Source organism: Bufo bufo, chromosome 1 (genome assembly GCF_905171765.1).
Source record: "Bufo bufo chromosome 1, aBufBuf1.1, whole genome shotgun sequence".
In the NCBI taxonomy this organism is placed as follows: Eukaryota; Metazoa; Chordata; class Amphibia; order Anura; family Bufonidae; genus Bufo; species Bufo bufo.
In genome coordinates, this window is record NC_053389.1 from 685,953,868 (window position 1) to 686,025,956 (window position 72,089).

Sequence of the window (72,089 nt, forward strand, 5' to 3'; positions counted from 1 at the left end):
GAAAGCTGAATTGAGCAAAGTACTGAGATATTCTTAATGAAAACCTGATCCAGAGTTCTCTGGACCTCAGACTGGGATGAAGGTTCACCTTCCAACATGACAATGACCCAAGTACACAGCCAAGAAAAGACAACACACGAGTGACTTAGGGACAACTCAGTGAATATACTTGAGTGGACCAGCCAGACCTCTGATTTGAACCTAATCGAACATCTCTGGAGAGACCCAAAAAGGGCTGACAGCCTCCATCCAATCTTACAAAGCTTGAGAGGATCTGCAGAAAAGAATGGTAGAAAATCCCCAAATCCAGGTGTGCAAAGTTGTGGCATCATACCCAAGAAGACCGGATGCTGCCAAAGGTGCTTCTACAAAGTACTGAGTAAAGGGTCTGAATACTTATGTCAATGCAATATTTTAGTCTTAACTTGTTAACCTTTTGTGTACATGACGATTTTTTGTTTTTGTGTTTCAATTTTTTACTTGGGGTGTGCATGACATTTTAATAGCTTTTTATTCAGTTTTTGGAATTTGAATATTCCTGTAATAGGCCTGGTAGCCTTGTACAGGTTCATTATTACTACTAAGGAACACCTTCCCCAATCTCAATGAGGGGAAGGCATTGCAGCCCGTGGAGCACAGCACTCCTTGGTTTTCCACCTTTCAGATGCCATGGTCACATTTGACCACTGCATCTGATGGGTAAATGTCTGCAATCGGTGTTATCACTGATCTCAGACATTAACCCTGGTGGTTTGCGGTGTGAAACAGGCGGCTATGGTGCTCACTTCATTTCAGAGTGGGCCCCATCTTTAAAGAGACAACATCCGTTGTATATGAATGACAGATGTCATCAAAGGTTACTCAATTAGCAAAGATTTCGAACATTCTGTTGTCAAGAATGATTGCCCTTGACTGTTTCTGATACACCCATTTTATGGATCCTTCTCTACAGTTGAGAACTGAATTTTGGGTCTCTTCATTGTCTATAATGGCCACAGTCTCAGCAGTCAGCTCCCATATAACATAACTTGCGTGACTGAATAGCTATACCTCTTTTATGCATCTCCACCACATATTCTTTGAGTGGCAGTAATTAATTTCCCATCATCCACCAATAGTAGCATTAACAAAATAGACCATAGTTATTATGTCCTGATTTTTTTTTCAGGAACACATGGAGATAATGTTCCAATTATTCCACTTCTCTGAGGTGACATCTGAACTCATTTTGTCTATTTCCCTTGTCTGCAAATGAGTCACACTAGTAAGCCCAAAAACAATAGAGCCAGTCAGGACATGGCTACCCTACTTTCTACACAGCAAGCACAAAACAGGCTTTTTTCCTGATTTGGCACAGATAGAATGCTTGAAGTTTGACACTTCATGGCTGCATAGTATGACTGAAAAATGTCCATGTGTATATGTAGGGTACATATTCTAGGCTAGTATAGGATATCCAAATATGCTCATATATAACATTAATTAATTGATAGATTACTTTAAAAATCTTATTGTATCTGCTTGAAAAAAAGTCAAAGAAACACTGTACTATATACACTCACCTAAAGAATTATTAGGAACACCATACTAATACGGTGTTGGACCCCCTTTTGCCTTCAGAACTGCCTTAATTCTACGTGGCATTGATTCAACAAGGTGCTGATAGCATTCTTTAGAAATGTTGGCCCATATTGATAGGATAGCATCTTGCAGTTGATGGAGATTTGAGGGATGCACATCCAGGGCACGAAGCTCCCGTTCCACCACATCCCAAAGATGCTCTATTGGGTTGAGATCTGGTGACAGTGGGGGCCATTTTAGTACAGTGAACTCATTGTCATGTTCAAGAAACCAATTTGAAATGATTCGAGCTTTGTGACATGGTGCATTATCCTGCTGGAAGTAGCCATCAGAGGATGGATACATGTTCTCATTCTGTTTACGCCAAATTCAGACTCTACCATTTGAATGTCTCAACAGAAATCGAGACTCATCAGACCAGGCAACATTTTTCCAGTCTTCAACAGTCCAATTTTGGTGAGCTTGTGCAAATTGTAGCCTCTTTTTCCTATTTGTAGTGGAGGTGAGTGGTACCCGGTGGGGTCTTCTGCTGTTGTAGCCCATCCGCCTCAAGGTTGTGCGTGTTGTGGCTTCACAAATGCTTTGCTGCATACCTCGGTTGTAACGAGTGGTTATTTCAGTCAACGTTGCTCTTCTATCAGCTTGAATCAGTCGGCCCATTCTCCTCTGACCTCTAGCATCCACAAGGCATTTTTGCCCACAGGACTGCCGCATACTGGATGTTTTTCCCTTTTCACACCATTCTTTGTAAACCCTAGAAATGGTTGTGCGTGAAAATCCCAGTAACTGAGCAGATTGTGAAATACTCAGACCGGCCCGTCTGGCACCAACAACTATGCCACGCTCAAAATTGCTTAAATCACCTTTCTTTCCCATTCTGACATTCAGTTTGGAGTTCAGGAGATTGTCTTGACCAGGACCACACCCCTAAATGCATTGAAGCAACTGCCATGTGATTGGTTGACTAGATAATTGCATTAATGAGAAATAGAACAGGTGTTCCTAATAATTCTTTAGGTAAGTGTATAGTGTAAGGCCTGAGACACATAGAAATCATGCATCACTCCTTAAAGCGGTTGTCCCTCCTTTAGAACTTATTCCCTATCTTCAGAATGAATGAGGTGCTGGAGTCCCAAATGTCTGCTGCTGCTCCATTTAAATCCAAGGGACATTGATAGCAGAGTGCAGTATTTGGCTTTTCATAATTCCCCTAGAGTTGAGAGAGCTGCATTGATGTCACCACTCCCTTCACTCCCGGGATTCCGACACCCACGGGTCGATTGGCCATAGACCTTGCAGGGAAATTTCCCTGTGGGCCGATGCCTAGGGGCCTGCTCAAGCCCTCCTCTCTGCCACTGGGCAGATACATAATGAGCTCTCAGCGGTAATTAACATTGTGAGAATCAGGTACTCATGTACCTGGCCAGCGACCAAACATGCCCTCCTGAATTCAACTGTTGTAGCCCACACCTCACCTCCAAAGCCCCCTGCTCCATATCTTATTCAGAGACAACTGGAGGAGGACAGAAAATGGCAGCTGTTGATGGCCAATTCAGAGGGACAACTTTTGGGGCAATATATTGTGCTTTAGTAAGGTATATCATTGTGGTAGGATGGTATTTTGCACTATCGTATTGCTACTTATGTTTTCCCGCCTTCTGTCAATTTGGACCCACTTTTAGTTTTGTTTTCCAGCGACACTTTAAGTTCCCAGTTCCCACCAGCCGACAACTCATTCTTGGAATCCGTCGGGGTCCCAGCAGTTGCACCCTCACCAGATAGCTATATCCCCTCCTGTGGAAAGAGGATAAGTTCTTATGGTTGGACAACCACTTTAAGGCCAGCACTAGGCATAATACAGTGGGCCACATTTACATGTGTGACTACACCTAAATTTTGGCATAATTTGCACCAAAATTTAGCATCTCATTTTAGACATATTTATTAAGTAAATAAGCCAAAAATAATAATTCGCTATGCTTTTCCAACTGAAGAGTTAGGGCTTAGCAGAAAAGAGGTGTGGCACAAAATTCTGTTGCAAAGATGGCATAACGCTGAGGTCTCTTTACACGGGACTATTACATGGCAGATTATCAGGAACAAACATCCATACAAACACCTGCTCCTAAGAATCAGACCATGTAAAAGTGCAACCGATCACCCTAGTTCATCAGGTAAAATAATCAATTATGCTGACACCTAAATCATAATTTCTGGGCAGCAGATTGGACTGTGTAAACAGGTATCTGCTGCCCCAAAACAATGAATCTATCTGCAAACACTGAATATATGAACTAATGCTATATGCACTATATGCACTATATAAATGAATGTGAGGTGCATGGCAAGTATAATTTGATCAAAATGATTTGTGCCCACAGCTTCTGTTGTGTTGTGTTTCGTATTCTCAGCCACGGCGTCGCACACCTGCGCACATGTTACACCTTACAGAATGTGCTGACTAATTTTGTATTTCGTTTTTGCAGCATGCATTTGGAGGTGTGGGTGCCTCCATCTTGGTTGTGCACTCCTAACAAACCCATCTTTCCCATAGGATGATTTTAATTAGTGCAGTATATAGTGGGAACCTGTTCTCTCTGAATTCATTTCAAGCCAGTTGGCACACAGAGAGGAGTGATTAAGTAGGGTCCCATCTGAAAGAGGTCACCTTGCTGTGGTAGATGGGCTCAAGTGATTTGAATCAATATATATTTGCTAAGTGCCCCTTATTCATATATATAGCAAGTAGGGAATTAGTTCATATAATCAATGTTTGCGTTGTGTTTTGTATTCTTATGACTGTATGTTGTGCCATTCCTTTTTTATTCCTGCTAGATGTTATTAATGAATTACTAGCAGTTTGTAATGAAGGTCCAGATGGGTGATACCAGTTAGGGTGTGTCCCTGCACAGTCTTACACTGGCAGCACTGATTGAATAGTGTAAGGCTGTGCAGGGACACCCCCTAACTGGTGACACCCACCTGGACTTCATTGCAAGCTTTGCAAGCTATTAGGAATTCAGCCATAAACTTCTAGATGGAATAGTAAACAAATGATTCAACATAGAGTCATAAGAACAGAAGCTCCCAAATTGTTATTACATAGGGAATGCAACTAGTTGCTAACACATATATTACATGCGGTTACAGGTCCTCTCTGAGAGCAGACTACAGTTTCACTGGATTGCTGAAAAGGTTGTCTGCTCATTATTTTTACATTATCTTACTACAGTATTCTCCCCATGAAACCCATCTTGTGCACAAGTCATGATAAGGTTTGGTCTGCTCTAGGTTTGTGCTTTACACCAAAGAATTTCAAATCTGTGTAAAAGAAAACCTGAAGGCTATGTTTACACATTGCAGTAAAAAACTGCAACATAAACTACAATTAAAATTCTTTTTTTTTCCGCGCAATTGACCATGGTTTTGTGATGTGGTAATTGCCCACATGTATTATATACAGTAGGTGAAACGTGTTAAATGTGTTTTACTTACATCACAAAAACACAAATATTTTTTTTTTTTTACCGCCGTTAAGCAGCGGGTGTGGACCTACTGTCTCACTTGGCTTAGGGCCACTCCCAAGAGTGTTTTCTAAGTTCCCCCGGTATTCACCCTTTAGCCACTATACAGGGATTTGGGCTTTGCTCCAAGGGAACCACCAGGCCGTTACCTCTCAGAGTAGTCTGTGTCCAAGTGACTGCTGACCCATAAAGGTTAAGAGACACTGGTGTGAAACACCGAAGGATCAGGCAAAACTGCAGTAAGGGACAGGCCAAGATCAGGGTAGGCAGAGTATATGCAATCCAGTAAACTGTCCAAGGTCAGGGTAGACAGTTCAGGGTCAGTATGGAGATCAGGCAGAAGTCAGAACAAGCAGCAAAGGATCAAAATCCAAGAAACAGGTAGAAGTTGGTACATGGGCAAATGAACCTATACAGCACACATTTGTAAGAACTACCACAGGGGAAGGTGTGCCTGCCCTTTAAGAGCCAGGGGAAACATGCGTCGTAGGGGAAAAGAGGCAGTGCTGACAGAAAGCAGGCTGAAGCCCGTAGCTCACCAGGAAGGAGGAGTAGAAGATCGGCAGGCCTGGACCATCAGAATGCAGGATTGAAGGAGTAGGACAGTGCCCATGCTTTCTCAGGGTGAGCAGGAGGTTGGTTGGCATGAACCACCGCTGTAACAACTACAACTCATTTGTAACATGTAAACCTAACCGAGGATTGACAAATTCAGTAAAAATATGTTTTTTTGTTCCTGGAGTGGTCAGCAGACTATAGACTGTTATTATTACTTTTATAGCAGTAATAAGTCCTAGGGGGCCATACATATGAGATTGCCAGTGTAGAGCAGGCTATTGTAAATGTTTGAAGCCTGTTGATGGATCTAGGGCCAACAACAGAAAAATGTAATTCCCTTGTCCTTTACATTATTGTTATAGTGGGAGTCAAGAGTGGAACAAGCCTTCTTGGTCCGCAACACAGGAGTTTCAAATTGTGCCCATCCCTCTGAGGATAGGTTCACGCAGAGTTTTTTGGAGGAGGTTTTAAGGCAGATTTTCCAACAGAAAGAAGAAGTATAAGTCCTTCTTTGATGTTTTCAATTCCTCTCAAATCTACCTCTGGCTTTGGCTGAAAAACTGCAAGAAAATTTGCCTCAAACCTCCTCCAAAAAACTCATTGTGAACCTTTCCTTATTAAAGATTCATTTGTTTAGTACTGAAAACAATCATTTCTCATTGTAGCTCCACCTCCTCTCCTTATCCATTTCACATCTCTTTCCATTTCTTCACCAATGCTTTAAATAAAAATACTCATTGGATTTTGACATCATCAGCTGCTTGGACACTGCTTTAAATTAATATTTTTACTCATAACTGCCACCTACCCAACCTAAAACAGCCCCCTGTACCTACCTCTTGTCCAATGTATGGAGGGAGGTAGGGGGCACTGCTAATGAGAGTTTAAAAAGGTCCTTCAGTAAGGCCGGATTCACATCACTGTCTAAATCTACATTCCTCGAATCCGTTAGAAGAACAGAAAATAAAAAACTGATCCGTTATTTTGAGCATCAGTTATGATCAGTTTGTGTCACTTCCGTCAGAGATCAGTTATTTTTGACGTGAGAAAAAGTACTTTTGGCAGGACAGAATCTCCGACTGAACTGACACACACACTAATACAAACACTTGTTTAAAAGTCACAAAAAATTGTAATTTTTTTGGGGAGATAGCTAGCTAGATGAATAGACAGAATAAGATAGATAGATAGATAGATAGATAGATAGGAGATAGATAGATAGATAGATAGATATAGATATTGATAGATAGATTGATAGATATATAGATAGATATGGAGAGATAGATTCTCAGAATTATCATAATTTATATTTGCAATGGATTAATTAGGTAGAAGGATTGTTGCAATTTTCTTAGGCCACGTTCACATGTCATGTGAACTTCAGCAGTCTAATCGAAGGGATGCAAACTGATTATAACTGATGCTCAAAACAGATCAGTTTTTTTCTGACAGATCAGAAGAATGGAAAGCTAAACAGCCCCATTGAATGGAGTAGTGGCCGCAGTACGATTCCCATTCATTTCAATGGGACTGCCGAAAATAGCCGAACGCGCCACTAATACATGCTAGTTTGTGATTATCCAAATTAGATAGGCACTTTAAGAATACAAATTAGTCCTGTTATAACTTCTATGTTTGTATGTAAGGTGTTTGTATTCTAGTTTATTGTGAATTTCTAAATTGTTTGTTGTGTGATAACAATGATCCTTGTTCATTGACATAGCCGGATACCACCGTACACCTCCAGATCCCTATTCGCTGTAATGGGATCCATCAGGGATCCAGACACTTTCCGGCGTACATGCTGGCTTTCGGCTGGACAAAAAATGCTGAGTGTAGTATATTTTTATGTCCGGCCAGCATATATGCCGGTTACACTGACTGGATCAGAGGGCCGGAGTTCATAACACAGATGTGAACCAGGCCTTAGAATTGGAAAATGAAGCATTAACATCATTGCCAATTAGCTGAAGTTCCCCGTTCTCCATAGTAATAGAACAGATACAACCGAGGAGTCTGGAATTCTTAAAGAGACATCTTTTGTTCTTTTTGAATGGACCTGCTAATGAAACAGAGTTGTTTACAGAAATTGAATAGAAGAGAATTTCTTTTTGGCGACACACATAGTCATAGAAGATAGTCCAGAGCTAAAAGTGTGTGAAATCTTTCTTTACATGCCCTCACAATAAACTACTAATAGTACATCACAAACACTATCACTGGGTTAATTATCATATGTTACTGGCAGTGTGTGTGGACCCACTGGTCCACCCAACCGGTTTGACCTAGTCCGCGGACAAGAATAGGCATTTCTATGGGGGTGCCGGCTGGATGTATTGCGGATTCTCAATGTACTACGGACATCTGAATGGAGCCTTTTGCACACAAACGTTTTTTTTGTTTTTGTTTCCGTTCCGTTTTTGCATTCCGTACACGGTCCTTATATTGAACCATTCATTTCATTGGATCGGCAAAAAAAACAAGGTACTCCATATGCCTTCCGTTTCCATATTTACGTTTTTCCGTTCCGTTCAAAGATAGAACATGTTCTATTATTGTCCGCATAACCGACAAGGATAGTACTGTTCTATTAGGGGCCAGCTGTTCCGTTCCTCAAAAAACGGAATGCACACGGACGTCACCATATTTTTTGCGGATCCGTTTTTTGCGGACAGCAATAATGCCGAAAAGGCCATACGGTCGTTTGCAAGAAGCCTTATGGAGATGCTTTGGGACTTTTTTTTGTGACTGCTTAAAAAAGTCCAAGTGATAAATCTGGAGTGAAACTCATTAACATAGTTAACCATGCCCACTTTTCTACAAACTTTTCAAAACTAGAGTGAGTGATGTAAAAATACAAAACATTGCTAGATATTTGCACATAACCTCAAAAAGTCACTAAACACTTCAGTGCAGGGCTTGATAATTCCCCCCTATGGGTCTGCCCGCCTTCCCTTCTGTTGTCCAGCTTGCAGTTGACAGCAGATGACACTAAGCTCCATCATGATCAATAGGAGGTATGAGAGCCTCACATTGTCTGCCAGACCCCTGTCACTCCTACTTGTCTTTTCTTTTCAGATTGGCAAAGGGCTGTCCATTGGTAATACACAGCAAGCAAATTTGATAGAACTGAGAACTGAGCAGCAGCAAATCTTTGTAAGAGCTGCCAGACTGTGTGGACATTAGATCCCAGGTAAGTGGACAAGGCTTACTTATGAAAGTCAATGTACCTTTTGGTAAACTTATTTATTGTGTTTAGGCTTCATTTCTGAACATGTTGTTTCTGTGGTTTAGGTATAATTACCATATATATAAAATATACAGCTGTCTTTGGGAAAACAAAGTAGATGTCAGCAGGCTGGCCGATTGGTGATCCATAACTTTGGTCCATTGCCACCAAATACTGTACATATGAGTTCATGTTCAACTTAATCCCTATCTGAACGCCAAAAATATATTTTAGTGAAGTTAGTCCCGTAAAACAGGTTGTATATGACCAGTACAATTCCTGTCTTTCTATCTGGAGTGCCCTAAGAGGTTTGACATGCCTGGTTGTACAGTGCATTCAAAAAGTCTTCACACCCTTTCACTTTTTTCACATTTTATGTTGCGGTCTTGTGCTAAAATTAAAAACAAAATCAAATTTTTCCCCATCAATCTTTACTATATCCCCTTTTAATAAGAAAGTAAAAACAACATTTTAGAAATGTTCATAAATTTATTAAAAAGGAAAAACCTAAATTTTGCATAGACATACATTATGTATAAGACTATTTGCTATGACACTTGAAATTTAGCTCTGGGGGCCTTCCATTTCTCTTCAGATGTTTCTACACCTTGATCAGAGTCTGCCTGTGGTAAATTCAGTAGATTGGACATGATTGGAAAGATACACCCCTGTTTATATAAGGTCTCACAGCTGACAATGCATATCAGAGCAAAAACCAAGCCTTGAGGAGGAAAGAACTGTCTGTAGAGCCTAGGGACAGGATTGTGTGGAGGCACAGATTTGGAGAAGGGTACAAACATTCCTGATGCACTGAAAGTTTCCAAGAGCACAGTGGCCTCCATAATTCTTAAATGGAAGAAGTTTGAAATAACAGGACTCTTCCTAGAGCTGACCACTTCACCAAACTAAATAATCGGGGGAGAAGGGCCTTGTATATCCCTACAGTAAAGCATGGTGGTGGCAGCATTATGCTGTATGGGTGTTTCCTTTTTAATAAATTAGCAAAGATTTTGAACATTCCGTTTTCACTTTGTCATTATCAGGTATTGTGTGCAGAAAGATGGGGAAAATGTAGACTTTTAAAAAAAAATTCAGTACAAGGCCACAAGATAACAAAATATGAAAAAAGTAAAAGGGTCTGAAGACGTTCTGAATGCACTCATGTTTTATGAGCTACGGTATATCAGTGAAGAATGTAGGGAATGTTGTATTTATAAAAAAAATTTAAATTGGTTTATCCATTTTCTAATAACATTGACAAAATCAAGAACATCACGGTAAAGGGGTTGTCCCACGAATAATATTCTACAGTTTTCAAACCAGCACCTGGATCTGAATACTTTTGTAATTGCATGTAATTAAAAATTTTGCTTAGCCACTGAGTTATTCAATAAAATTTATCTGTGTAGCGCCACCTGCTGTTTTTTTTCTTATTATTTCTTTGACCTGCTCACTTAGAAGGCCACACATGCTCAGTTTCATCCTTCAACTGCCTCCTGAGCTGTGATAGGGAGAGCTGAGACACGCCCCCCTTAGCTGCAGCAGAAAAGACACTCCCCTTGAGCTTTCAGCTTGATATAAATCTAGCAAAGCAATGAATGTGGAGATCTCTGGACCCATGTGAGGTACAGGGCTGGTTCTAACCTTGCTAGAGATTGTCATGTATTATATGATGTCTGATTTTCATTTTTTGCATTAGTCATGGGATAACCCCTTTAACAATAACACAAACAATATCAGGGCCTATAGATAATAAGTAATTTAGACATTTGCTAGACGCTCATCAGTGGACAAAGATACACAAAAATCATCTGATGACAAAGGGCATTATTGCCTTCAGGTGTCTCCCAAGGCCCCGCTATCCCGATCGCCCAAAAGAAGCAGTCTACCCAATCTCCCCTCAACTGCTCCTTAAGGTATCATTCTAAAGAAAAAGCTTGTATGAGATTCTGTATGTCAGAATCAGTTATATAAGTAAGATTAAAACATCTCCATTTGTTAAAAAAAACCTTTGGTACACTTGTCCTTGAGTCTTTCTGTTTCTAATCGTTCAATATGCAAGAGACACTTCATTTGATCTGTTATAATGTGATGGATCTATTTGTAACCATCTCTATAAAATACATCTCTTGGAAATGAAACTCACAGAATGGAACAACCGAGGAAGGGATAAAATTGGGTCATCACCCTCTTCATAATGGAAAAGAGACAACTGGGGCCTCAGGGGAACCCTCCAACCCCACATATCATGAAACATCTTGGAGACTCCCTCCCATATCTTTCTAATCCTCGGACACAGCCACACACCGTGAAATAAATCAGTTTTGGCCTCTGCACATTTAGGATAGTTGGTCAACCTATCCGGCTTGTCAGGGTGTGGTGGTAAATTAAAACCATAAATGGCTCTATGGATGATTTTTATATGTCTACGTACAAGATGCAAACCCCTCTTGATTTTAAGATCTAACCCAGTATCATTCAGTTCAGTAGATCAGCTAGAGAAACACAAGGATCTATTAGGTAAGGCCATCTCCTGCCTCATACCTAAGTAAGTGGAAGTAACTGATATTTTACCCCCCCCCCATGTAGTTCCAATATTTTATCCAAAGTATAGGTAATCACCTCCCTGTCTACCTCTTGTGAAGCCGACATAAAGACCGTCATACTGTAGAAAGGCTTAACGAATATTTAGCGTTCAAAGCTTCTCTAGAAAGCCATCTTGGCTTGGAATCATGTAGGAAGTGTTTAACCATAGAGATACCCTTGATCCCACAATGGGAGGTGTTTCAAGACCCTATACGATCATTTATACATCCTCTGAAAGATTCTCTATGCCGCTATAGTATCCTGTATAGTATCCCGTATAGGACCGATTGCTTTATCCAAGGAGGGATGTTTTGTAACCTTGTGTGCAGAAAAGCTACTAGAAACAAGGCCGAATAATGGTTGGTTCCATTAACCCAGTCATTGATATATCTGCCAATACATGCCAGATTAAACCCTCTGATGTCAGGAAAAGCTGTACCACAGTGTTCACTAGAGGCCATCAGCTTTGCCAACTTGATTCAAGGGCGTTTTGCATGTCATAGGAAAGTAGTAAAGGCTTTATTCAAACTAGAAACATCTACATGCTTAAGCAATAAGAGAATGGGAATGTTGTATTTTTACTATAGTATAACCATTGGTTTTGCTGTAGATTATGTGGTATGGAGATACTTTGAAAACTCTCACATTTATCACCCTATTTTCAGCTCTAAAGACTGCCATTATTAACAAATTCTCTGCCAAATAAACTGGTACCACAGATCAGTAATTGCATTACGAAAGGATACTCTGGAATCCTGGAGGCCAACCAAAGGGTTTTTGCTCCAAGCCCCATTCAACCAGTTCGCTTTCTCCTCATTTTCTGTAACATCTAATGGCATCTCTTGAATGTTCTGCTCTGATTTAATTAATAAGCCTGACTGAGTAATTCCTTGTGACGCTTAATCCCAACCCGATGACTATAGAAGAAGCTTTGGGCTGGCGTCCTCTGGTCATACACATTGTGAATGCATTTCATGCATCAAAACCGTAGGTTGAATACTGGAGCTTTTCGACATATCCAACACTGACTTACTTTGCTGTTTTTCTTACAACTGTTCATCGGTGAGTATGATGTATTCACTCTGGTGGTTGTGTGCACACCATCAATGATCATAATGCTATATGGCAGAACAGGAAACAGATGCTTTTCTGTTGGTAGATAACATGCTTATCAGTCAGGGTTCTGAGAGGAACATATGTTCTGCTAAACCAGCTAGAACGTGTGTTTCTCAATCTATGTTTTCATTTGGGTTATCCATACCTTCCCTGGTTTTAATGTTGATTATTGTCATCTTTACAGCTTCCGTGTCTATAAGAGAAATGTGGTTTGATCACGTCTTTGTTCAGGTGTACAGATGTAGCAAACATTAACTTGTCGCTGAATATGTTAAATGCATACTTGCAGCAAACTATAAATCTAAGAAAAGAAGACTCTGAAAAAGTAAAGTTAACGTTTGCTACATCTGTATATGAAGAGTATGGTAGAAGGTGTTATTACTATGATCAGTAGTCAGGTCACGATAATGTCGCCGGAGCTTCACTATGTCTGCATACAGTATATCAAAGAGTACATAGACTGAGAGTATATACAGTATATTAGCAAGTAGTGTTCCGGTATAACGTGTATTATGTTTGTCAGACATTGCATCCCATCTCATGTGCAACTTAATGCATATCCGAAAATGTATTTTTACTGAAGTCAGTCCTGTAAAAATGGTTAAATATAACCAGTACAATTCCTATCTGGGGTGCACTTAGAGGTCTGACATGCCTGAGTGTACCAGTAGTGAAGGTTGAGGAAATGTTGTAAAATGTATTTTTTACTATATTATAACTATTGGTTTTGCTGTAGACAATGTGGCACAGGTACTGTTTGCTGGGGCTCACATTTACTATGCTGAGTGTGCCACTTTTATGCCATTGTTTGGCCCCAAATTGTGGCGCATCTCATTTTGTACACGTGTATTATTCATATGCACCTAAAAAAAAATATTGTTTCTGACATCCTCAAGATTTCCTGTCTTTAAATTAGAATATGGGAATAGCCAGCTTTTATCTGTCTTTATACATTTATAAAGCTGAAATCCACTATTCTGTTCCAAAAAGAAAACATAGATGAAACCAATTTGGAGTTGGTCTAAAGTTTTCATTGGGACATATTTTCAGAGCATTGGGACAGATTTTCTGCATAAATGAAACCAACAAATAAGTAGTATAAACTAGACCAAACAGTCTAAGGGTCCATTCACACGTCCGCAGTGCATTGCGGATCCGCAAATTGTGGATCCGCAATACACCCGGCCGGCACCCCCAAAGAAATGCCTTTTTTTGTCCACAATTGCCTTTTTTTGTCCGCAAGAATAGGACATGTTCTATTTTTTTCCGGAGCCGCGGACTGGAAGACATAGTGTGCTCTCTGCATCCATTCCATCCCCATAGAGAATGAATAGGTCCGCACCCGTTCCGCAATTTGCGGAATGGATGCGGATCCATTATTACGGATGTGTGAATGGAGCCTTAAAGATGAGAGAAAGAAGAGAGTCTCTCTAAATTCACTCTGTCTGCAAATTAGACAGGATTAGTTCTGTCTCCTGTACTTTACTGAAAACATGACAGTTGCCAGCACTGAGAAATGGGTTACGGTGTAAGACATGAGGATCTAAATTTAATAAGAAAATTAAGCACTTTAGTAGGGGAAACCTTAAAGTGTCATCATCTGTTATGTTGGATAATATGAGATCTATGTGTAACGCCCCAGAGGTGCATTACCACCTTCCACACCTCCCCACTGTCTTCTATGGTTAATATAATGTCATCATATATATTAATTTCCAGATCCCGTATAATGTGCATATTATTTTCCATGTAAATGTTAGGTTCAAGTGTAATATGCCTGGTTCACCAGCAGATGGCGGCAGTAATGGCAGGGATACCTTGTATAGAATGGAACCTTCTTTCCATTCTAGCTTGCTCCTTCCAGGGAGGAGTTTAAGTTAGTAAAAGTTAGTCTAGCTTACCCCCAGTAAGGGGAAGGCTGTGTGCAAGCCAGCAGAGCACGCCTAAGCTCTGCTGGACATGGAGGTCACAGCTGCAAGCCTCACAAGCCAGGAAGAAAGTTCCCTGGATAAGGATAAAGACAGACCAGACTACATAAAGTAAAGTTCAGCAGAAAGGAAAGGACTTCTATTTAATCCTGTTAGCACAGCAGAGCTAGAGCAACAGATGTAGCAAAGCCGAGTGTGTTTGCCTGCCAGAATTTATACCAAAGCCTGCTGGTAACCAAGAAAAAGTTGGAAAATTATTTATTGAAGTTAATTCAAGTAAAACTGTTATCAACTCCAACACAAGTCTGAACTCACTTTATTTCATCACCCCCTCCATCAACTATCCCTTGCTCTGCTTCGGACGACAACGCCTGGGGTCCAGAGTGTCCAGGTAGGAGCACCGTGACACGTGCACAGCCACATCTAGAGGGACATTATAGGCTACCACTCTGGCATTCCTACACCTGAGTACCACCAACACCATCTACTTAAGGGGACTCTGTCCCTTGTTGCTTCAATGCAACTGGCGTCACAACAAAAAAATCTAAGAAAGGACCCCTTTCCGTCTGCCGAGTCCGTCGCATATGTATCTGCACCTTTCCTGCAAATATCTTAGCACAGGCAGAGTGGAAAGAACCAATATTTTTCCATTTGTCACAATTAACATTCACTGCATATTCTTAATAAGGTTGCCTGTACACACTCAGGTTTTGATCAAGTTTTCTGATGCAGTTTATGAAGCCAAAACCAGGTGAACTCTGAAATTGCACCGAGTATCTTGAAAATCACTTCAAGATCGCTGCAGACAAGTGAGTAGCTAGCATTTTATTTTATTTCTACATGCTGGGATTTCAGAGCGATTTCCAAGCTACCTTTTCCTCCATAGAGTAACAACAGTAACAACTCTTGCCCATAAAATCGCTGTGATATCGCTGCTTAATCTCTAGCAATTAAGTCTCTCCAGCAATACTCATTCGGCTGCAGCAATTCGGAAGCAATTTTAAAACTACTCAATGCATTCCCTAGGCACAGCAATTTCACAGTGATTTCTTTGTGGTGTGACAAAAAAGTGTAGACGTAGCCCCCCCAGTTCTACCTAATAGGGGAGTTGCTGCAGAGTGACAACTGATAATCTGTGCCAGAAATAGGATAAGTTGTTGCTGCTCTATCTGCTATTGAGATAGAAATAGGAGAAGGAGTCTCGTTGGGGTGTTACACCACAAATATCATAGTGAATCTAGGCCTAAAGCTTTAGGGGGTCATCCGAGATAATTAAGAAGCTCACCAAGCTGTAAAGTGTTTTAAAATGAAAAACAAAAAAATGCTATACTCGCCCCTTTCCCCAGCGCCTGTTCTCTGCAGCACTGTCTGGTTCTCTTTGATCATGAACAATGGCAGTGATGTGCTGGGATATGGCACATGTCTGCTGCTACCAGTCACTGTCCTCGGTTGTCTTATGTCCTATCCCAGCAAGTGACTGTACATAGTACAGTGGCGATGACCCGCCTAGTGTAGTGCTGGAATAGGGCACATGACCTCTGCAGCTTATCAATGTTTTCAACGGTACACTACTGAGGACAGTGATTGGCAGCAACCAGGGGTGCACCTAGGCTTTCTGCTGACTGAGGCAAAAACTGAAACGCCCCTCCCCCATTCCAATTTCTTAATCTAACCCCTTTGTCACAATGAAAGTGCTCATTGCCCATGGCCCTTCTGCTGCCCCCCTATTGCACCTACCTGGTGCTGCCTGGGGCGATCGACTCACCAGGCCTCATTGGTGGTGCACCCCTGGTAGCAACGGTCATGTGCCTTATCCTGGCACGTCACTGCTGCTGCTTGTAAACATACATCAGCAGAAGTACCGGAGCAGCGCCAGAGAGAACAGTGCTGGAGAAAAGGGTGAGTGTAACGTGTTTTGTACTTTAAACCATTTTACAGCTTGTTGAAGATTTTTATTTATCTTGCAAAATCTCTTAAACCCTAATTTTATATATATATATATATATATATATATATATATATATATATATATACAGTACAGTGCAGACCAAAAGTTTGGACACACCTTTTCATTCAAAGAGTTTTCTTTATTTTTATGACTATGAAGGCATCAAAACTATGAATTAACACATGTGGAATTATATACATAACAAACAAGTGTGAAACAACTGAAAATATGTAATATTCTAGGTTCTTCAAAGTAGCCACCTCTTGGCATTCTCTTGATGAGCTTCAAGAGGTAGTCCCCTGAAATGGTCTTCCAACAGTCTTAAAGGAGTTCCCAGAGATGCTTAGCACTTGTTGGCCCTTTTGCCTTCACTCTGCGGTCCAGCTCACCCCAAACCATCTCGATTGGGTTCAGGTCCGGTGACTGTGGAGGCCAGGTCATCTGGCGCAGCACCCCATCACTCTCCTTCATGGTCAAATAGCCCTTACTTTCAAAGTTTTCCAATTTTCGGCTGACTGACTGACCTTCATTTCTTAAAGTAATGATGGCCACTCGTTTTTCTTTACTTAGCTGCTTTTTTCTTGCCATAATACAAATTCTAACAGTCTATTCAGTAGGACTATCAGCTGTGTATCCACCTGACTTCTCCTCAACGCAACTGATGGTCCCAACCCCATTTATAAGGCAAGAAATCCCACTTATTAAACCTGACAGGGCACACCTGTGAAGTAAAAACCATTTCAGGGGACTACCTTTTGAAGCTCATCAAGAGAATGCCAAGAGTGTGCAAAGCAGTAATCCAAGCAAAAGGTGGCTACTTTGAAGAACCTAGAATATGACATATTTTCAGTTGTTTCACACTTGTTTGTTATGTATATAATTCCACATGTGTTAATTCATAGTTTTGATGCCTTCAGTGTGAATCTACAATTTTTATAGTCATGAAAATAAAGAAAACTCTTTGAACGAGAAGGTGTGTCCAAACTTTTGGTCTGTACTGTATATATACAATTGTGTTCAAAATAATAGCAGTCAGACAACACTAACCTGATCCATCACTGTTTTTGGTAGAAATGATATTTCTACATGGCAAATAATTTACTAGAAGGTGTAGTAGAGTAATAGAAACCCAACAGACCCAACAGTCATGACATGCATGCTGCTGATTCTGTGTAATTCAATCACTTATTGAAAAGGGCATGTTCAAAATAATAGCAGTGTGGAGTTCAATGAGTGAGGTCATTCCTTCTTTGAAAAACAGGTGCCAATTATTGCCCTTATTTAAGGAAGGAAGGCAGCAAATGTTGTACATGCTGGTTACAGTGCATTTCTCTCTGAAATTCTGAGGAAAATGGGTCGTTCCAGACATTGTTCAGAAGAACAGCATACCTTGATTAAAAAGTTGATTGGAGAGGGGGAAACATATAAAAAAGGGCAGAAAATTATAGGCTGCCCAGCTAAAATGATCGCAAATGCTTTAAAATGGCAACCAAAACCTGAAATATGTGGAAGAAAGTGAAAAACTACCATTCGAATGGATAGAAGAATAGCCAAAATGGCAAGGACTCAGCCAACAATCAGCTCCAGGAAGATCAAAGAAGGTCTAAAGTTACCTGTGAGTACTGTTACAATTAGAAGACGCCTATGTGAAGCCAAGGTATCTGCAAGAAGCCCCAGCAAAGTCCCACTGTTGAAAAAAAAGACATGTGCTGAAGAGGTTACAATTTACCAAAGAGCACATTGACCGGCCTAAAGAGACATTTTGTGCACTGATGAAAGTAAGATTGTTCTTTTTGGGTCTAGTGGCCGGAGACCATTTGTCAGATGACCCCCAAACACTGAATTCACAGTACACTGTGAAGACAGTGAAGCATGGTGGCGCAAGCATCATGATATGGGGATGTTTCTCATACTACGGTGTTGGGCCTATTTATCGCATACCAGGGATCATGGATCAGTTTGAATACATCAGAATACTTAAAGAGGTCATGCTGCCTTATGCTGAAGAGGAAATGCCCTGGAAATGGGTGTTCCAACAAGACAACGACCCCAAACACACCAGTAAACGTGCAGCATCTTGGTTCCAGACCAACAAGATTGACGTTATGGAGTGGTCAGCCCAATCCCCGGATCTTAATCCAATAGAAAACTTGTGGGGTGACATCAAAAACGCAGTTTCTGAGGCAAAACCAAGAAATAGAGAAGAACTGTGGAATGAAGTCCAATCATTCTGGGCTGGAGTACCTGTCACAGGGGCCAGAAGTTGGTTGACTCCATGCAACACAGATGTACAGCAGTTCTCAGAAACAGTGGTTATACAACTAAATATTAGTTAAGTGATTCAAAGGAAAGCAAAATCTTCAAACATTTTTCAGTTTATATAGTGAATGTTTGAGTTTGTAGAGAAGAATACAAACATTGCTATTTTTTTTGAACAGTCTAATATTCACTTTTCTTTAATTTTTTTAGAGGAACAACACAAATTTGGTATATTTTTCTTCATGTTTTGATTTGGAATAGAATGTGTAGTGTTCCCAATGCATTTGTGTGTATGGAAATAACAGCGATTAGAAGGATTTTGAGCTTTATTCACTTTTTTCAAACACACTGCTATTATTTTGAACACAACTGTATATAATGACAGTTTCCAAATATTATTTCTGATTACATGCAATATAATGTAACATGACGTTCTATAAAATCTAGCCTGGCATTCTGGCACATAAGTTACTACCGTATTTTTTTCACCTACTAGGCAATGAACATACTGTAGGCATCCTAATGTGACTCTGATCCTTGCAGTTATATAGCGTTCATAGATTGCATCCTTTTTTAAAGATTTGTTACAGATTTGAGAATCATCCTCACCAGTAACAGGTTCATATACTTTTTTCCAACTTTTAATTATTTCCCCAGCTTCTTGCGTGGACATAGAAGAAGCGAGATGTCAGACATTGTAAGTATCACCTTGTGCTCAGTCACTTGAGTCAGAGTCTTTTTACCATTTGTAGCTTTTCATTTGCTAAACAAATACGGTATATGTTGTCTGGTAAAAATGTCTTCACGGCTAGGCATTCATAAGGTGAATGCATTTCCAGCTGGCTCTAGAGCTCCACTATAGAAAGTAAGCCTGCGTGTTAAAAACAGCAATAAAGACCCAGGCAAGGGGAGACGATCATGGTAGGAGGATTACTATGCAAAAAACAGAGCACTTTAAATAAAGTACTATTGCTATAATTGCTATAAACACATGCAATAAAAATGTTGTTTATTTTTTATGTACGTTACATTTTTCTCTGTGGTAGAGCCTCCTGCTGTTTTTCCTTCTTGTCCACCTTCTCTTGCATTCAGTAGTGGACTAAGATTCTCAGGGGCATCCCTCCTCCTTTCCCTTCCCCTCAGTCCCTACTTCTATATTAATAGAAATATATAACGATATATCTCTGTAGTCAGTGGAGAAGAAAATTGTAGGGCATTACATACCATATATATATCTCTGGGGCTATATATGAGGGACTATCGTCTATGCACAAGATCAGGCATGCTCAGCCTGCGGCCCTCCAGCTGTTGCAAAACTACAACTCCCATCATTCCCGGACAGCCTACAGCGGGGCATGGTGGGAGTTGTAGTTTTACAACAGCTGGAGGGCCGCAGGTTGAGCATCCCTGCACAAGATGAAGGAGTTAAAAAGAGCTAAATGCAATGCATCCTGGGAGATGCAGGTGCATGCTAAGCTGCTGCCCACTCACAGCAAAGAAAGAAAGTCCTCCAGATATATAAGTAGGAAACCGTTTTAAATTTGTGAGATAACTCCTTTAAAGGGACCTGTGATAATGAAAATGCAATGTAAGCTATAATCACCATGTTACAGAGCAGAAGGAGCTGAGCAGATTGATGTATAGATTTATGGAAAAAAGATTCAGTAAAACTTAATAAGTATTTTATTCATTTATATTCCTGCTCATTCTGGGCTTTGAAGTCCAGGAGGCGGTCCTATCAGTGATTGACAGCTATCTCTGTATACACAGTCATAGAGGGAAGGCTGTCAATCACTGATAGGACCGCCTCCTGGACTTCAAAGCCCAGAATGAGCAGGGATGTAAATGTATAAATTGCAGGTTATACTGAGAACTTTCTCATAAAACTACATGTCAATCTGCTCAGCTCTTCCTGCTCTATAACATGCTCAAACACAATGTTCAATCTGACAGGTTCCCTTTAAGAATCAGACTCCAAAGCACAATATAGTTCTATAGTACAGTACATAAATGGTCCTTATGATGAAGAATTGTATTTCGTAAGGATGTTCAATTAGTGATTAGGAGGAAATAGATTATTAATCCATTCAAAAGACATAGAATATAAAACAAGAAGTTGATGTCCATATAGGAGAGCAAAGTTAGGCTCCTCTACTGGTGCTGGTTAACGACACCATATACATCCATTTTGGGACAGAGGATCGCAACTTGATCTCTCAATTCACCTCCCTCAGAGGGAAGAAGACCCTATATAGAAATATAGAAATGGAGTCCTCAAACTCCAGTGGGGAAGTGGTATGCGACCAACCTAAGCTAGGCAATCTCCAGAGAAATCTATGAGATCAGAGATTTCCTTAGTGTTATGTACAGCCCTCAAAATCTCTATAAAATGGATTAAGAATTGATTTTTAAGTATGTTTTTATCCCTGAAAAACAAAATGTTTGATTTTTCTTTATTTACCGTTTTAAATATATATATATATATATATATATATATATATATAAAACTAGGATACATTTTGTTGTAGAGTTGGTCATGTTATATGGGAACTGGCTACAATCAGCCCTGATGTGTGTTGGTTGCTTTTAGACAGGAACATATCGTATTGTTTCAGAAGAGGAACAGTCCCTCCGTGCCAAGCTAGAGCGTCTGACAACCAAAGACCATGGACCTGTGTTTGGCAAATGTGAAAAGCTGCCAGATCACACAGTGCAGAAGGTAGTTATGAAATATTCCATTGTAGAGGTGAATGCCAAGCAGTGACTGGATCTCTCTTTACTTTCATTGTAATTTTAAAGGGGCTATATGAGAAAAGTCTGCTTTCTAGCCAGAAACAGCGCCACATCTGTCTATAAGTTGTGCCTGGTATTGCAGTTCAAGTAAATGGAGCTGAGCTGCAATGTCAACTGTGGCTTCATAAAAGCGGGATAGGATGAAAGATTATTATGTCTGTAATGTCCTTAAAGAGGTTGGCCACTTTCTGGCTACTTTTCTCCAATGTATATGTAAGATGACTAGAGAGGAGTGAAGTTCTCTAAAATTCAATTCGGCTGCTTAGCCACATTTTACAAATTCGCATCATGACGAATAAAAAAATGAAATCATACTTACCTCATCCATTTGATCGCGAAGAGATCGCCGCGGCCATCTTGCTTGAAGATCCAGCCCAAAATTTTTTATTTATTTTTTTGCCTCCATTTTAGGGAAAATCGATTTGTTACCATGGAGCAACGAGGAAATTTGGCTTTGCGGCGAATCAAATTTTTTCAGAAATTCGGATCAAAGTTCACTTCGTCAGCTTCGATTCACTCAACTCTGAAGATGACGTTATTACACTTACTTATATAGCTTTTGTTGATTTTCTGTGCCGTTTGTCATAAGTCATGTCCCCTTGTTGGGCAAATCTTCTGGGCTGTCCACATAGAAGTCCTATCCATAAGATGGCTTCTGACTGAACATCATGTGACCTGACAAAAATAACTGCAGACACATCACTCGGCCTTCTCCACTCATATACACCACACCTGTCATCTGCACTTGCAATGTTGAAAGTATAGTGCAGCTGCAGTGTATTTGACTGAAGGAGACTGAGTGATTTGGCTGGTCACACGACCCTCCATCAGCAGCTATTTTATGGACAAGACCTCTGTGTTGACAGTGCAAACGACTTGGCCAACAAGGGGCATATCTTATGAAATATGGAAAATGCCGCAGAATATCAACGGACACTATATTAGTAAGTGCCATATAGTCATCTTACCTACATATTGTCAGCAGTAGCCAGAAAGCGGCCAACCCCTTTAAGACATTAAATTGATAGTGGAAGTTGTGAAATTTAGGGTTTGAACCTAATATACTTTTACCTGACACAATTTATAGACTCTTAAAGGGCTTATCCACTTTTGACAATCTCCCTTTTGTTGGTGGCCTCCAGGAGATCACAGGGTGTCACACTGCTGGATTTTTCAGCAATCACCTGTAATCTGTAGGAAAATTCAACTCCAAGAGTTCAATTTCCTTGTAGTTACACGGAAAGGTGAAGCATTACATGGCAGCCATTCAAATGATTACAATGCAAATGCACAAGCGCTACCTCTCTAATTCCCTACAGTGCCTACTCTGAGTACAAATAAGGGCTACCTACCTCATCCCTTACACCATATAATTAAAACCGCTATAACAACTAAAAGTACTCTCGCTGGCACACTATCATTAGGATCACTAGTTAGTTACAACTACTACACACTAAAAGTCACTATATAATGCCAGTAGTGTCAGAATAGAGCCTTTGTTATACCAGTGTAGTGTGAGTCTCTCATACCCGGTGCTTCTAGCATTAGTTGATATAATTCGTATGTTGTGAAACCACCAAATCGTTCCTCATCTGAGTCTTCAACTCCAGTCACCAAGCGAAAATCCCTGGTCGGTGACTAGATCGCTCTGGTGGTCGCCGATAGCTATCGACGTAACACTCTCTGGATGGGTGCTTTGGTACAAACTTCCTTCTTCCAATGCATTTCAGAATTTATGGATTCCTTTGACTAATTTCTCTATTAAACTGCATGAAGTGAATGATCAACTATACAGACGTCTGGACGGTGATTCATAGGACGAGTATTATTGAGATAGACTTCAGATACAGTATGTAAAGAACAGGAGGTGAATGGCGCCGAAAATAATTTGGCATCCATTTGTAATATGTATGGGACCGAACACAGCATAGTTCATCATTCACATCATTTAGTATTCTGAAATTCATTGGCAGGAAGTTTGTACCTTGCAAGCATCTGTCTAGAGAATGTGACTTCATACAGAAGTCCCGTTTAGATACCTGTGGGTCCCACCTGAGCCTAGCCACCGGCCAAGGCTTTTCGCTTGGTGAGTGGAGCTGAAAACTCAGCTAAGAATCGATTTGGTGGTTTATCTACATCCAAACTATATCAACTAATGCCGGAAGCACCTTGTATGCGAGAATCACACCGCGGAGGTACTAACTGTCACTCAGGACAAGTGCTTTATTCTGGTACTAGTGTTAGTGTGCAAGTGCCAGTACTTTTAGCTGTTATAGTGGTTTTAATCTGGTGTCCATGTAATGCATAGAGGTGATGGGTCCTCCAGAGCAGCAATGGTCTTTGTAGCCACCCTATGCTCCAACCAAAAGATACTCCCCCTCTATAAACACAAAATTTCCTAACTGGTTATTTGAAATGAGTTTTCTAAAGTAGACAATCCTTTTAACGCCCTTGAAAGACTAAAGGCGGGTTCACACGGGCCAATGGGACAGCTGATTGTCGAGAGGGAAACGTTCCTTCCCAACAGTTGTTCAGTGAAGGAAACCACTGCATTTACATGCGGCGATCTCCTTCACAGTACCAGGGTGAGGAATCACTATTGCGATCCCTTGTCCCCATATAGAATCATTGTTTCTGGGCAGCAGATCGCTGTGTAGACCGCACAATCTGCTGCCCATGAATGATGATTGGAGTGCCTGCATGAACCACAGGATCACCCAATGAACAAGCGTTTTGCTCATTCATCAGGTGATCAGCGACACATTTAGATGTCCAGATTATCGGGAATGAGCATTCGCAGGAACAGTCGTTCCCGATAATCTGGCCGATTATTGGTACGTGTAAATCCACCTTAAGATAAAGTATATGTGTTCTTTAATCAGTACCAATACCTCATATTAAGGTCCCATTCACACGACCGTATTCTTCTGCATTCGATCCGCATTTATTGCATATCAGATGTGGACCAATTTATTTTAATGGGGCTGCAAAAGATGCGGACAGCACACTGTGTGCTGTCTACATCCGTATGTCCATTCCATGGCTGTGAAAAAAAAAAAAATAGAACATTTCCTATTCATGTCCATTTTGCAGACGAGAATAGATATCTGTTACATAGTGCGGTACCAACAGAAGGGGAAAATGCAAGGTGCACATGGACGGTGTCACGGTTTGCAGTCCACAAAATGGACACAGTTGTGTGAATGGACCCCAAGAAAAAAATACTCTTGCAGATCTTGATGTGGAATGCTGGAGCTCTACTCCCTGGGTCACTGTCTAAAGGTCCCTTTACACAGGACAACGATCTAGCAGATTGTCGGGAAGGAAGCATTCCTTCCCAACAATGTGCTGATCACTAGTGGAGGAGATCTCCTCCACTTCCTCCGCAGTATGGGGAGCAGTGATCACTAATGCCATCGCTCTTCCTCATACTGTCTTGTACTTTCCCGGCAGCAGAGAGTGTTTACACCGCATGATCTGCCACTGTTAAATGATGGTCTTTTGTGCTGCACAAAAGATACAATTACCCGATGGTCGAGGTAATCACTGCCAGATCATCGCTAACTAGCGTTAATAGTAGCGCTGGTTGGCGATGATCTGTTCAATTGGCCACTGTAAAGGGCCCATAAGGATTATACCAAATGGGATGGATCCAATACATCATTGCCATTTTCTAATGAAATTTTAAGTGGCTGCTTTAGTTTCCAGTGAAACCTAAAGCAGTCACTTAAAATTTCATTGCAAAATGACTGCAGTCGCACAGCACAGAGATTTATGGCGGCATTGTGGATGGGTCAGAACCACCCCTTTTGGCCTTACCCTAACAGAAAAAGTAGAACTGAACTTTGGTTACTTTAAGCAAAATGGCAAGTCTTTGCTGAGACATGAGGCCTAACATGTTCATAACTGACTGTAAACTTTTAGGGGTCATTTAGTATTAGATATACACCAATTTTTGGCATATATCTGTCTCTGATTTGGTCGCAAAGGGCATTTGTGGCGTAGATTTATGCTGGTGGTGGATGCGCCGAAGTTATGTTGAGGCCGGCGACTCTACATAACTTAGGCGCATCATGCACCAGCGCCAGGGGTATTAAGCGTAGCGTCTAAAACGACGGTCTTAATAAATGACCACAATAGTTCTTTCTTTTATATTAAACATATTCATCCTGTTTTATAAAACACATATTACTTCTGTTTTCTTCCGCATTTGAAGGCTAAAGATGAATTAAATGAGACAGATGAGACGCGAGATTCAGCTGTAAAGGAACTTCGAGACATAGTGCAGGAGAAAGCCAACGCTGGAGATGACCTCTGCAAGACAGTTGCAGAGAAGGTGGTCGGGATGGATAATAGCTTTTTTCTGCGTTTCATTCGGGCCCGCAAATTTGAAGTAAATCGAGCCTATGACCTTCTGAAAGGTAAGCAGGTTGTGACACCCCAGAGACTGGAAACTAGCATTGTGAACAGTGTTGAATATGCATTGTAATATAAAATTGGTTTCACTTTGGGTTTCTTGTCTCTGCTGCTTTCAAGACTTCCAAAGACTTGAATGGAAAAGCAGCTGAAATGTACGGTCCCCATTTTATTTAATATCCACCTGGATGTGTCAGTCAGTGGCCACTTCACCTGGTGGAGAATGGGTGAGGGGAGCAGAGACCCCTGTTCTCCTGATAAGTGGTGGTTACTGTTCCCTTTAAGCTATTAAACACTCCCCTCTCAGAGGGACAGTCGGCTCCCATGCACACTCCCTATTCATGTTCAACTTGCTGATACAGATCTAAGGTAACAAGGTAGTGTGAAAAGGGGAGCACAGGGAGCAGTCTGTGAGATGGAGGCATAATGAGCTGTCTATGACAGATGGTGTCTAAGGATCAGTCTGTGTGAGAGGGGTCATAATGAGCCGTCTGTGAAAGAGGGAGCATAAGGATCAGTCTGAAAGATGGAGCATTAGGTTGGGTCTGTAAGGGAGAGATGGTGGACCTTGGGAGCAGTACGGGGAACATGGAGAGCCGTATGTGAGACAGACGGAATGGGGCAGCAGCCTGTGTAACATAGGATGGCATGGGGAGCCATCTATGAGAGACGGGAGAACCATGGGGATCAGTCTGTGTACGGAACTATGGGGAGCAGTCTGAGTGAGGGACTATGGGGAGCAGTCTGAGTGAGGGACTATGGGGAGCAGTCTGAGTGAGGGACTATGGGAAGCAGTCTGAGTGAGGGACTATGGGGAGCAGTCTGAGTGAGGGACTATGGAGAGCAGTCTGAGTGAGGGACTATGGAGAGCAGTCTGAGTGAGGGACTATGGGGAGCAGTCTGAGTGAGGGACTATGGGGAGCAGTCTGAGTGAGGGACTATGGGGAGCAGTCTGAGTGAGGGACTATGGGGAGCAGTCTGAGTGAGGGACTATGGGGAGCAGTCTGAGTGAGGGACTATGGGGAGCAGTCTGAGTGAGGGACTATGGGGAGCAGTCTGAGTGAGGGACTATGGGGAGCAGTCTGAGTGAGGGACTATGGGGAGCAGTCTGAGTGAGGGACTATGGGGAGCAGTCTGAGTGAGGGACTATGGGGAGCAGTCTGAGTGAGGAACTATGGGGAGCAGTCTGAGTGAGGGTCTATGGGGAGCAGTCTGAGTGAGGGTCTATGGGGAGCAGTCTGAGTGAGGGTCTATGGGGAGCAGTCTGAGTGAGGGTCTATGGGGAGCAGTCTGAGTGAGGGTCTATGGGGAGCAGTCTGAGTGAGGGTCTATGGGGAGCAGTCTGAGTGAGGGTCTATGGGGAGCAGTCTGAGTGAGGGACTATGGGGAGCAGTCTGAGTGAGGGACTATGGGGAGCAGTCTGAGTGAGGGTCTATGGGGAGCAGTCTGAGTGAGGGTCTATGGGGAGCAGTCTGAGTGAGGGTATATGGGGAGCAGTCTGAGTGAGGGTATATGAGGAGCAGTCTGAGTGAGGGTATATGGGGAGCAATCTGAGTGAGGGACTATGGGGAGCAGTCTGAGTGAGGGACTATGGGGAGCAGTCTGAGTGAGTGACTATGGGGAGCAGTCTGAGTGAGGGACTATGGGGAGCAGTCTGAGTGGGGGACTATAGGGAGCAGTCTGAGTGAGGGACTATGGGGAGCAGTCTGAGTGAGGGACTATGGGGAGCAGTCTGAGTGAGGGACTATGGGGAGCAGTTTGAGTCTATGGCGAGCAGTCTGAGTGAAGGACTATGGGGAGCAGTTTGAGTGAGGGACTATTGGGAGCAGTCAGAGTGAGGGACTATGGGGAGCAGTCTGAGATAGGGTCTATGGGGAGCAGTTTGAGTGAGAGTCTATGGCGAGCAGTCTGAGTAAGGGACTTTGGGGAGCAGTCTGAGTGAGGGTCTATGGGGAGCAGTCTGAGTGAGGGTCTATGGGGAGCAGTCTGAGTGAGGGTCTATGGGGAGCAGTCTGAGTGAGGGTCTATGGGGAGCAGTCTGAGTGAGGGTCTATGGGGAGCAGTCTGAGTGAGGGACTATGGGGAGCAGTTTGAGTGAGGGACTATGGGGAGCAGTTTGAGTGAGGGACTATGGGGAGCAGTTTGAGTGAGGGTCTATGGGGAGCAGTCTGAGTGAGGGTCTATGGGGAGCAATCTGAGTGAGGGACTATGGGGAGCAGTCTGAGTGAGGGACTATGGGGAGCAGTCTGAGTGAGGGACTATGGGGAGCAGTCTGAGTGAGGGTCTATGGCGAGCAGTCTGAGTGAAGGACTATGGGGAGCAGTTTGAGTGAGGGACTATGGGGAGCAGTTTGAGTGAGAGTCTATGGCGAGCAGTCTGAGTGAGGGACTATGGGGAGCAGTCTGAGAGAGGGACTATGGGGAGCAGTTTGAGTGAGAGTCTATGGCGAGCAGTCAGAGTGAGGGACTATGGGGAGCAGTCAGAGTGAGGGACTATGGGGAGCAGTCTGAGATAGGGTCTATGGGGAGCAGTCTGAGTGAAGGACTATGGGGAGCAGTTTGAGTGAGGGACTATGGGGAGCAGTCTGAGTGAGGGTCTATGGGGAGCAGTCTGAGTGAGGGTCTATGGGGAGCAGTCTGAGTGAGGGTCTATGGGGAGCAGTCTGAGTGAGGGTCTATGGGGAGCAGTCTGAGTGAGGGTCCATGGGGAGCAGTCTGAGTGAGGGTCTATGGGGAGCAGTCTGAGTGAGGGTCTATGGGGAGCAGTCTGAGTGAGGGACTATGGGGAGCAGTCTGAGTGAGGGACTATGGGGAGCAGTCTGAGTGAGGGTCTATGGGGAGCAGTCTGAGTGAGGGTATATGGGGAGCAGTCTGAGTGAGGGTATATGAGGAGCAGTCTGAGTGAGGGTATATGAGGAGCAGTCTGAGTGAGGGTCTATGGGGAGCAATCTGAGTGAGGGACTATGGGGAGCAGTCTGAGTGAGGGACTATGGGGAGCAGTCTGAGTGAGGGACTATGGGGAGCAGTCTGAGTGAGGGACTATGGGGAGCAGTCTGAGTGAGGGACTATGGGGAGCAGTCTGAGTGGGGGACTATGGGGAGCAGTCTGAGTGAGGGACTATGGGGAACAGTCTGAGTGAGGGACTATGGGGAGCAGTCTGAGTGAGGGTCTATGGGGAGCAGTTTGAGTCTATGGCGAGCAGTCTGAGTGAAGGACTATGGGGAGCAGTTTGAGTGAGGGACTATGGGGAGCAGTCTGAGTGAGGGTCTATGGGGGAGCAGTCTGAGTGAGGGACTATGTGGAGCAGTTTGAGTGAGAGTCTATGGCGAGCCGTCTGAGTGAGGGACTATGGGGAGCAGTCTGAGAGAGGGTCTATGGCGAGCAGTCTGAGTGAAGGACTATGGGGAGCAGTTTGAGTGAGGGACTATGGGGAGCAGTTTGAGTGAGAGTCTATGGCGAGCAGTCAGAGTGAGGGACTATGGGGAGCAGTCTGAGAAAGGGTCTATGGGGAGCAGTCTGAGTGAAGGACTATGGGGAGCAGTTTGAGTGAGGGACTATGGGGAGCAGTTTGAGTGAGGGACTATGGGGAGCAGTTTGAGTGAGGGACTATGGGGAGCAGCCTGAGAGAGGGTCTATGGCGAGCAGTCTGTGTGAGGGTGGAGATGTGTGTCTATTCTAGTGTCAGCATTCCTACGACAGAAACAATGCTGGAGCCTTATAGTGATACTGGCATTAACCGCTTCACTGCCATATGCCACCAGAGATGCAGACATTTATCCTATTTTTGCTCTAGGCTACCAGGGACACTGATATTAACCTCCTCACTGTCCTAGACCACCCAGGATACAGACATTAATGGTAGTGATGTTATTTTAAACCCAATAACAACTCAGCAAGTTATTTGGCACTATACAGCAATATTTATTTGCTGTTGATTAGAATCACCCAATATAATAGGAGCAGGACCCGGGTCCCTAACTTCTCCAATTACTAACCACACAGACTGAGGGAACATGGGTGGTGGATCCCCACCTCTAAGGCAGGGATGCACAACCTACAGGCAGCGTGCGGCTCCACAGCTATGGTTTACGGCCCCCTTCCTACTAGACAGAAACACAGTTGATGTTGTCTGCCTGTGCGATCAGCCTTGTTCCTGACCTCAGCGGATTAAAGCTCCTGCTCCTGAGATCTAGCAGGAGCGGGTTGGCTTCCCTACTGTCAGTGATAGCCGGGATCCCAAGGAGAAGACATTAGCAGTTTATTACAGTTTCTGCCTTCCCCTGTGCTTGGTGCATAGAACTTCATGAGCGCTATGCAGTGAATAGAGCAGGCATGCTCAACCTGCGGCCCTCCAGCTGTTGCAAAACTACAACTCCCAGCATGCCCGAACAGTCTACAGCTATCAGCCTACAGCAGGGAATTGTGGGAGTTTTACAACAGCTGGAGGGACGCAGGTTGAGCATCCCTGGAATAGAGGAAGCATCTATGCCAACTCCTCTATTGGAGTGTCTCGGGCATATAGGGGAGCTGTAGACCCTGACTGGCTCTTTCAGTGTACAATGCCCTCACAGGGGGCTGTTGTCACCTGTAGCTGGGACTCCTTTGGAGACCCTGTTACAATGGAAAAAGTGCTAAATGCAAAAAATAGTGTTAGGCTGAGTTCACACGGGCGAGATTTCCGCGCGGGTGCAATGCGTGAGGTGAACGCATTGCACCCGCACTGAATCCGGACCCATTCACTTCTATGTGGCTGTGCACATGAGCGGTGATTTTCACGCATCACTTATGCGTTGCGTGAAAATCGCAGCATGCTCTATATTGTGAGTTTATCACGCAACGCAGGCCCCATAAAAGTGAATGGGGCTGCGTGAAAATCGCAAGCATCCGCAAGCAAGTGCGGATGCGGTGCGATTTTCACGCATGGTTGCTAAGATGACAGTCTATTCACTGTATTATTTTCCCTTATAACATGGTTATAAGGGAAAATAATAGCATTCTTTAATACAGAATGCTTAGTAGGTGGTCAATTGAGGGTTAAAAAATAAAAAATAATTAACTCACCTTCTCCTCTTGATCACGTAGCTGCCGGTCTCTTCTTACTTCTTTAATCATGAGCTGCCGGCTAAAGGACCTGTGGTGACATCACATCACATGGTCCAATCACATGGTCAATCACCGTGGTGATGGACCATGTGATTGGACCATGTGATCTGACGTCACCACAGGTCCTTTAGCCGGCAGCTCATGATTACATTTTCCCTTATAACCATGTTATAAGGGAAAATAATAACATCTACACACCACCGAACCCAAACCTGAACTTCAGTGAAGAAGTTCGGGTCTGGGTACCACAGTCAGTTTTTTATCACGCGCGTGCAAAACGCATTGCACACGCGCGATAAAAACTGAACAACGGAACGCAATCGCAGTCAAAACTGACTGCAATTGGGTACCTACTCGCGCAGGTTTGCCGCAACGCATCCGGACCTTATCCGGACACGCTCGTGTGAACTCAGCCTTAGTGTCCCCAAGAGATCTTTTAATGACATCTTGGGGACATATTATGTGCCAAAATATATTTAAAAAATGATTAAATAAAATACAAATAAAAGAAAAGAATTAAAAATGACCACACCAACCGAAACAGTTGTCATTCACGTAAAACTATATACTACCGTATATATAAAAATGACCAACCTAAAATAGGGAACAAATCTTAATAATTTATTTTGGTGTCAGTTTTCATAGTTAAAGAATAAGCAGCTATAGTTTGGGAAAAAAAAATGACTTGCCCAGTTTTTCCCAAATGCTTAAAAAAAACATATTCCTCTGACTAGGTCATCAATTTCTGATTGGTGGGGGTCTGACACACAGGACCCCCGCTGATCAACTGTTTGAGAAGGCACGAGCGCTCCTGTGAGCAACGCAAACTTCTCGCAGCTTACCAAGTACAGTGCCGTACATTGTATAACGGCTGTGCTTGGTATCGCAGCTCAGCCCTATTCATTTCTATGGGGCTGAGCTGCTCCGACTTAGGCCATGTATCTGATGAACGTGTGACGGTAGTGCCAGCACAGGTGCTTGCTCAAACAGCTGATCGGTGGAGGTCCCAGGTGTCGGACCTTCATGATCAGATATTGATCACCTTATCCAGAGGATAGGTCAACAGTATAAAGTCTCAGGAAACCCCTTTAAGGCCTTGTTATTAAAGGGTTAACCAAATGAGCACTTTCCAAGTGTGTACTGTTTATTGCAGGGCACTGGCAACACAGATATAGTCTCTAAGTGAGGGACATGAAGTGGTATTAATCCATGAGCGCTGTCCTCTGCAGTGAAGGAAAGCACCTATTCATGAGCATGAGGTTGAATGCCACTTAAAGGGGTTATCCAGTAACGGACAATGATGACGCTATCCCTGTTTCACGGAGCCAGCGGCTCTCCAAGCACAACGCGGTACATAGTATAGTAGTATTGTAGATCAGCCTCATCGACTTCAATGGGCCATGTGACCGATGTACAGTGACATCACATGGCCTAGGAAGGGGCCACGTCGCTCATGGAGCACTTGCCTCTTCTAACAGCTGATTGATGGGGGTCAAGGGTGTCGGACACCCGCCGATTTAATATTGGTGACCTATCCTGAGAATAGGTCATCAATATTAATTATCGGATAACCAGTTTAAGGCCCTATTACACTGCAGAATTTTCAGGCCAATTATTGGGAACAAGTCTTCATACAAATGCTCAATCCCAATAATTGACCTGTATACTCGAACAGCCAATCAGCCGATGAACGAGCAGGAGCTTGTTTGTAAACTGAAGCTGACTGATCAGAATTGAATGAGGGAGGAATGACTGCAGTTTCGAAAAAAGAGAAGAAAGCAAGGACCGCACATCCCCATGCTATGCAGTGATCTATCATTGCGTCTCAGCACAATTCATATCACTTCTCAGTGTACATAATAGTATACATAGCCCTAATCTACATACCGTACACGAGGCATAGGTTTTGATCAAAATGCATAGGCCCACTCAACACCAAGGTTGCCCCTTCGAGTGCGCCTACTCTAGCACCCCACGGCAACCACCACCACCTCAACATCACGACCCAGCAGTCCAACAGCACCCATGCTGTCAGACTAAGCCTGCAGTGCCAATTGTTCCTCCCATATTCACTTTGTATCTGCTAGTGTAATAGGGCGATGCAATGAGCACCAATCAACTTTTTTCTTTTTTTTTTTCTTCCGGCCCCTTGAAATAGAACAATGTGACAATGCGACCCTCAGACCCCCAAAAAAAGTTGTGCATCCCTGCTCTAAGTCATTTGTATTATATCCTGCACCATGAGGTGGTACAGGCCTTGATGCAATATGGAAGCTTCGTTTCAAGGTTGGCTCCTGCCAGGTCCATGAAAATACTATGTGGAGTCTTATGCATGTAAAGTGAGCAAATCCAATATGTTAGGTAACTAGGAAATTGGTTTATCTGCAGTTCCCTATTTGTTTAGCAATGGTTCCTCATTTATTTTCCATTTTTGCAGCTCAGGGTTGAGTCAAATATGCTGGAGCTTTGCATTAATATTACCAATAAAATATAATATATTGTCAAAATGAACTATATATAGTTCTTTCTGGGTTTTCCTTTCTTAGCTATATGACCAGTAGGTGGTGCTAGTGCACCAGATTTATGGGCGTTAGCCAAACTGATGTAAAAAGTTCATATTTTCTGGGAAGATAATAAAGTTAATAAACTACTCAACAGATCAATAACATCTAAATCTCGATTAGAAAAGCCTCTATAGTGCATCAGCTGACGACTGGAAGCCGTACTCCGAGTGCCACTACTCAGAGATAAAGGTTCTGACTACTGTAATAGATGGCTGTTCTTTAGCCTCATGGACTAAGCATTTTCCTCCTCAGGCATGTGACCAGTGTGCAGAAATGTTAAGACTTAGCAAGTGAAACAGATTACCAGGCTTGTGATCAGGGCCGGACTGGGACTGAAAAGCAGCCATGGCACCGGCTCACATACAATATGAAGCCCACCCCCACCAATCACATGAACATAGCAGCGTGCAAAGCACACTGTGTCAAGTTTTTATTTGGTTGCTCCCCTCACTTTAGCAAATGGCATTTACATACCTCCCAACTTCTGAAAAGCACAAAGAGGAACAATATGTGCTCTTAGCGCGCCACGGCATATTTTTTCATATTAGGCTATGCCTCTAACTCCACCCAAGACATAGCTATACACACCCAATCCCACCGTCCCCTTAATGCCACCACACAGTAGCTGTGCCCATGCAACGGGCGCCTCCCACTAGGGCTCTCTATGTAATGCGACCCAGATATAGGAATGCCAAGTAGTATAGTGCGGCCTAAAATGTCCCTTTATATGTGTCACGGTGCTCCTACCTGGATACAGCTGGACCCCAGGCTTTGGCTCTGAAGCAATAAATAGGGGGAATAATTGAGGAATTTGCAAGAAAAATTGAGTCAGACCTTGTATATAGTTGAACAGCAGCTTTACTTGAATAAATTGTTCATCAGAAATAATCTTCAAGCTTTGTCTTGGTTCCAGCAAGCTTTAGCATTAAAACTGGCAGGCAAACTCGACTCTGCTATATCAGTTTCTCTCTGGCTCTGCTGTACTGACAGGCTGACTGTATAACTCAGATTCTTCTGTCTGCTGCACCTTCTCTCTGTAGTCTGTAGTTATGCCAGGGAACTATGCTCCTGTCTTCTGAGGCTTTAAGCTTTGGCCTCCATGGCCAGCAGAACTTAGGGTGCTTGGGCTGGCGTGGGCACGTCCACTAACTAGACTAACTTTCACTGGTCCCCACCCTTCCTGCAGGAAGTAGGACTTGCTCACTTCTCTCCGGGGGAGATTGAATAGAATGGGAAGCTCCATTCTACCTAACTGAAGCTCTGCCGTGTTTGCTGCCACCTGCTGGTGAACCAGGCACATTACATGGGAACATAACAGTTACAAACTGCATGCAGTACTTTTAGTCTGGCTGCCTCTCGACGTGCCCTGCCGTGCTGCCGCCGGAACTCCGCCCCCATTATAGTTAATGGGGATGGAGCGGCAGTCCGGGGGCACACATGAATTAGTGGCAGGAAAGATCCGTCAGAGTCCCCTGCTGCTAGTATGAAAGTACCCTAATATGATGCTTTGTTAGCCCATTAGAGATAGTAGCAGGGTGCAGAAGTGGTAATGCCACTTTGGGGCGTTACACCAACATTGTGTCCCCTTCACAGTAGTAATGTCCATATGTGCCCCCATCACCGTAGTAATGCCCACATATGCCCCTTCATTGTAGTTATATCCACATGTGCCCCCTTCAAAGTAGTTATGCCCATATGTGCCCCCTTTACAATAGTTATGCCCAGATGTGGCCCCTTCACAGTAATGCCAGATACGTGCCCCTTTTGCACTAGTTATGCCCACATGTGCCTCATTCACAATACTTATGGCCAGATAAGTACCCCCTTTACAATAGATATGCCCACATGTACCCCTTCACAATAATTATGCCCAGATATGTACCCTCTTCACAGGAAGTAAAAAAATAAAAAAATTAAAAAAAATACTTACCTAGTTCTCCTGATGATCTGCACTTCCAAGCAGCAGGCAGGATACACATTGAGCTGCTGGGCTGTGTGGGAGGAGCAGAGGCTGACTCCTGGGCCTGCACCTCCTATACAGCCCGCTTCACCATTCCTCCCCACTGCTGGCGCTCCACACTGCTGGTCTGTACAGGAGAGGCAGGGCAAGCCAGGAGTCAGCTGTGCGCCTCCTACACAGACCGGCAGCATGATGTGTATCCTGCCTGCTGCTGCTCCTGGGGAGCACAGATTATCGGAGGAACTAGGTGAGTATGTACAGTTTCTTTTTTTCACTTCCTGTGAAGGGGGCACATACCTGGGCATAACTACTGTGAGGGGGCACATATCAGGGCAAAACTGCTGTGAGGGGGCACATATCAGGGCCTAACTACTGTGAGGGGCATATATCAGGGTACAACAACTGTGAGAGGGCACATACCTGGGCATATCTGCTGTGAGGGGACACATACCTGGGCATATCTACTGTGAGGGGGCACATATCTGGGCATATCTACTGTGAGGGCGCATATATCTGTGCATAATTACTGTGAGGGGGGGCTTATTCGGGCATAAGTAACGTGAAGGGGACACATCTGATCCTCACTACTATAGAGGGGGCACAATGTGGGCATAAGTACTGTGAGGGGGCACATATCTGGGCATAACCTGTGAAGGGGACACAATGTTGGCAGAACTACTGTGTGCTAGCATAAAGGGGAAATAATAACTATGTGGGGGCATTTAGGGAACTGGGTGGGATTAGGTGTGTATAGTTATATTTGGGCAAAGTTAGAGGCGTGGCCTAATATAAAAAAAAAATCTGCCTACATAGGGGGTCATTTATTAAGACCGGCGTTTAGCTGGTGGTGGATCACCGAAGTTATGAAGAGGTTATGGCACCTGTGCCAGTCTTAATGTAAGCCAGCTTCCAAGCTGTCTTACATTTAGACCATTTTCTACTAAAACAGGAGTAGAAGATGATGAATGCGACGGGCCTACCTAATATAGGCGTATTTCTGGATAGTAAATGACCCCCATAGTGTCCCTTATCCTTCTTTTCATTTGTGAGGTATGCATTATACACTTCTTGTTTCCATGGTTATGACCACCCTGCAATCCAGCAGCGGTGGCCGTGCTTGCACACTATAGAAAATTCAGCAGCCTCTCAGGTGGCTGGGACCATGGGAGCGCAAATGGGAACGCATGCACAGCAACTCCCATCCCACCCGTGGGCAGGGACAGGCATAGAAAATGTTCTAAATATACGGCAGCAAGGAAGCTGCTGTAGATTTAGCCTGGCGGTGGATAGGCTGAAGTTATGTAGAGGCCGGCGCCGCTACATAACTTCGGCGGATCCACCACCGTTGGGTGGACCAATACCACTTATGGCCACCAAAGAGCTCACCTTCTAGATTTCATTTTCATATAGTTATTCATACATTGTGCTAGTTATGAACATAGGGTATACTGTTTAAGTTGTAGGTTTAGGACATGTTTCCACGAGTGACTTACAAAACATTTTCTTACTATACTTAGGTGAACCATCGACTGCAGAGCCTTAATCCATAACGTGCATGATTTCTAATGCATTCTGACATTTTCCCTAGTTTGCTGTGGTCACATCTTATTTAACATAGGTCCTTCTGACAGTGACAGTTCTAGGATATGATGTTTTTCAGAATATAGACATTTTTGGAATAGTTTTCCAGAATGCAGGAAATGATTGCCTTGACCTGACATTTTCCTGATTACTCCATGTTGTGTCATCATGTTACCCTCTACCGGGGGATCTGTTATTTATTAGCTGGTTTATAACTTCTCCTTTTGGGAATTTACAAGTGACCTGATCTCTGGCTGTTTATGACCTCGTCTATCAATTACTATTCTCTGGCCACCTACAGAGCTCTGCCTCATTACACATATACAACACAGACTGAAATGTGGCCGAAATACTGAAAATTGCCTTTTAAACACTTACAACTGGTAACACAATCCCCTGGCTGATCCCTAAATTGTGCGACAAGAACGATATAGTGGTATTGATGACATAACATCAGCTACTGAGATGATCATGAGATGCCAGGAACCATATGGTGCCAACGTAGATTCCACAGCTCAGGAGGAAACATTAGGGATGGGCTGATGGGATTCACTCTTAGGGCTTATGCGACGGCCGTTGCTGTTATTGTGGTCCGGAAATTGCTTATCCGTAAAACACAGATACTGGCCACGTGCGTTCCGCATTTGCAGAACGGAACATCTGGCTCATAATAGAACTGTTCTATCCTTGACCGTAATATGGACAAGAATAGGATATGTTTTATTTTTTTGTGGGTGCCGCAGAAAAGACATATGATTGAGAACAGCACATGGAGCGCTATCCACATCGTTTGTGGCCCCATTGAAGTGAATTGTTCTGCATCTGACCCGCAAAAAATGTGGATCGGATGCAGACCAAAACAACAGCTGTGTGCATGAGCCCTTAAAGTGTTGGGTGCCAGTGGTTGGGCAGATGCCAGTAGCTCTGATTTGACCAGTGAATTTAGATGTATTTAAATTTAGTGAATCTGGCAAGTTTTTTTTTTTATCTTGCATTTCGATTTTTTCAAATTTGATATATAGGTCTGTACAGAGAAAATCAACACCTGGTTTTAGAAAAGGCTAGCTTCCTCTACACTAATTCTAATACTGGTACTGGCAACTGGTTACATAAGGTAGCCTCAGCTCAGCTGTGGTCTATGCAAACAGTTTCCAAAGGGTCCCAGTGGAGGGAAGTCTCTAAATATCATACAAATGAATATTTACCGGTCTTCGATTACAAACAGTACCATTCAAAGAACTTAGGTGCACTTTACAAAGATCAGGATGAACCAAACATTACATGTAGTAGTACCATGTTTTGCCACCAGGGACAGAGTATTTTCCCCTCCACATCATCCCATAATTGTTTGATCACATCCTCCAAGGGCTCCTTGGTCTGCTCAGCTCCTGTTGATCTATAGCATTCCGACTGCATAATATTGCACTGCATTTTCATGGTGACAGGTTCCCTTTAAGTCAGCGTCTAATGAAATGTCAAAACCATGAAAACAGCTTGGTTGTTGTGAAAATGGCTGATTGGATTTTAATTTCTGAAGTACAGTAGAAGTAGTTGTACATGTCATATGGCTGTTATTAACAAGCTATTAAGGTGTCATCTCAGCGTCTTGAGAACCATTCTATTCCACCTTTTATTTCCATGGATGGGCTCACATGTCATGTTCAGACTCAGTGTTGGCTGTGGCAAACATGTTAGGGTTAGTTCCCCTCCATGTTGAAATACAGTCTCAGGAAGCTCTTTGTTAAAGAAAATCAGTCTCTCACGTTTTTCATGTAGGGCTTTTGTCATTTGCCAGAATTAATGCTGAACTGCTGTCAAAGTCCTGAAGCTTATAACATTTGAAGTGTAGAAAGCCTAAGAGACCATTCTTTACTGGAGGGAGGGATATGTAGCTTGCAAATCGAGGAAATAAGTTGACATCCCAGTAGAGACTCTGATGGGAAAAGAATACTCTTTGTAGAAGTGAGAGCCAGTTCCTCTTTGATATATAAAACATTTGATTTTCTCACATTTGACATAGTACCAAATACAGTAAGTAATTCTCCATCTGGGTAAAAACCTGGAAATACACAAACGGAAGTGGAGAAGCATGCTGAGTCATACTATGGAAGTGCACATTTTTCGTTGTAGAAACTCCCTCATCTAGAAGGTACATGTTTCACGTTTTTCTCCTGAAATATTATTCAGTTAAAGTTTTTTTACATTTTATTTTCACATTGATGGCCAATCCTCCGAATAGATCATAATATGATATCGGTGAGTGTCCGACTGCTGACACTCCGACTATTCAGCTATTTGAGGAAACTGTGGCTCTCACCGGAGCTCTGGAGATCACTGCAGCCTACTAGGCACAGTTCATTGCACAGCGGCTATGCTCGGTATCGCAGCTCAGCCCCATTCACTTGAATGGTACTGAGCTGTGCCTAGGCCATGTGACTGATAAACCTGACATCATACGCCCTAAGAAGAGGCCTAATCACTCACAGAGAGCCACAGCCTCTTCTTACAGCTGACCAGGTGCCTGCTATTGGACCTCCGTGGACCTCATATTGATGACCTATCCTAAGGATAGGACATCAATATAAAAATCAGTATAAAAATCTTGGAACCCCTTTGTGTTAATATTGGTCAGATTGAAAGTGATCAGTTTAATGCAGTGGGTGTGTGGACCAACTGTGCCAGTGAAAGGACTTAGGGCTACTCCTGAGGGCGTTGTCTAAGTAGCTCCCTGATATTTACCTCTTTGACCCCATATGGGATCTGGACTTCACTGTAGGGGGCTCCTAGGCTGCTACCTCTAGGAGTAGTCTTTGTTTAATGGCTGCTGACCTAGGTAGGTCAAGAGACACTAGTTCATGACACCAAGAAGACAGACAGAGATGCGGTGAAAGCCAAGGTCAAGGTAGGCAGAGTTTGCACACCAAGGTAGAACAGGCAGTAGGACAGGACATGGGAGGTTAGAATACACTGTGGCAGAATATGGTCACAGGAACTAGGCAAGATAGGAATCTTACTCTCATAGGGGGAGGTTCCATATACATCTCAGGGACCCAATGTAATAGGCTGAAGACAGATGGCACACGCTGACCCTTTAAGAGATGGAGAGAGTACGCACCCTATGGGAGGACACACAAACAGGAGGAAGGATTCAAGGGTGGACTGAAGTGACACGGACTGCATTGCAGTGGGGGATGTGAGAACTCCAGAGGCTGTGACCTGGACCAGCAGCCATGGACCACCGGTATTACAATAAGAGGCTGACGGAGGCTGTTTCCGACAGATTCTGTACAAACAAAATTGTATCATGCTCAATTTATGCCATATGTATGGAGCAAAGGTTCTAGGGAAGAACATCTCCCACATATAGCCCCCAACTGAGCACCAAACAGCTATACATGTTGCTAAGCTCTGAAAAATATATTGCAGCCTTCTCATTGGCCCACAAGCAAGAAGGGAGGTTACTGATGAAAAAAAATCTAGAATATTCGCAATTACGAATATATAGCACTATATTCTACATCTTCGCGAATTCTCGAAGTGCCGATATTCACGATAAAAATTCGCGATTAGAATATTCGCGATCAACACCAATGAAGTTGTCCATGAACGGTCAACATTTGGTTTGTGTGTGCTTTATGCCCTCCATGTTCCATCCCTATTACATCTGCACTGCTAGACTGAAAAGGGAATTTCCAGAGCATCTCCTACCAATGGTCAGGGAAAACCACTGACAGGAGGACATGGATGCCTTCGGTGTTTTGTCCGTTATATACTTCAATGGGATTGTTTGGTCCACAACACGGACAAAAGTAGTGCACGTGTCCGTTGTTTTTCCATTGACCTACAGTGAGTGGGAAACCACTGATGTGTGAAAAAACACTTTAAAAATCAATGGATCTGTTTGCTGCGCATGGAGAACATTTACAGCACGCCTGGGAGTCACTGAGGTGTGAATAAATGCTTAGTTTATTATATTTAATGATCCAAATTACTGCCTTGTTAGTTGAACTGAACCTTACACAAAGGGTAAAATAACCTTTTGATTTGCTCCACTGGTGGTGAGAGCATCCATTTATTGCTGTATTTTATACTTCCAGTACACCAAGTACGTACGATGAGGCTAAAATTCAATATTAGAATATGGAGGATAGTATATGAATGTCCTATGCAAAAATATCCATGTTGGAATTGGTCATGCCTTCCAATAACATTGGGAGGGAAGGGATGCAAATGAGCTCTTAACAAGATGTAAGGCAGCTATCCTATAAGTCAATGTTCAGCTCTTAAAATACGCCTTGAGACATGACTTGGATAGTAAATAAGCCAGCACCTCATCTGCAGACAGCTGTTTCGGCGTGATTGCCCCTCATCAGTGCAGAGCAGAGAGTACTGGCTTAGCTGGGTGAGAGGCCTGTTAAGGTGCTCTCTTCCGATCACATTCTCACACAATGTTTCTTCATTGAACCCAGCTCACTGTATCGGTCTATGTAATACACTAATGCACTGGTGATGTCCAGATCGTGGATTCAGTTCCACATGAGGATTACTACAACAATGCAATACGTAATGCTCGCTGTACGTACAATACCCATATGAAACATAGAAGAATTACTTTGAAAATAGAATCATTCTCACAAAAGAAAGAATAGATACAGGCGGAATCATTCAAGTATTTTTATGTCTAATAGTCGGGTCCCGTTAGAATAACGATTTTCTGAATTCCTTCTTTTTAAAATGTAAACTTTTCCGCACACTGTGTCTTAGCGTTGGATGCCCTAAGGAGCCGTTATCATGAGCAGAACTTATGAACTAGACATAATAAAAGAGAAACACAACCGGCTAAGGGGAATGAATAAAAAGCCTTACTGTACAAGTGGCAGCGGCAAGACACAGTCACTTTGTAGAGAGAGAGCAGAGGGCCTTGGGGAGGGGAACAATCTCCTCTTTGGAGACCAGGGAACTGAGAGCTTCCCTTACTAACCAAACACACAGCAAAAAGGAGACATTTACCATCCTGTGGCCGACTTCTCAGGGATTTCCTCATTCAGAAATCATTTCCTCTCTTCCTCGATTACTATTAACCCTTCCCATACTTTACTGGAAACTATAAAGGCAGATAGGGCTGTAGGGGTTCTGTGCCTCTTACCATTACTGAAGCCATTATATTGTGCTAATTCATAATACTACACATTTTGAGACTTTATGTGACTTTCACATTTAATGAAGTTGGTGACTAGAGGTGATAATTGTATGTTTACAGGGATATGAAGGGATTAATACCGGAGCACCTGATGCTACGTGTGTGTCACCATGAATGTCACGTAGAGGTTTCTAATTGTTTTTATTTCTATTCATTTATTTCTTACTATGGGGGCACAGGTTAGCAGGGAACACATGAACTGTGTGGTCCCCATATACAGATGGGTAAAAGCTCATTAGACCTCTTCTACCAGGGGATACCTTCTGCATACCTCCAAATCCCCTCTGCATCAGCATCAGATCATTGGGGGTCCAACTCCCAGCACCCGTGCCGATCAATTGTTCGAAGGGGCAGTGGTGAGTGCTGCATGTTCTCCAGTGTGGATTCCACGCAGTCTACATCGTAGTGGGGGTGCAGTGTAATTACAGGTATTTGGTGGGTGTGCCAGTAGTCAGACGAACCCAAACTAACAGAAGTCGGGGCTACAGAAGTAGGTAGGGAAACAATACCTTAATACAACACAAAATATCGCCCCAGCAGAAACAAATACCACAGTGCAGCACAATATACTGCCCCAGCAGAACCAAATACCACAGTGCAGCACAATATACTGCCCCTGCAGCACCAAATACCACAGAGCAGCACAATATACTGCCCCTGCAGCACCAAATACCACAGTGCAGCACAATATACTGCCCCTGCAGCACCAAATACCACAGTGCAGCACAATATACTGCCCCAGCAAAACCAAATACCACAATGCAGCACAATATAATACCCCAGCAGAACCAAATACCACAGAGCAGCACAATATAATACCCCAGCAGAACCAAATACCACAGTGCAGCACAATATACTGCTCCAGCAGAACCAAATACAATAGTGCAGCACAATATACTGCCCCAGCAGAACCAAATACCACAGTGCAGCACAATATACTGCCCCAGCAGAACCAAATACAATAGTGCAGCACAATATACTGCCCCTGCAGCACCAAATACCACAGTGCAGCACAATATACTGCCCCAGCAAAACCAAATACCACAATGCAGCACAATATAATACCCCAGCAGAACCAAATACCACAGAGCAGCACAATATAATACCCCAGCAGAACCAAATACCACAGAGCAGCACAATATACTGCCCCAGCAGAACCAAATACCACAGTGCAGCACAACATACTGCCCCAGCAGAACCAAATACCACAGTGCAGCACAATATATTGCCCCAGCAGAACCAAATACCACAGTGCAGCACAATATACTGCCCCTGCAGCACCAAATACCACAGTGCAACACAATATACTGCCCCAGCAGAACCAAATACCACAGTGCAGCACAATATACTGCCCCAGCAGAACCAAATACCACAGTGCAGCACAAGATACTGCCCCAGCAGCACCAAATACCACAGTGCAGCACAATATACTGCTCCAGCAGAACCAAATACCACAGTGCAGCACAAAATACCGCCCCAACAGAACCAAATACCACAGTCCAGGACATAATATTTTTTGATTGCGGTGCTAGGTGTGGTGTTTATTGGAACTATTTTGAAGTACAAACAAATTTTTTATCCATTTTTATCCTCTTTTTTTGGCTGAAACAATATTTTTGTCACGACATTCACATGGTAAATATTTTTCATTTGAATAATTCTCGCATTTTTGGACGCAGCAATATCAACTACCAATACCACTTAATAGGCGGTTTGCTATGGCAGGCCTGGAAGCCTTCATAAAGTCATAGGCTGCCATAGCAACCAATCAGTCTTTTGATTGCACCACAGGGGCTCTTATCAGAGGACAGAGGGACCCCCTTCCTTCTGTTTAACATCAAGATACCGCGGTCTCTACTGACTGTGAAATCTGACGGGTTAAATAACTGGGTGGTACACTAACTTCAATCCTAGTCATTGTGGCTGGGTGACATCTGTATTACAGAGCCGCATGCTACCCACAGAAGTGTACGAAGAGGTAACATAATACAGGAGAAGCCGAGTTAGAGAGAAGCAGCGAAACACACACAGACACTGCTGCAGTACTGTTTTACTGCCTCACAGCTACTAGATGCAATGACAGTTACACTTTAACAAATGCACTGCTCTATACTTTCCTGTCATGTTTTTCATGCTTCTGCTGCTTCTAAATCTGCGCTACAGAGACCTAGTGGAGCAGGATCTTCTGCTTTTTTCATGTGTAGTCTATAGGAGACATTATAGCAGTTAGTCTACACACCAACTATGTCAGGGAACACTGACAATTAAGGATATTGCCTCCAGAAAGCAAACTGGTGAAAACTGCCATATACAAGTCATACAATGGTCAATTATAGTGTTATTCCTCATGTGCAGACATGATAGCTTATTCTGAAAAGTCACCTGAAAGAACATGAAGGCATAATCGAAGTAAGGAATTATCAAACTCATCTTGTCAACTTTATTCTTTCTATGAAGATTTATCCACAATCTTTCCAATAGGCTATGTACATTTCCGACAGCAATACCCCGAGCTGTTTGAGAACCTGACATCGGAGGCTGTGAGAAGCACCATAGAGGCTGGTTACCCTGGAATTTTAACCAGCAGAGATAAGAATGGCAGAGTGATCCTACTTTTTAATATTGAGAACTGGGATTACGAGGAGATCACATTTGATGAGGTTTGTGGTGCTGTTTATAATCATGTGCAAATGGTTGCCAAGATTTAAATGAAATCTCAGCTGGTGTCAGTCAAGGGGATCTATACTGGCCCTCTTTGGGAATATTAGATGCTTGAGGAAATTTTTGGGCATGGGCGAACTGGCCATAGACCCTACAGGGAAATTTCCCAGTGGGCTAATACCCAGAGGGCCACCCAATTCCTTTTGGCCACCAGCCAGGTACATAAAGACCTGATGCTCTCAGCATTAATGTATTGCCATCCTCAGGACGATGATACAGTTTCATACTGTGGCTTGGGTGGCCACTATGTGGCTTGGGTGATTATGGTATTACTGGCCCCGCCTTCTTCTGCCACCCCGCCTTTGGACACACCTACAACATGGGGCAACTTTAAAGAGGACCTGTCACCACTCCTGACATGTCTGTTTTAATAGCTTCATGCATTCCCCATGTGATAACAATTCTGGAACATCTATTCTTATGGCTCTATGTTGTGCCATTCATTTATTGTTTCTACTAGAAGTTATGTATGAATTGTTAGCAGTCTGCAGTAAGGGTACAGAGGGGTGGTAACCAGTTGTGGTGTGTACCTGCACAGACTCACTCTATCCAATCAGTGCTGCCATTTTCAGACTCTGCAGATACACCCCCAACTTTTTACCACCCTCTGTACCCTTACTGCAGACTGCTAGCAATTCATTCTTAACCTCTAGTAGTAATAATAAAGGAATGGCTCAACATAGAGCCATAAGAATAGATGCTCCAGAATTGTTATCACATGGGGAATGCATGAAGCTATTAAAACAGTCATGTCTGGAGTGGTGAAAGGTCCTCTTTAAGTTCACAGTCCGCCCCTGATTGTTGGAGACATCAGTGTCTAGTACTTCGTAGTGCTTTTCAGCCAAGCCAAACAATGGAAGTCAATTGAAGTCAAGCAAACCCCTCAACCTCAGTGAAGCTGGTGCTGCCCTTCTTGTTGCCCAGTTTTAGACAAAGAAGCCATATGCCAAAAAGAACAGCTGCATTCATGCTCAAGTCATTACGGTATAATTTAAACTACTAACCTTCTGTTCCAGATCCTCCGTGCATACTGCATTATTCTGGAGAACCTTTTAGAAAATGAGGAAACCCAGATCAATGGCTTCTGCATTATCGAGAATTTCAAAGGATTCACAATGCAACAAGCATCTGGTATTAAACCTTACGAACTGAAAAAAATGGTGGACATGTTACAGGTAAAATTAATACAGGAAATGTTATGACCAAGGTGTGTATAACTGAAAACAATCCATTGTGATGTGCAAATGTGGTTGTTCAATCGCCTAAAGTAGGAATACAGCAGGAGCGTGGAATTATAGAATTAGCAATAATTTCAAAGAATTACCTCTACCCATTGTCAATCTAGATCCCAGCATCAATAATTATCACATAGGGTACATCACCTGTTCCAGCTAAATGGGAGCCTTGTGACGTAAGATTTGTGAACAAGAATCTTAGTATTATTTTTATAGCAATAGTATTTAGACACTATAAATCTGTTATTAGGTTACTTTATGTATGGAGTTGTTATTTGGTCACTGTATGTTGATATTATTTGAGGACTGTTTGGTAGTATTTACTTAGAGATGGTATGGCAGAAGTTATGGCAAAAAGCGCCATTGAACTTAGTGCCACCCTATACCTGTCATTTACACCTTGTTCTGCTCCTCAATGTGTAGACTTCTGCAGCTTCTTGTGCTACTGCACTGATATATTAGTTTTCAATATACGTAGGAATTAATAAGTTATGTGACTATATAACCACATGTGACTAATGTAAGAGATGCTTTAGTAATTTTCCTGGGTCAGGCACATCTCTATAGGATGAGTTGGATCATTTTTCTTTGTCTTATACCTTCAGGACTCTTTCCCAGCAAGATTTAAGGCTGTTCACTTTATATACCAGCCATGGTACTTTACCACCACTTACAATGTTGTAAAGCCTTTTCTAAAGAGTAAACTACTTGAGAGGGTGAGTTATGCTTTATACATATCCACTACCTTTTCTTCTATACTGTATTTTTTTGCTTTATAAGACGCACCCCAGGTTTTAGAGGAGGAAAATAAGAAAAATATATTTTTTATCAGATCTCATATCAGATCCTCAGATCAGACCCCCATAAATATCAGGACATCGGATCAGACTCCCATATTAGGTCATCACATCTGACCCCCATATCAGAACCCTATCAGCCCTCAATGTCAGACCCCCATCAGACCTCAGATCAGCCTTCAATATAAGACCCCTATCAGACCTCAGATCAGCCCTTATTGTCAGACCCCCCACCCCCCCAGAGTTCCTTGCCAGACCATCAGACCTCAGATCAGAATAAAATAAAAGACTCCTCTTACCACTCCTGTGCCGCGGCTCCTCTCCATCTCCGGCAGCGCTCCCATGTCTTCTCCGGACCGTGCTGTACTGTCACCTGACTGCGTGCAGCATCAGGTCATAGTGCCAGCACTCACAGAGCTTCACTCCGCACTCCCAATGTCATGTTCGGGTGTGGGAGGGAAACACCACACCGAACATAGGAGGGAAAGGGGTGAGGGAATAAGGCCTGGAAACTAAGGAAAAGAGATGGACACCTCCTAGTAAAACCCTAATCAAAGTCCTGACTAATTACCAGTATGAACAGACCCCAGAGGTAGGTGAGTTCATACACCGGAATACCTAGTGTCCTAACTCACCCTATAGGACCCTGGTACTAATGTCAGGACTGAGACAACCTGTACTGAGACAACCTGTTACTCCAAAAGGAAGGACGAACAGGAGTCTCCCTCAGGCCTTAATTCAAATGACAGGGAAATGCAGCAGATAAAATAACCCAAGCAAAATACAAAAGCGAAAAAAAACACTTAACTTCAAGTGGCTATGGCAGCACCAGGAACTCAGCCGAGATCCAACAACAGCTATCCACAACTCCAACAGAATCTATAAACCACATAGCATAGTGGGAGAAACAATAAATAGAGAAGATTAAATGACCATAATAGCCATAGTACATTGTATAGCGGCTATGCTTGGTAACGCAGCTCAGCCCAATTTACTTTAATGGGGCTGAGCTGCGTCTACACCATGTGACCAATGAACCTGATGTCACACAGCCTAGGAAAAGCTGAATAAGTTTTAAAAATGTTTTGCTTATGTCATTTTTAATTTTCCATGTCAATATCTACAGGTGAAACTTGAAAAATTTGAATATTGTGCAAAAGTTCATTTATTTCAGTAATGCAACTTAAAATTTGAATATTGTGAAAAGGTTCAATATTCTAGGCTCAAAGTGTCACACAAAAACAATAAAAAGGCAGTAGTAAAATGTAACTTTTAATGTTATACCTTAAAAAAAAACAAAGGCCCACAATTGTATTAATAGACCACACCCCTCACGGGGCCAATACTGCAAACATATTCCTACCATAGGAATGAATATGTTTATGCCTGAAAAAGGAAAAACCATCACTCGTAAATACACACACTTCTTACCGGAGAGAGTGTACAGGTAGGGCCTTGCTTGAGTCTCGCACCCACTCAGGTTGTTCCCATCCCCACAAGTGAAAAAATGGGGATTCTGCTGTGTTCCACAATCGGTGGCCACACCGATTTCTCACCGTCTGGTCTGCGTATATGTAATATTGCAGATAGAGCCCTACCGCTGATAGTCCAAAGAGTGCTAGGAAACCTAAACAGTAGTGCTCAGATAAATAGATATATGTGACCCTACGCGTTTCATCTATTTACATAGCCCCAGATTCATCAGGGGACATGGGGCTAGTGCTACCTACAAAACAAAAACAAAAGGAAATCTATATATTTGTTTGTTAACCTATATATGTACACTTAAAATTAGAGGTAATTGGATCGCCCATTATCATTATTCAGGGCATCCAATAAACCACTCACTTACATGATACATCTATACGGGCTGGTTAATCCCCGATGTAGCCGGCCAGGAGAATGTATGGTCACATCTTCGGCGCACGTCCTTTTAAAATGAAGCTACCGGCTCGCGACGTGTGCTGACGTCATCACGCACCGCCCATGCGCCGCGGCGTCATTGCACATGTGAGGAGCGTCACGTGGGTCTGCCGGTCACGCCCCGAGGGTGGGGACAAGGGCTGGCAGGTCCTAAAAGATACTTCCAATGCCTAAGTCCTTAAAGGTCAGTACAACACTTGTAATAAAAGATAACATAAAGGGGGCGTGACACCGTACTGTAGTATATCACAAATACCAACAACAATTGTCCGATTATAGAGGACTAGATAATAGAGAATCCTTAATGGGATCCTGTCCAAATGGACACAAAACATAAATACCAAGGGACATTTTGGCCTAATTTTCGCTGCGGTCATACACAAGAACACAAGATTAAACTGAGGGAAGTGTGAGGGATTTAGATAAAGCAGCCAAAATGAATTGCTCATTGAGGCCACAAGGACTAGACGTATCAAGCTCGAAAATCCACCAGCATTCTCTTTGCAGGATCTGTCTATCCCAATGACCCCCATGTAGTGGTTTGCAAACTCGTTCTATCCCTGTAAATTTAAGCACCATTGTAAGTCCATTATTGACATCATTAACGTGTCTAGCCACTGGGGTCTCTCTGTTTTTGTGAACGTCCCCAAGGTGTTCACCATCCGACGGCATAGTTCTCTACCTGTCTTGCCTACATACTGTAAGCCGCAAAGGCAGGTAATCAGGTAGACAACCCCCGTGGTGCGGCAGGTAATAAAGTCACGTATGTCATATGACCTTTGAGTACTAGTACTAGTAAATCTTCTGCCAGATATAATGGAGTCACAAAAGCTACAGTCCCCATATCTAAAACAACCTCCAGTAGGATTTTACAACCAACTATGATGTCTCTCTGATGGGACATAACTATGTACCATGTAGTCTCTAAGTTTTTTTCCCCCTTCTGTAGGTGATCGCACTTTGGGGACCAAGTACCTCCTTTAGATCGGGGTCCATTAACAATGTCTCCCAGTGGTGGTTGATAACTCTCCTGACCTCATTTGCCACGGCATCATAGGTCCCTATTATTCTGATCATATCAGGTCTGTCACGTTCAGGGTGCCTTGTTGGATGTAGTAATGGATGAGTTTGTGAAAGTGTCTGCTGATAGCCGGAGCGTAAAGTTTTGTCAGGATAACCACAGGCCAGAAACCTATTCCTCAAATCCTTAGCTTGACGCCTAAACTCGGCTGGTTCAGTACAATTACGTTTCAGCCTCAAATATTGTCCAGTCGGTATCCCACACTTCAGTGAGGTTGGATGGATGCTCTCCTACCTGAGTAATGAATTTGTCGCGGTGGGTTTCCGGTAAATGGTAGTATCGAGTCCCCCCCAATTATCTTTTGAAATTAGGGTGTCAAGAAAAGGTAATCTGTCCTCCACAATCACCAAAGTAAAGTGAAGATTAATCAGATTGCCGTTGAGCTTCGCTACCAGGTCTTTAAACTCCCTCTCAGTCCCGCTCCAGATGACAAAAATGTAATCTATGAAGCGGGACCAAAGGACAACATTATCCAGTTCTTTTGGAGGAGCTTTACCAAAAACCAAAGTCTCCTCCAACCAGCCCAGGAGCAGATTTGCATACGATGGCGCACAAGAACTGCCCATCGCTGTGCCCCTGAGCTGGTGGAAGTGTTTGTTATCAAAGAGAAGGAAGTTTCTGGTGAGGTTATATCTCAAGAGTTCCAACACGAATGCATTATGGGGTATTTGTGATATACTACAGTACGGTGTCACGCCCCCTTTATGTTATCTTTTATTATCAGTGTTGTACTGACTTTTAAGGACTTGGGCATTGGGGGTATCTTTTAGGACCTGCCAACCTTTGTCCCCGCCCTCTGGGCATCATAGGCAGACCCACGTGATGCTCCCCACGTGTGCAATGACGCCGTGGCGCATGGGCGGTGCTTGATGACGTCAGCACACGTCGGGAGGCGGTAGCTTCATTTTAAAAGGACGTGTGCCGCTGCGCACGGCTGCTATGATGCCACACATAACATGGGACGCCATGTATCGTTAATGGCCTTCATTCCATGTAACAGTACCCTCATCCTATAAGGGTAAATATATCCGGAGGTGCGACCATACATTCTCCAGGACGGCTACATTGGGGATTAACCAGCCCGTATAGATGTAAGTGAGTAGTTTATTTGATGCCCTGAATGGTGATAATGGGCGATCCAATTAGCTCTAATTTTAAGTGTACATATAGGTTAACAAACAAATATATAGATTTCCTTTTGTTTTTATTTTGTAGGTAGCACTAGCACTGGGGCTCTATAAATAGATGAAATGCGTAGGGACACATATATCTATTTATCTGAGCACTACTGTTTAGGTTTCCTAGCACTCTTTGGACTATCAGCGGTAGGGCTCTATCCTCTTGCTATCCTCTTGCTATCCTCTTGCTCTTTCTGGAATATTACATATACACTACTGCCCTTTTTATTGTTTTGGCTTTGTTTATTGCGGTAGTCTGCTAGGACTGTATTTGGTCTTATAAGTGGAACAGCCTCCATGGTTGGAGTTGTGTTTTTTGAGTTTTGATCAAAGTGTCACACTCTAGTCAGCTAATTAATCCATACCCCCTGAGTAAAGGGTACCTGAGATTGTGACTTTGGGGTTTTCATAAGGCTACTTTCACACCTGCGTTCGGTGCGGATCCGTCTTGTATCTGCACAGACGGATCCGCACCGATAATGCAAACACTTGTATCCGTTCATAACGGAACCATTTGCATTATTCATTAAAAAAAAAGTCTAAGTCAAAACAGATCCGTCTTGACTTACATTGAAAGTCAATGGGGGACGAATCCGTTTTCAATTGCACCATATTGTGTCAGTGAAAACGGATCCATCCCCATTGACTTACATTGCATGTCAGGACGGATCAATTTGGCTCTGCATCGTCAGGCGGACACCAAAACACTTCAAGCTGCGTTTTAGTGTCCGCCTCAAAAGCGGAACGGAGACCAAATGCAGCCAAATTGATGCATTCTGAATGGATCCTTATCCATTCAGAATGCATTGGGGCTGAACTGATCCGTTTTGGGCCGCTTGTGAGAGCCCTGAAACGGATCTCACAGGCGGACCCAGAAACGCCAGTGTGAAAGTAGCCTAAGCTGTAAGCCATATTCATCCAAATTATAACAAATAAAGGCTTGAAATATCTCGCTTTGCATGTAATGAGTCTATCTCATATGTTAGTTTCACCTTTTAAGTTGCATTACTGAAATAAATGAACTTTGCACGATATTCTCATTTTTCGAGTTCACCTGTATATTCAAACAAAAACCATAAATTCCTGCATTTTTAACACAGACCAAGCCGAATAATTGGCGCCACTTCTTTTTTTGTACAGATCACTTTACTGCAGTTGTCTTCTTAGGGTACTTTCACACTTGCTGCAGAGGATTCCGCCAGGCAGTTCCGTTGCCGGAACTGCCTGCTGGATCCGGCAATACGGACGCAAACTGATGATATTTGTCAGACGGATCCGGATGCGGATGCGGATCCGGATCCGTCTGACAAATGCATTGAAATACCAGATCCATCTCTCCAGTGTCATCTGTAAACACGGAACCGGTATAATTTTTTTTTGCATTTTTAAAGGTCTGCGCATGCGCAGACCGAAAAGCCGAATCCTTCAATGTACATTAATGCCGGATCCGGCATTCCGGCAAGTGTTCAATATTTTGGGCCTGAGAGAAAACTGCAGCATGCTGCGGTATTTTCTCAGTCCAAAAAACGTAAGAGGCACTGAACTGATGCATCCTGATGCATACTGAACGGAATGCTCTCCATTTAGAATGCATTACGATAACACTGATCAGTTATTTTCCGGTATTGAGCTCCTGTGACGGAATACCGGAAAAAACAAAAACGCTAGTGTGAAAGTAAGCTTATCTGTCATTCTAATCCTGCCTGTAATGGTATCTATCACCTCATAGATAAGATAGGATCCTCCATTCTCAATAGGTGATGGTCACAGCTGTACAGGGCACAGAGTATGCCTAGAAAACTCTCCCATAGAAGTCAATCAGCTCCCCTCCTGACCATTGTGTCTATGGCCCACGTGGCTGCCGTAAAGCAATTTTCTTAACCTTCCTAGCAGTATTCCCGAGCGTGACTCGGGGAAAAGTTGTCAGCGGAGTCCCCTTACCTTCTCCGCTGTGATCGCAGGCGAGAGCGCCGGCCGGCATCTGACTTCCTGGTTCCGTTCCCTGCGAGCACCTGCGACGCATGTGAGCGAAACTGGGTGGGAAATTCAAAATGATAAAGTGACACACACACATAAAAGAGGTAATACATTGTAATCTGAGAGGATTGCACTGTATTACCTCAGATCTGACAGTTGATCACTTTGTGCAGTCCCATGTTTCAAAATTTATCACACTCAGGATGTTTATTGAATTTTCTTTGTTTGACAAATTTCATTATTCTTTATTACATTATTTTTTTTTTGAACAATTCTTTATTACATTATTGAATACAATTATATTAATTAGATTATAATTCATGATTTTGTGTTTCAAACTCTAGTAAGTAATTAGTTTAGTAGACTATGGAACTCTCTGCCTGAGGAGGTGGTGATGGTGAATTCACTAAAAGAGTTCAAGAGGGGCCTGGATGTATTTCTGGAGTGTAATAATATTACAGGTTATAGTTACTAGAAAGGGGTCATTGATCTAGGTTAGTTATTCTGAATGCCTGATTGGAGTCGGGAAGGAATTTTTTATTCCCCTAAAGTGGGGAAAATTGGTTTCTACCTCACAGGGTTTTTTTTTTTTTTGCCTTCCTCTGGATTAACTTGCAGGATGAGATGCCGAACTGGATGGACAAATGTCTTTTTTCGGCCTTATGTACTATGTATGTTACTATGTTACTATGTAATTGCAAGCCTACAATACATAACACCAAATTTCCATGCAAAAAATTGTACCACTTTTGGTCCAAAATTCCTGACATAATCATACCGCCAGGGAGGTTAATGTTTTCTAAATGCTGTTAAGAGATGGCTGCCCCCATAATCATGTGCAAGAAATAGAATAAAAAAAATCTGTAATCAGAAAATAAAAAAAGTTTAGATAAAAAGGATATGTGTTGCTATCTGGTTTTAACTGGCAGATAACATTTTTGGCAAAACATTTCCTTTAATATTTTATCAGATATCTTAAACTGCCCTTCTTATTCCTGCCAACACATGTGTTTTTTTTTTACCTGGTTTCTGATAAAATAATAAAAGCATACCCTACCTTTCCAGTCCACTCCTTCCTCTCCCTGGACTGAAGCCATGGGCCAGTGTTTGGCTCAGCGATATACGGGATGTTACCACTGCAGCCACTACTGTAGGTCACTGGCTGCAGCCCAGGGAGAGGAAGGAACAGCAACGCACGATTGGAATAGGCTAGATAGGCGAGTGGAAATGCTTTTATCATTTTATTAATAATACAATAATGTGGACAACCCCTTTAGTGTTCCTTGGCTTTTAGGAAAAAAACATTCATTGCGGTGGCAGCAGTGGTTGTCACCCTCCTTCCCTTAGTCAACACTCTCCAGTTAGCTATAACTAAGGAGGACTAATGTTTCTACTGCTTGACACTTCCGATGTCAATATTTTTTGCAAAACTATCCTATGTTTAGTGCAGGGCCTGAAGGGATTCATGCATGACTCTGGAGTTAAGGTAACACTAAGGGCTGTTTCACATGAGCGAGTCCATTGTGGGAATCGCGCTCCGTGTGTGAGTGTGATCCTCTGCTCGGGACTTGTAGGAGCGCACGGCATTATCATGATTTATAATGCTATGTGTCTCTGCATGGCCTTTTTCCCACAGAACCATAGTGACATAAAGCTCACACACGGAGCGCGATTCCCGCAATGGACTCGCTTGTGTGAAACAGCCCTAAGGAGAGAATTCCCATGCCTTGTACCTTGCCTTTAGGACCTAGTACAATATTGTCACCTGTGCCGCCCCAGCCCAACAGCTTATAATACAGACAAAATGCAATTGATCATTGTAATTGTGATTGGAAGATGACCATCATTCCGTGTTGGTAGCCTTCCTGAGTCACAGTATGGTAGCTCAGACCCTGGTGATTCTTATACTTGGTATTCTTTCACTGTAATTGACCAAACACTCCATGCTCTTTTTTTTTCTGTATTCACAACCTTAAATATGATTCATTTTGAAATATGACATCTTACCAGGTTTTTGTGCACGGGGAGGACCTTGAGAGTTTCTATAAGGAAATCGATGCTGACATCCTACCGAATGACTTTGGAGGAAACTTGCCAAAATATGATGGACGAATAATTGCCGAGAAGCTCTTTGGCCCAAGAAATGAATCCGAGGACACAGCTCTTTAGAGAAAATTATACAATTCTAATTATAAGTCTATATTAAAAAGTTAGTACAAATGCTGAAAATCCATTACATCTCCTAGTTCTGTTAGCGATAATAAATCTTGAAATAAACACTGCAAAAGATCACCGCACATATGGTATATAAGGTATCCATCTCATTATCATATCCTCCTATAGTCATCGTTCATCCCTTACTAAAAGTTTTAAAGGATGATACAATCTGCATAGTTATCAGATTATTTTACAGAGGTTATGGAACGTTTATGGCACGCCACATATGTCTGATCATTGGGGGTCTGACTGTAAGGACCAAACTAGCAAGGATCCCATGTCCCTACTGCTGCAAAGAATTGGATCAAAATAAGGTGAAGCTGGTGTTCTTCCACATAAATCTATGTGATGGAAAAATCTTTCCTCCTACTTCTGCCTGGCTTCCAGAACCCCACATTCTGCCGTTCATCTGGTCTTATCCCCAATAATAAGACATTTGTGGCATATCTGATGGAATATGAAAAGGTACCTACTGTAAGTACCTTGTACAGGTTATAGAAATGTACCCAACTTCCAATATCTGATAGCAGTTTACAGCTGAGATAATACATAGAGAGCTTTTCCAATAATGACATGACAACTGGCTATAAAGTACACATACCCTGTATATATTCTGATATAGCACTGAGAAGAAAATCCATAATCTTCAGAAAATATGTAAATGTGAACTTGCAATATGAAGATGTTATTTGTGTATTACATATACATTTATATACGGAAAAGGATATGGACTATGTGAAGGATTTAACGGAATTTTTTTTTTACGGATTTGTTCCATTACAATAACTTATCCCCTATCCTCAGGATAAGGGATAAATATCTGATTGGCGGGGGTCTGACCTTTGATTGTGAGAATGGTGGCCCTTTATTCCTCCCCTTTGAATGGAGCGGTGGACACACATGCTGCTCCATTCAACAATATGTAGCTGCCAGAAGAAGCGGAGTGCTTGTCCCCAGCTATAGTCCTAGAGCTGAATGGAGCAGCGGACATATTTTGCGGATAGGGGATAGGTTGTAATGGAGTAACCCCTCTAAGTCAACTACCTTAGTGGTATATTTGTGCCATGCTGAGCAGGAGTGTAGCTGTGAAGGAGGGGCAGATATTTGAAGAAGGGGCATATACCCTAGGTGTTGGGTGCCAACAAGTGACACTGGCTTGGGAGGGTAGCTAGACACAAGATTAGGGCAACAAGCTATATCTTTGCTCCATAAGAAGAAAATCGTAGCGAAGACCATGATTTTGACTAGTATTATGTGTGACTTAAACAGCAGATATAATGAGCTCCAGCCTTCTTCATATCAAAGCCTTGCGAGTGCCTTTAATGCACATCTGAGACAGTAGGTGTGCCACTTGGCTTTTGAAATGACCGGGACAGGTTTGCAGAGGTCCTACAGTCATCTGTTTCACGTAAAGTAATCTAAAGGAGAGACACAGCAGCTGTGACATATAATGGTTTCAATCTCATAGCCTAGCTTGTAATCTTAATGCCTTCCATGCACATCCATACTGTAGCAGATAGTACATTCTGGTTTCTATTAAGAACTTCAGGATAATTAGCAATGATGGTAAGTGCTGGGTTTCTTAAGATGGATGACATTGTTTTTACAAAATGAGTCCGGCCAATCAGGCGGTTGTTCTGCAGTTTACATAGACAAGTGCTTACATCGGCCTTTATTACAAGTACGTGTCTGATATTAATGACCATTAACCTCACCCCGATGATGTCATCAGACACTGGAATTCTAACTCAACTTCTCAACAATTAGACATTTATAGTGAGGTCCAGGATGAGGAGGAGCATAGAAGATTTTCCACAGAGTGTTCAGTATGTTTTGTATGGACTCATTATTAAAATAAAGTCTTTCAAGTACTGTATGTATTGGCTTTTGTCTATTTTTTTCCCTAGAAGACTGTGAAGTTATGTGTAGAGTAGTCCTATGCATACCACAAATGATGAGTGACAAGATGTATAATTGAATAAGAAGCTTATCAAATATGAAAGATATGCTTACAAGTTAATACAAGCTGGTCATAGGTAACATCAGGCCAGAACATAGGGGTACATGCCCCAGGGACTCCACTACCCACAAAGTGTGGGACTATTATTGGGGGTACTATTCATATAGCTATACTGTGAGGGACCCTATTATTTTTTCTTGGGGAGGGGGGGGGGTGTCTTATAATAATAGTCCTCAGCAGTCATGACAGTACTAAAAAACCTATGAACAGCATGTATTGTGGGCTCCTGGAGAAGATGTGACAATAACAAACTACTTGGTGCAGCAGGATGGAGTGGCTTTTTCTAGGAAAGATTGAAATGCACAGTAAACGCAAGGAGCTGTAAATGTCTGTGTCAGCAAACTCTGCAGAGGCCTATCATGGCTGTGAAAAGCCTTCTCATTACTATGTATATGGGTAGCTTATACACTCTTCACCTCGGGGAAACAAGCATCTAAGAAAAATGGGGGTTTCCTAATGGGCATTCAGCAATCCAATCCAAGCGAGCATGCTTGTGTGCAGCTCTCTCATTCGAAACCTAACAGCTTGTTCTCATGATATGGGATTCTCCATTTGGAATTGAGGATGGAAAAAATACAATAGACTGTAGTAGCAGCACATGCTGTAAGAATGTTCAGCACAGAAAATTGCCTGCTTTTCAAATTTTGTAATGGGCACCATGTCAATTCTTATTGCAGATTGGTTGTGGATTAGTAGCAGATTTTCCCCATTAAGTTTAATGGAAAAGTCAAAATCCACAACAAACCACGAATTGTTGCGTATTATTCTGCGAATTACCCACTCCTGAAAAAGTCCTATAAAACCATTTTCTTGAGAGTTTAAAATAAAAAAAAACACTATAATCACCAATCCCTGGCACTTCCATGACTTCCTTACATGGTTCCCTACAGTCTCTGTACAATCCAGATGCATCAGACAAGACATCATTGCAGGAGGCTGGGTTGTACAGATACAAGCAGAGAATCAGAGAAGAGAGCAGCGGAAGCACCAGTGGAGGTGAGCATAGTTTTGTCTTTTATTTTACATGACCTTTTTGTATTCTGCAGCAAGGTCAAAACCAGACTGCACGATTTAGTGCAGAATTGCCACTGCAGATACCCCTGCAGATTTTTTTTAAAGCAAATGCACTGCATGTATGTTGACATACCATTGTGGACATTGCTTGCATTGCTGTCTAAAGCTCCCATAGATTTCAGTAGAGAGGGCCATGGCTGCCATAGAAGGTCAGAGAAAGTCCAACTCCCAAAGATAGAACTAGTAAGTGTAAGGGATCGCTCTCTCTCAGGGGGTCGCAATCACAGACATCTCATCAGACAGCGGATTTAAAGTCCGAAATGGTCATTTATTTTGGCACCAGCACACACAACAGCAAAACAACACAGTAGTTTTCCCTGACTCACCTCTAAGCACAGGTTATACACAGGGTCTCAGGCTCCAAGCCTTAGCAGGTCTGCTCATCAGACACAAGTCCCGACAGGGAAGAGATCAGGCTTCCCTAGCCATATACAGTCCAGCAACCTCGAGGCTGTGACCACACCAGCACCTTTGGGGGGTGTTGGTCCAGAATTCCTCCCGACTCTGACCTTGCGACCCTCTTTCTGTAGGCGTCGCTGGGCCCCCCAAAATTTAAGCTTTACAAAGCCTCGTGACTCCTCAGCCCTCTAGTTGGAGACCACACAGCCTCTGTTTCCAAGTTTTCTCTCGCTCCAAGTCATACACAGATGGTTGTTTTATCCCTCCTTGTTTACAGAAGCAGACCTCACCTGCAATCACCTCCGGCAAAAGACAATACATATAGTGGAAGGGTGTGGACTGGCAGATCCCACTACCAAACCTATTCCCCAGTCCACATGAAATCCAGCCCAGAACAACATCTAGACAAAACTGTCTCAGCAAACTACACTTTGCTGAAACCACTGCAGCTTTCTAGATTTCAGTTATCTGACCCAGCTGAGGTATCTGAGTGGGATATACACGCCTTCCTGCACTTATACTGTACCAATCACGACATAAGATATATATATATATATATATATATATATTATATATATATATATAGGGATGAGCGAACCCGAACTGTACAGTTCGGGTTCGTACCGAATTTTGGGGTGTCCGTGACACGGACCCGAACCCGAACATTTTCGTAAAAGTTCGGGTTCGGTGTTCGGCGCTTTCTTGGCACTTTTTGAAAGGCTGCAAAGCAGCCAATCAACAAGCGTCATACTACTTGCCCCAAGAGGCCATCACAGCCTTGCCTACTATTGGCATGGCTGTGATTGGCCAGTGCAGCATGTGACCCAGCCTCTATATAAGCTTGGGTCACGTAGCGCTGCACATCACTCTGCTGATTCAAGCATAGGGAGAGGTTGCTGCTGCGACGTTAGGGCGAGATTAGGCAGATTAACTCCTCCAAAAGACTTAATTCAGTGATCGATCTCCAGCTGTGGATCATTGAAGTGCTAATATCGAATTGCTCACTTTTTTTAGGCTGCCCAGAGCGTTTTTATATCACTTTTTTCTGGGGTGATCGGCGGCCATTTTGTGGCTTGTGGTGCGCCAGCACAAGCTACCACGAAGTGCTTTTAACCATCAATAGTGTGGTTATTTTTTGCTATATCCTACATCAGCTGCAGGCTGAGCCTGTGTCACCCAAGTGCATTTAACCATCAACAGTGTGGTTATTTTTTGGCCATATACTACATCAGGTGCAGGCTGAGCCTGTGTCACCCAAGTGCATTTAACCATCAACAGTGTGGTTAACTTTTGGCCATATACTACATCAGGTGCAGGCTGAGCCTGTGTCACCCAAGTGCATTTAACCATCAATAGTGTGGTTATTTTTTGGCCATATACTACATCAGGTGCAGGCTGAGCCTGTGTCACCCAAGTGCATTTAACCATCAACAGTGTGGTTATTTTTTGGCCATATACTACATCAGGTGCAGGCTGAGCCTGTGTCACCCAAGTGCATTTAACCATCAACAGTGTGGTTAATTTTTGGACATATACTACATCAGGTGCAGGCTGAGCCTGTGTCACCCAAGTGCATTTAACCATCAATAGTGTGGTTATTTTTTGGCCATATACTACATCAGGGGCAAGTTGAGCCTGTCACCCAGCGCCTAAAAAATAGACCTGACATTTATATTCCTCCAAATCAGTACTGTTTTAGCTGGTCAAGTTATTTGTAGTGACCGTAAAAGCACAGTTTTTGTTCTGGGTTGAAAAACTATTCCCAAATTTGCCATTCTCAAAATTAGTAGTTTCTGCTATATCAGGCCTACTTTAAATCTATCCCAAAAAGGATATCTTAGATTCAAGGTGCTGATAGTGTCATTCAGAAAAACTTAACACACACGCTACCGTGCAGATACAAGTCTAATTCTGTGATTAAAGGTATATCTGTCACACAGCGCAAAAAAAATAGGCCTCACATTTCTATTCAACCAAATCTATACTGTTTTAGCTGGTCAAATTATTTGTAGTGACCGTAAAAGCACAGTTTTTGTTCTGGGTTGAAAAACTATTCCCAAATTTGCCATTCTCAAAATAAGTAGTTTCTGCTATATCAGGCCTACTTTAAATCTATCCCAAAAAGGATATCTTAGATTCAAGGTGCTGATAGTGTCATTCAGAAAAACTTAACACACACGCTACCGTGCAGATACAAGTCTAATTCTGTGATTAAAGGTATATCTGTCACACAGCGCAAAAAAAATAGGCCTCACATTTCTATTCAACCAAATCTGTACTGTTTTAGCTGGTCAAATTATTTGTAGTGACCGTAAAAGCACAGTTTTTGTTCTGGGTTGAAAAACTATTCCCAAATTTGCCATTTTCAAAATTGTGGTGAACGGGAACAATGAGGAAAACATCTAATAAGGGACGCGGACGTGGACATGGTCGTGGTGGTGTTAGTGGACCCTCTGGTGCTGGGAGAGGATGTGGCCGTTCTGCCACAGCCACACGTCCTAGTGAACCAACTACCTCAGGTCCCAGTAGCCAGCAGAATTTACAGCGATATTTGGTGGGGTCCAATGCCGTTCTAAGGATGGTAAGGCCTGAGCAGGTACAGGCATTAGTCAATTGGGTGGCCGACAGTGGATCCAGCACGTTCACATTATCTCCCACCCAGTCTTCTGCAGAAAGCGCACAGATGGCGCATGAAAACCAAGCCCATCAGTCTGTCACATCACCCCCATGCATATCAGGGAAACTGTCTGAGCCTCAAGTTATGCAGCAGTCTCTTATGCTGTTTGAAGACTCTGCTGCCAGGGTTTCCCAAGGGCATCCCCCAGCCCTTCCCCAGGAGTGGAAGAGATAGAATGCACTAACGCACAACCACTTATGTTTCCTGATGATGAGGACATGGGAATACCACCTCAGCACGTCTCTGATGATGATGAAACACAGGTGCCAACTGCTGCGTCTTTCTGCAGTGTGCAGACTGAACAGGAGGTCAGGGATCAAGACTGGGTGGAAGACGATGCAGGGGACGATGAGGTCCTAGACGCCACATGGAATGAAGGTCGTGCCACTGACTTTCACAGTTCGGAGGAAGATGCAGTGGTGAGACCGAGCCAACAGCGTAGCAAAAGACAAAGAGGGAGCAGTGGGCAAAATCAGAACACCCGCCGCCAAGAGACTCCGCCTGCTACTGACCGCCGCCATCTGGGACCGAGCACCCCAAAGGCAGCTTCAAGGAGTTTCCTGGCATGGCACTTCTTTAAACAATGTGCTGACGACAAGACCCGAGTGGTTTGCACGCTGTGCCATCAGAGCCTGAAGCGAGGCATTAACGTTCTGAACCTTAGCACAACCTGCATGACCAGGCACCTGCATGCAAAGCATGAACTGCAGTGGAGTAAACACCTTAAAAACAAAGAAGTCACTCAGGCTCCCCCTGCTACCTCCTCTACTGCTGCCGCCTCGGCCTCTTCTGCTGCTGCCGCCGCCTCGACCTCTTCCTCCGCCTCTGGAGGAACGTTGGCACCTGCCGCCCAGCAAACATGGGATGTACCACCAACACCACCACCTGCGTCACCAAGCATCTCAACCATGTCACACGGCAGCGTTCAGCTCTCCATTTCACAAACATTTGAGAGAAAGCGTAAATTCCCACCTAGCCACCCTCGATCCCTGGCCCTGAATGCCAGCATTTCTAAACTACTGGCCTATGAAATGCTGTCATTTAGGCTGGTGGACACACACATCTTCAAACAGCTCATGTCGCTTGCTGTCCCACAGTATGTTGTTCCCAGCCGCCACTACTTCTCCAAGAGAGCCGTGCCTTCCCTGCACAACCAAGTGTCCGATAAAATCAAGTGTGCACTGCGCAACGCCATCTGTGGCAAGGTCCACCTAACCACAGATACGTGGACCAGTAAGCACGGCCAGGGACGCTATATCTCCCTAACTGCACACTGGGTAAATGTAGTGGCGGCTGGGCCCCAGGCGGAGAGCTGTTTGGCGCACGTCCTTCCGCCGCCAAGGATCGCAGGGCAACATTCTTTGCCTCCTGTCTCCTCCTCCTCCTACTCAGCTTCCTCCTCCTCTTCTTCCACCTGCTCATCCAGTCAGCCACACACCTTCACCACCAACTTCAGCACAGCCCGGGGTAAACGTCAGCAGGCCGTTCTGAAACTCATATGTTTGGGGGACAGGCCCCACACCGCACAGGAGTTGTGGCGGGGTATAGAACAACAGACCGACGAGTGGTTGCTGCCGGTGAGCCTCAAGCCCGGCCTGGTGGTGTGCGATAATGGGCGAAATCTCGTTGCAGCTCTGGGACTAGCCGGTTTGACGCACATCCCTTGCCTGGCGCATGTGCTGAATTTCGTGGTGCAGAAGTTCATTCGCAACTACCCCGACATGTCAGAGCTGCTGCATAAAGTGCGGGCCGCCTGTTCGCGCTTTCGGCGTTCACACCCTGCTGCTGCACGCCTGTCTGCGCTACAGCGTAACTTCGGCCTTCCCGCTCACCGCCTCATATGCGATGTGCCCACCAGGTGGAACTCCACCTTGCACATGCTGGACAGACTGTGCGAGCAGCAGCAGGCCATAGTGGAGTTTCAGCTGCAGCACGCACGGGTCAGTCGCACTGCGGAACAGCACCACTTCACCACCAATGACTGGGCCTCCATGCGAGACCTGTGTGCCCTGTTGCGCTGTTTCGAGTACTCCACCAACATGGCCAGTGGCGATGACGCCGTTATCAGCGTTACAATACCACTTCTATGTCTCCTTGAGAAAACACTTAGGGCGATGATGGAAGAGGAGGTGGCCCAGGAGGAAAAGGAGGAAGAGGGGTCATTTTTAGCACTTTCAGGCCAGTCTCTTCGAAGTGACTCAGAGGGAGGTTTTTTGCAACACCAGAGGCCAGGTACAAATGTGGCCAGACAGGGCCCACTACTGGAGGACGAGGATGAGGTGGAGGAGGATGAGGATGAAGCATGTTCACAGCGGGGTGGCACCCAAAGCAGCTCGGGCCCATCACTGGTGCGTGGCTGGGGGGAAACACAGGACGATGACGATACGCCTCCCACAGAGGACAGCTTGTCCTTACCTTTGGGCAGCCTGGCACACATGAGCAAATACATGCTGCAGTGCCTGCGCAACGACAGCAGAGTTGCCCACATTTTATTGTGTGCGGACTACTGGGTTGCCACCCTGCTGGATCCCCGGTACAAAGACAATGTGCCCACCTTACTTCCTACACTGGAGCGTGATAGGAAGATGCGCGAGTACAAGCGCACGTTGGTAGACGCGCTACTGAGAGCATTCCCAAATGTCACAGGGGAACCAGTGGAAGCCCAAGGCGAAGGCAGAGGAGGAGCAAGAGGTCTCCAACGCAGCTGTGTCACGGCCAGCTCCTCTGAGGGCAGGGTTAGCATGGCAGAGATGTGGAAAAGTTTTGTCACCACGCCACAGCTAACTGCACCACCACCTGGTACGGAACGTGTTAGTAGGAGGCAACATTTCACTAACATGGTGGAACAGTACCTGTGCACACCCCTCCACGTACTGACTGATGGTTCGGCCCCATTCAACTTCTGGGTCTCCAAATTGTCCACGTGGCCAGAGCTAGCCTTTTATGCCTTGGAGGTGCTGGCCTGCCCGGCGGCCAGCGTTTTGTCTGAACGTGTATTCAGCACGGCAGGGGGCGTCATTACAGACAAACGCAGCTGCCTGTCTACAGCCAATGTGGACAAGCTGACGTTCATAAAAATGAACCAGGCATGGATCCCACAGGACCTGTCCATCCCTTGTGCAGATTAGACATTAATTACCTCCCCTTAACAATATATTATTGTACTCCAGGGCACTTCCTCATTCAATCCTATTTTTATTTTCATTTTACCATTATATTGCGGGGCAACCCAAAGTTGAATGAACCTCTCCTCTGTCTGGGTGCCGGGGCCTAAATGTGTGACAGTGGCCTGTTCCAGTGGTGGGTGATGTGAAGCCTGATTCTCTGCTATGACATGAAGACTGATTCTCTGCTGACATGAAGCCTGAATCTCTGTTATGGGACCTCTCTCCTCTGCCTGGGTGCCTGGGCCTAAATATGTGACAGTGGCCTGTTCCAGTGGTGGGTGACGTGAAGCCTGATTCTCTGCTATGACATGAAGACTGATTCTGTGCTGACATGAAGCCAGATTCTCTGTTACGGGACCTCTCTCCTCTGCCTGGGTGCCTGGGCCTAAATATGTGACAGTGGCCTGTTCCAGTGGTGGGTGATGTGAAGCCTGATTCTCTGCTATGACATGAAGACTGATTCTCTGCTGACATGAAGCCTGAATCTCTGTTATGGGACCTCTCTCCTCTGCCTGGGTGCCTGGGCCTAAATATGTGACAGTGGCCTGTTCCAGTGGTGGGTGACGTGAAGCCTGATTCTCTGCTATGACATGAAGACTGATTCTGTGCTGACATGAAGCCAGATTCTCTGTTACGGGACCTCTCTCCTCTGCCTGGGTGCCTGGGCCTAAATATGTGACAGTGGCCTGTTCCAGTGGTGGGTGACGTGAAGCCTGATTCTCTGCTATGACATGAAGACTGATTCTCTGCTGACATGAAGCCTGAATCTCTGTTACGGGACCTCTCTCCTCTGCCTGGGTGCCTGGGCCTAAATGTGTGACAGTGGCCTCTTCCAGTGGTGGGTGACGTGAACCCTGATTCTCTGCTATGACATGAAGACTGATTCTGTGCTGACATGAAGCCAGATTCTCTGTTACGGGACCTCTCTCCTCTGTCTGGGTGCCGGGGCCTAAATATGTGACAGTGGCCTGTTCCAGTGGTGGGTGACGTGAAGCCTGATTCTCTGCTATGACATGAAGACTGATTCTCTGCTGACATGAAGCCAGATTCTCTGCTATGGCATGAAGAGACTGATTCTCTGCTGACATGAAGCCAGATTCTCTGCTATGGCATGAAGAGACTGATTCTCTGCTGACGTGAAGCCCGATTCTCTGCTATGGGACCTCTGTCCAATTGATATTGGTTCATTTTTTTTAATTTTTTTTTAATTTTAATTCATTTCCCTATCCACATTTGTTTGCAGGGGATTTACCTACATGTTGCTGCCTTTTGCAGCCCTCTAGCTCTTTCCTGGGCTGTTTTACAGCCTTTTTAGTGCCGAAAAGTTCGGGTCCCCATTGACTTCAATGGGGTTCGGGTTCGGGACGAAGTTCGGGTCGGGTTCGGGTCGGGTTCGGATCCCGAATCCGAACATTTCCGGGAAGTTCGGCCGAACTTCTCGAACCCGAACATCCAGGTGTTCGCTCAACTCTATATATATACACTCACCTAAAGAATTATTAGGAACACCATACTAATACGGTGTTGGACCCCCTTTTGCCTTCAGAACTGCCTTAATTCTACATGGCATTGATTCAACAAGGTGCTGATAGCATTCTTTAGAAATGTTGGCCCATATTGATAGGATAGCATCTTGCAGTTGATGGAGATTTGAGGGATGCACATCCAGGGAAGCTCCCGTTCCACCACATCCCAAAGATGCTCTATTGGGTTGAGATCTGGTGACTGTGGGGGCCATTTTAGTACAGTGAACTCATTGTCATGTTCAAGAAACCAATTTGAAATGATTCGAGCTTTGTGACATGGTGCATTATCAGAGGATGGATACATGTTCTCATTCTGTTTACGCCAAATTCGGACTCTACCATTTGAATGTCTCAACAGAAATCGAGACTCATCAGACCAGGCAACATTTTTCCAGTCTTCAACAGTCCAATTTTGGTGAGCTCGTGCAAATTGTAGCCTCTTTTTCCTATTTGTAGTGGAGATGAGTGGTACCTGGTAGGGTCTTCTGCTGTTGTAGCCCATCCGCCTCAAGGTTGTGCGTGTTGTGGTTTCACAAATGCTTTGCTGCATACCTCAGTTGTAACGAGTGGTTATTTCAGTCAACGTTGCTCTTCTATCAGCTTGAATCAGTCGGCCCATTCTCCTCTGACCTCTAGCATCCACAAGGCATTTTCGCCCACAGGACTGCCGCATACTGGATGTTTTTCCCTTTTCACACCATTCTTTGTAAACCCTAGAAATGGTTGTGCGTGAAAATCCCAGTAACTGAGCAGATTGTGAAATACTCAGACTGGCCCGTCTGGCACCAACAACCATGCCACGCTCAAAATTGCTTAAATCACCTTTCTTTCCCATTCTGACATTCAGTTTGGAGTTCAGGAGCTTGTCTTGACCAGGACCACACCCCTAAATGCATTGAAGCAACTGCCATGTGATTGGTTGACTAGATAATTGCATTAATGAGAAATAGAACAGGTGTGCTAATAATTCTTTAGGTGAGTGTGTATATATATATATATATATATATATATATATATAGATACTCTCCAAAAAATTACTGTAATAGTTGTATGCCTTAAGTAGGTTTTCCAGAAGTTCAATACTGATGGCCTATCCTCAGGATAGGTCACCAATATCTGATTAGTGGGGGTCTGACTGCAACACCCCCATCGGTGAGCTGTTTGAAGAAGCTGTGGAACTGCAAACAGATCTTGTGATGGATTAATATGACATCACTGGCTGAGGAAGAGGGTGCAGCACTCTCTGGAGCACCGTAGCCTCTTCAAACAGCTGTTCATGGGGGTTCTGGGAGTTGGATCCCCACCACTAAGATATTGATGTGCTATCCTGAGGATAGGCCCTCAATCTTAAACTCCTGGATGTCACAGTGCGGTTCACAATGACGTGTATTGCCATGCAGGCTGGCTGCTCGCCTTTTGCGTACTGGCTGCGGGTGATTCCGTGCAGGCTGGTTGCTTTTGGCTGCGTGCTGGCTGCGGTATTAGTGTGAACCTGCCCGTGTACATGTATCTGTGTTCTGTATCTGTGTATCCTGGTTGCCAAGGGCAGCACCCAGTTCTGTATCGGTTTATGCTGGTTGCCAGTGTTAACGTCTGGTTCTATTCCTGTGTGTCTGTCTGAGCTCCGGTTCTGTTGGGGTTAACTTCCCTTGTCTGCTGTGCCTGGGTGTGGTTTTGCAGGTGCACTCGTCAAGCACCTATTTCTCCCTGTGTGTCGTGTTCCTGGGGGTCAGTTCTAGTTTAGTTGTTCTGTCTGACCCCAAGGGGTCTTACCATCTGCCTGATTTTTGGCTCCGCCTAGGTTTACTTTGTTGTCTTCTGTATTTAGTATCTTGTTTTTGCCATCTCCTGTTCTGTCTCTATCTGCCCTGTATTATGTTTTTTGTTCCTGTTCTGTTCGTTGCTAGCCTAGCAGTGCTTAACTGTGTCTGTTGTCATGTCTGTATTTCCGTAGAGCCTAGCAGAACTTATCTGCATCTGTTCCATGTCCTGTTATTGTGGGTCTGGCAGTCCTTACTGCTTATATTATTCCGTTCATTTCTGCTTCTGTTCTTGTTTTATGTCTGCCTCCGGAAGGGGGTCCCTGGCTTCCCTGGATGGGGAACCGCCATCCGTGTGCAGCTCTGCCTGGGGCCGCTTAGCTTCTATCGCTTGCGGCGCAGGTAACTGCTACTGTCTTTGTTATGCCTTGCCTGTCTGTAGTACCTGCATCTGCATCTGTATCAGTATCGCTGTCTATCTCTGCTGGTACCATTGTTGGTATCTTCTGGTCTGCTGGACCAGCTGCCACGTACTCTGTTTATGCTCTGGAGTCGTCCCTGGCAACTACTGTGGCTCATGTCTATCCTCACCACCAGAGGCGCTAGTGAAGACCTGGAGTTGCTTAGTTACGCCCCTCCAGAGTATTGCCAGTCAGTGGCACAGTGGGGTTACACCCGCTGGTTCGTTATACTGGAAAACCTCTTTAAAGGGAATGGAGTCTATACCATAGAAATATAGAAGATTACATCCAGTTGTAAGAAGTAGAAATATGAAACAGGGAAAGTAAAGCAGCTCTCACCCACCGTCCACCTGCCTTGAGCACGGATGGCAACCTCTGGACTTGATTGCTGTAAATATTCAAGACCAAGAAGAATCCATCTTCCAAGATGCAAAAGGTGGAATCTTTATTGTGCGTTTAAAATCCAATGCAAGACATCACAGGTTACAGTAACGCGTTTCAGACCGCAAGTATCTCAGGGTCCTTCATCATGGCGAAGGACCCTGATTTACTTGCGGTCTGAAACGCGTTACTGTAACCTGTGATGACTTGCATTGGATTTTAAACGCACAATAAAGATTCCACCTTTTGCATCTTGGAAGATGGATTTTTCTTGGTCTTGAATAAGAAGTAGAAATATACTCGGTAACTAAGTCATTGAGCTATTGAATCAAAAACATATTTAGAGCATATTTTCCTGGAGAACTTTTGACACTTGAACTCAAAGCCAAAACTAGTTAAGTGCTGCCTATTTCCAGGTGCTTTTGTTTCTTTTAGAAATTACTAGATATTTCACAGACACGTTGTACAATTGCTTTATATTATGTACATATGGAAAAAATAATAAAGGTTAAGTAAGACTATGTGTGGGGGAGGGGAACACAGCATCTTATCATGTCTATGAAACAGAATGCTTATATATGATGTTAAGTTATAAGCAGGCGACATAAAAGAAGCACCATTAACGAACAGGGTGAAGGGAATGTTGGGTAAATTCCACTTGCGTGACAACATTTGGGGAGTCTACAAATGAAAATAAATTAAATGTAACACTTTGGTACAGACTGTGGTAGAATGATGGTCATGTAATCAGGTGGGGTACACATACAGAAAAAAGGCAGACACTATATTATGTTTTTCAAGGAACCATGGAAATCTGGCGTTAAATGTGGAAAAGTGTAAATTGAGTGTAAAGTTTAAAAACACTTCAAATATTAAGTTATTGTGGAAAGGCCAGAAATGTAAGTGATCCCTGTGATTTATGATGTTGAACCATTTTCTAATGTGTCTACAACGTTCATGCCAGAGGCTTAATACAGAAAAAACTGCCCTATAAATGGTAACTTCAGTCCAAATCCATGTGAGCACAGATATCAAGACTGCTCGCCAGGAAGAAGACTTCTCAGTGACTGCTTGTATGGAAAAGTCCATTAGATAATTATTTTTAGAGTTCAGTTGTTCCTTGGTGGCTTGAAAGATTATTTCATGGAAATGTTCTTTGCAAATAGAGTCACCCGATTAAGACCAGACCTCTGTCTGACCAATATACAAATCAGGACAGTTACTTAAAGGGGTTCTCCAGGAATGATTTAAAATAGTCGCCAGCAACCCGTCCTAGAAAGTGAGCTGAACATTCCACTTGTAGAGCTGCCTAGGGGGGTGAGGTGGTGGGGCCACACTACGCTCTCTCATTTACATATACTACATATTGGTGAGTTTTCCTGTCAGGCTGCTCAGCCAGGATGGCATATCATATGCAGGATCACATCATTACCATCAATTGCAGAGCAGTGTAGTGAGGCCCTGCCCCCTCACTCCCCTAGGCAGCTCTACAAGTGGTGGCAACCAGTCCTGCTTGCAGGTTGTTGGTGGCCATTTTAAATCATCCCTTGAGAACCCCTTAAAAGATTGTGGTAGCCAGGGCATGGCTGAGGTCTACCAACAAGTCCTTAAAAGCTAGATGTCTGATTTGTCTTGCTTCTTTAATTCTTAATATATCTTCAAGGCACCTTATTAAAAAGGTTGTTGAGTACCTTTATATTGATGGCCTATCTGATCAGCAGGGGTCTGAGAATTTGCACCCCTGCTGATCAGCTGTTCTGGTTTAGCTCCGATGCTGGAATGGCATAGCATCATCCGTTGTGTGGTGGACAGAGTTGTTTACTGCAGCACTGCTCCCATTGAAGTGAATGAGAGCAGTACTGCAGTAACCAGCTCCATTCACTACACAATGGACAGCTCCAGCATCAGGGCTACTTTGGAAGTGCCTGAGAATAGGCCATCAATATGAAAATACTAGACATCCCTTTTAAATATAATGTGGATTTATTTATTTTACTCACTTATTTAGTGCTGACATATTCTGCAGCACTTTACAAACATTATTATCACTTGCTGTCCCCAGTGGAGCTCACAATGGATGGTGCAGGAGAGTGACCTATGGACACAAGGTGGTAACCTTCGGGTACCAGTATAATGCATTCTTCCCAATACTGAGTCATCGAGTGACTTTTTTTTTAACTGGTGCAAGGATTCAGTTTACATGCAGCGATGTCCTCTACAGTATAGGGAACAGTGATCGCTAACTCCATTGCTCGCCACCATACTGACTCGTTGTTTGCCGGCAGCAGATTTTGTTTACACAGCACGATCTGCTGTTGGGATGTGAGGATTTTTGTATTCACACAAACGATCCCTTTACACCACCAGATCATCCCTAGCAAACGTTACCATGAACGCTTCTTAGTGATGATCTATGCGATTCTCGGCCCATGTAAAAGTCCCTTAAAAGGTCCTTTACACAGGACGACAGAGCAGCAGATTATCAGGAGAGAAGCGTTCCTTCCCAACAATCTGCTGCTCGTTGGTGGAGGAGACCATTACATTTACATGACGCGGTCTCCTCCACAGTATAGGGCGCAGAAATCGTTAATTCCATCGCTGGTCCCCATACTGACTCTTTGTTTGCCGGCAGCAGATTGTGTTTACACAGCATGATTTGCTGCCAGCAAAAAAAATATTTTGCTCGTTCATCAGGTAATCAGCGGTACATTTACATCGCCAGATAATCACTAACGAGCGTTCCTATGAACGATCGTTAGCGATTATCTTTAGGATCCTCTGCCTTTGTAAAGGGGTATTTAAATACAGTGGCCTTGTTGACCCCCTAACCCAGCTATGCCTCTGGCCTTCTGTCTGTACTACTTGCTGAAGGAAGAGGGTGTAAAGTAGAGAAAATATAATGATAGAAAATACATATAGGTTTGTCGCACACTGCTTGATGTTTACTGTGTATAGGGTTCCCACCCCAGTTACAGATAATAACAGATCACAGCAGTTTATCTTGAACCAAAGATGCTTTTAATACTGAGTACATAGGAATCATGCGGCAGTACGTGTATTAACATTTTCGGCACGCAGGCCTTCATCAGACACTGAAAGTGCAGTGAAACAAATACAATAATTAACCCAAAACTAGACTCAGAACAGCAT

At 43.6% G+C, this 72,089-nt stretch overlaps 1 protein-coding gene across 1 annotated transcript; it reads left to right on the forward strand.

Annotated features, from left to right (window-relative positions):
- Positions 1–19,387: 19,387 nt before the first annotated feature.
- On the forward strand, positions 19,388–55,562 carry RLBP1 (retinaldehyde binding protein 1). Its single transcript, XM_040415778.1, has 7 exons — positions 19,388–19,426; positions 21,320–21,448; positions 25,739–25,943; positions 44,827–45,005; positions 46,083–46,241; positions 46,907–47,017; positions 55,268–55,562. Exons 1-7 carry the CDS (start codon positions 19,415–19,417, stop codon positions 55,424–55,426), a joined length of 954 nt encoding a protein of 317 aa, XP_040271712.1. The 5' UTR covers positions 19,388–19,414; the 3' UTR covers positions 55,427–55,562.
- The last annotated feature ends 16,527 nt before the right edge of the window (positions 55,563–72,089 follow it).

Excerpts from the sequence above, each read along its gene's own strand:
- RLBP1 (XM_040415778.1), top strand. Across the intron at positions 25,944-44,826 it reads AGCCTATGACCTTCTGAAAG|GCTATGTACATTTCCGACAG; the intron begins GTAAGCAGGTTG and ends TCTTTCCAATAG. Across the intron at positions 45,006-46,082 it reads AGGAGATCACATTTGATGAG|ATCCTCCGTGCATACTGCAT; the intron begins GTTTGTGGTGCT and ends CTTCTGTTCCAG.